Source organism: Melanostigma gelatinosum (genome assembly GCF_949748355.1).
Source record: "Melanostigma gelatinosum genome assembly, chromosome: 19".
Lineage (NCBI taxonomy): Eukaryota > Metazoa > Chordata > Actinopteri > Perciformes > Zoarcidae > Melanostigma > Melanostigma gelatinosum.
In genome coordinates this window covers 3,021,412-3,082,359 of record NC_136652.1, presented here as the reverse complement: position 1 = coordinate 3,082,359, position 60,948 = coordinate 3,021,412, and the positions used below count along the sequence as shown (strand labels likewise).

Below are 60,948 nucleotides of genomic sequence, written 5' to 3'. Positions count from 1 at the left end.
ACAAGTTCAATGAATATTTGGCGCTATCTGCATTAAGTATGACTTTTAATACTCATGGTTCATTTACCTGATAATACTTTCACTTCAGCGATATTTTCAAAGCAGGACTCTTACTTGTAGTGAAGTACTTTTACTGTAGTAAAAGATCGGAATACTTCCTGCAAGTAAGAAAAGCAAAGGAAACATATTCCGTATAAGAAATGTACCACCTTTATTATCCAATCCACACATCCCATTCACAACGCAGAACAAAGCCAAAGCACTTATCAACAAAATATTAAAACAATAACTGTGAGTTTAAGACAAACAGCTGATTTTTGTCTCAGTGTTCAGAACAACATCATGCATTCAACACACAGTAGCAACAGCCGGGCAGAGAGAAGCTTCTTTTGAACTGCAAACATCAGCATCATACGTACACATCGGTCCAAGTCTGCTCCGTGTACTTCTACCTCATCGCGTATAAAAACATGGCATTCAAAGTATGCTCACACTCACACATACGTATAAATTACTCGACACAGGAGGCCCAAACAGACCTAAATGAATGGTAGATACCCAACATGTTAAATCAATGTTATGAGCTGAATGTTAGTTCAAAGGGCAGGGTGTGTATGGAGCAGTGTCTCCATGGCTTATGGATGAAATCAAAGGAATTGTGTCATAAAAAGTACTATCTTTACCAGTTTCTTCCTGATATTTGTCAGCTTGTGCGACTGTTTAAGGCCACATGGTGCTCCATGTTCTAACACCACAGGGATGTTGATGAAGTCGTAATTATCATTATAGTACGACGGTCACATTGAAATCTGCTCGGTTACTCTCTAAGAACATTTGTGTCAGTTTTACCCAAAATAAAACGCGACTGATCAGTGTTCATTAGCTGCATCCTTTTAAAAGACAACAGTCAAAATGAACCACGACGGTCACCGATGAGGAGATTGTCCGACCTGGTGAGTGTGTGAGGAGCTGCTGATCAGACACTCACTGAGGAGATGAAGCCATGACGTCAGCAACACATAACAGAGGCCCCATCGGCTACGATCAGTGGCAACCATCACACTCACAGAACCTGGAGGTTAACTGAACACATTTTGGAAAGCATTAACGTCAGCAGTCGAACTATTCATCATCCATTTCGAACTTTAAATTCTAGTCGTTTGATGAACTAAACTGAAATATGGTTTTCAACATGACAAACAATATCAAAGTTCATTGTAAAAAATGAAGCGGGTCCCATTGGTGTCAGCAGTGGAGACGAGCTGAACTGTTCCTTTAATCCCTCTGGAAATAGAGCCAGAGAGTTAAACAGAGAAGCGTTCTTTTTAAAAATAAGCACATATCAATTATTCAGGATGAAAGGTTTTTTTAGGCCTTTCTTTGTTTCATACAATGGTCACTTAAAACAGGCGTCGTTCAGAGCGTGGCCACATACGGAGCGGTTCAATATAACATCAGGTGGGCGATTTGATTTCCTGTTTCCTCATCACAGCCTTTTTCAAACCTCCACATTTAAAGCAAACCTTGACATATGGGATCTTACTGGAAGTGCAAAGTAACTCTTTATGTTCACAGTGGATTTATTTCAACAGTTGCATGAGATTGGAGTGTGAAAAACAAAAAGAGACAAAGACAACAGCTGTCTATAAAAACAGAAAACAACCCGAATGCTTTTAGCAATACGTAGATCAAACCAACGATCCCTTATCTGCTCTCAGTAACGAGCCCTCCACTGCAGCACACATGTCCATCATAACACAGACTGGGTTCATATTTAGTCTCACTCTTTGTAGATCAAGACAGAAACAACTTCACTTGTTTTAACACATGACGCAGACTCTGTCGTCGTGATGTGAACCTGTCACAATTTAAAATGTTCACTCTTTCAAAAAAAGATCAACTTCAGCTTCAAAAACCAAAGTTGAATTTGTCTAAAAGCTGCAGACCAAACTAATTCCATTGTCAAATAAAAGATTGAGAAGATCCATAAAGACCCAGTGCAGTTTGTGAAGCTCAGGTACGTAAGGCTGACAGGTTTCCATCATTTGTGCTTAGACAGCTGTGAGCAGTAGAGGCCATTCATGTGATCATTTCATACTGTTTGCAAAGCAGAAGCTAAATGTTCTGCAGCTTTCAATAGCTTGGAGGGAATGACTATGCAAATACACACGAGTATTAACATCGAGTCTTTAAATAATGTAAACATATACATCTTCTTTGAGGTCAGAGCATTGATCCTCTTCATATCGGTTTATATATATATATATATTAAAACAGGAAAGAGCAGAGACTACTGGAGCATCATCCGGATGTTCCTCGGAGTGGACTCGTCGTTCAGGTGTTTGGTGGTGAATCTGAGGAGAAACAAGGAGGAGGTAAGTGAGGATCCAAAGCACCAGTCAGCACTGAGGACCGGACCCAGCTCCTCCTGGCCTACATTAGACCTGGATCTACTGAGGTCACTTTGGCGACAGAATGGATCTACCGAGGTCACTTTGGCGACAGTATAGATCTACTGGTCACTTTGGCGACAGAATAGATCTACTGAGGTCACTTTAGTGACAGAATAGATCTACTGAGGTCACTTTAGTGACAGTATAGATCTACTGAGGTGACTTTGGCGACAGAATAGATCTACCGAGGTCACTTTGGTGACAGTATAGATCTACTGAGGTCACTTTAGTGACAGTGTAGATCTACTGAGGTCACTTTAGTGACAGTATAGATCTACTGAGGTCACTTCAGTGACAGAATAGATCTACTGAGGTCACTTTAGTGACAGTGTAGATCTACTGAGGTCACTTTAGTGACAGTGTAGATCTACTGAGGTCACTTTAGCGACAGTATAGATCTACTGAGGTCACTTTGGCGACAGTATAGATCTACTGAGGTCACTTTGGCGACAGTATAGATCTACTGAGGTCACCTGAGGTCACTTTGGTGACAGAGTGGATCTACTGAGGTCACTTTGGGGACAGCGTGGATCTACTGAGGTCACTTTGGTGACAGTATGGATCTACTGAGGTCACCTGAGGTCACTTTGGTGACAGAGTGGATCTACCGAGGTCACTTTGGTGACAGAGTGGATCTACCGAGGTCACTTTGGCGACAGTGTAGATCTACCGAGGTCACTTTGGCGACAGTGTAGATCTACTGAGGTCACTTTGGTGACAGTGTAGATCTACTGAGGTCACTTTGGCGACAGTGTAGATCTACTGAGGTCACTTTGGTGACAGTGTAGATCTACCGAGGTCACTTTGGTGACAGTGTAGATCTACCGAGGTCACTTTGGTGACAGAGTGGATCTACCGAGGTGACTTTGGTGACAGAATGGATCTACCGAGGTGACTTTGGTGACAGAATGGATCTACCGAGGTCACTTTGGTGACAGAATGGATCTACCGAGGTCACTTTGGTGACAGAATGGATCTACCGAGGTCACTTTGGTGACAGAATGGATCTACCGAGGTCACTTTGGTGACAGAATGGATCTACCGAGGTCACTTTGGTGACAGAATGGATCTACCGAGGTCACTTTGGTGACAGAATGGATCTACCGAGGTCACTTTGGTGACAGAATGGATCTACCGAGGTCACTTTGGTGACAGTATGGATCTACCGAGGTCACTTTGGTGACAGTATGGATCTACCGAGGTCACTTTGGTGACAGTATGGATCTACCGAGGTCACTTTGGTGACAGTATGGATCTACCGAGGTCACTTTGGTGACAGTATGGATCTACCGAGGTCACTTTGGTGACAGTATGGATCTACCGAGGTCACTTTGGTGACAGTATGGATCTACCGAGGTCACTTTGGTGACAGTATGGATCTACCGAGATCACTTTGGTGACAGTATGGATCTACCGAGGTCACTTTGGTGACAGTATGGATCTACCGAGGTCACTTTGGTGACAGTATAGATCTACCGAGGTCACTTTGGTGACAGTATAGATCTACCGAGGTCACTTTGGTGACAGTATAGATCTACTGAGGTCACTTTGGTGACAGTATAGATCTACTGAGGTCACTTTGGTGACAGTATAGATCTAATGGGGTCACTTTGGTGACAGTATAGATCTACTGGGGTCACTTTGGTGACATAGTGGATCTACTGAGGTCACTTTGGTGACAGTATAGATCTACTGAGGTCACCTGAGGTCAATTTGGTGACAGAGTGGATCTACTGAGGTCACTTTGGGGACAGCGTGGATCTACTGAGGTCACTTTGGTGACAGTGTGGATCTACTGAGGTCACCTGAGGTCACTTTGGTGACAGTATGGATCTACTGAGGTCACCTGAGGTCACTTTGGTGACAGTATAGATCTACTGAGGTCACTTTGGTGACAGAGTGGATCTACCGAGGTGACTTTGGTGACAGAATGGATCTACCGAGGTGACTTTGGTGACAGAATGGATCTACCGAGGTCACTTTGGTGACAGTATGGATCTACAGAGGTCACTTTGGTGACAGTATGGATCTACAGAGGTCACTTTGGTGACAGTATAGATCTACCGAGGTCACTTTGGTGACAGTATAGATCTACTGAGGTCACTTTGGTGACAGTTTAGATCTACTGGGGTCACTTTGGTGACAGTATAGATCTACCGAGGTGACTTTGGCGACAGAATAGATCTACAGAGGTCACTTTGGTGACAGTATAGATCTACCGAGGTCACTTTAGTGACAGTGTAGATCTACTGAGGTCACTTTAGTGACAGTATAGATCTACTGAGGTCACTTCAGTGACAGAATAGATCTACTGAGGTCACTTTAGTGACAGTGTAGATCTACTGAGGTCACTTTAGCGACAGTATAGATCTACTGAGGTCACTTTAGCGACAGTATAGATCTACTGAGGTCACTTTGGCGACAGTATAGATCTACTGAGGTCACTTTGGCGACAGTATAGATCTACTGAGGTCACCTGAGGTCACTTTGGTGACAGAGTGGATCTACTGAGGTCACTTTGGGGACAGCGTGGATCTACTGAGGTCACTTTGGTGACAGTATGGATCTACTGAGGTCACCTGAGGTCACTTTGGTGACAGAGTGGATCTACCGAGGTCACTTTGGTGACAGTGTAGATCTACCGAGGTCACTTTGGTGACAGTGTAGATCTACCGAGGTCACTTTGGTGACAGTGTAGATCTACCGAGGTCACTTTGGTGACAGTGTAGATCTACCGAGGTCACTTTGGCGACAGTGTAGATCTACTGAGGTCACTTTGGCGACAGTGTAGATCTACTGAGGTCACTTTGGTGACAGTGTAGATCTACTGAGGTCACTTTGGTGACAGTGTAGATCTACTGAGGTCACTTTGGTGACAGTGTAGATCTACTGAGGTCACTTTGGTGACAGTGTAGATCTACTGAGGTCACTTTGGTGACAGTGTAGATCTACTGAGGTCACTTTGGTGACAGAGTGGATCTACCGAGGTCACTTTGGTGACAGAATGGATCTACCGAGGTCACTTTGGTGACAGAATGGATCTACCGAGGTCACTTTGGTGACAGAATGGATCTACCGAGGTCACTTTGGTGACAGTATAGATCTACGGAGGTCACTTTGGTGACAGTATAGATCTACTGAGGTCACTTTGGTGACAGTATAGATCTACTGAGGTCACTTTGGTGACAGTATAGATCTAATGGGGTCACTTTGGTGACAGTATAGATCTACTGGGGTCACTTTGGTGACATAGTGGATCTACTGAGGTCACTTTGGTGACAGTATAGATCTACTGAGGTCACCTGAGGTCAATTTGGTGACAGAGTGGATCTACTGAGGTCACTTTGGGGACAGCGTGGATCTACTGAGGTCACTTTGGTGACAGTGTGGATCTACTGAGGTCACCTGAGGTCACTTTGGTGACAGTATGGATCTACTGAGGTCACCTGAGGTCACTTTGGTGACAGTATAGATCTACTGAGGTCACTTTGGTGACAGTATAGATCTACTGAGGTCACTTTGGTGACAGAGTGGATCTACTGAGGTGACTTTGGTGACAGAATGGATCTACCGAGGTGACTTTGGTGACAGAATGGATCTACCGAGGTCCCTTTGGTGACAGTATGGATCTACAGAGGTCACTTTGGTGACAGTATGGATCTACAGAGGTCACTTTGGTGACCGTATAGATCTACCGAGGTCACTTTGGTGACAGTATAGATCTACTGAGGTCACTTTGGTGACAGTTTAGATCTACTGGGGTCACTTTGGTGACAGTATAGATCTACCGAGGTGACTTTGGCGACAGAATAGATCTACCGAGGTCACTTTGGCGACAGAATAGATCTACCGAGGTCACTTTGGTGACAGTATAGATCTACCGAGGTCACTTTAGTGACAGTGTAGATCTACTGAGGTCACTTTAGTGACAGTATAGATCTACTGAGGTCACTTCAGTGACAGAATAGATCTACTGAGGTCACTTTAGTGACAGTGTAGATCTACTGAGGTCACTTTAGCGACAGTGTAGATCTACTGAGGTCACTTTAGCGACAGTGTAGATCTACTGAGGTCACTTTGGCGACAGTATAGATCTACTGAGGTCACTTTGGCGACAGTATAGATCTACTGAGGTCACTTTGGCGACAGTATAGATCTACTGAGGTCACCTGAGGTCACTTTGGTGACAGAGTGGATCTACTGAGGTCACTTTGGGGACAGCGTGGATCTACTGAGGTCACTTTGGGGACAGCGTGGATCTACTGAGGTCACCTGAGGTCACTTTGGTGACAGAGTGGATCTACCGAGGTCACTTTGGTGACAGAGTGGATCTACAGAGGTCACTTTGGTGACAGTGTAGATCTACCGAGGTCACTTTGGTGACAGTGTAGATCTACCGAGGTCACTTTGGCGACAGTGTAGATCTACTGAGGTCACTTTGGTGACAGTGTAGATCTACTGAGGTCACTTTGGTGACAGTGTAGATCTACTGAGGTCACTTTGGTGACAGTGTAGATCTACCGAGGTCACTTTGGTGACAGTGTAGATCTACCGAGGTCACTTTGGTGACAGTGTAGATCTACCGAGGTCACTTTGGTGACAGTGTAGATCTACCGAGGTCACTTTGGTGACAGAGTGGATCTACCGAGGTGACTTTGGTGACAGAGTGGATCTACCGAGGTCACTTTGGTGACAGAATGGATCTACCGAGGTCACTTTGGTGACAGAATGGATCTACCGAGGTCACTTTGGTGACAGAATGGATCTACCGAGGTCACTTTGGTGACAGAATGGATCTACCGAGGTCACTTTGGTGACAGAATGGATCTACCGAGGTCACTTTGGTGACAGAATGGATCTACCGAGGTCACTTTGGTGACAGAATGGATCTACCGAGGTCACTTTGGTGACAGAATGGATCTACCGAGGTCACTTTGGTGACAGAATGGATCTACCGAGGTCACTTTGGTGACAGTATGGATCTACCGAGGTCACTTTGGTGACAGTATGGATCTACCGAGGTCACTTTGGTGACAGTATGGATCTACCGAGGTCACTTTGGTGACAGTATGGATCTACCGAGGTCACTTTGGTGACAGTATGGATCTACCGAGGTCACTTTGGTGACAGTATGGATCTACCGAGGTCACTTTGGTGACAGTATGGATCTACCGAGGTCACTTTGGTGACAGTATGGATCTACCGAGGTCACTTTGGTGACAGTATGGATCTACCGAGGTCACTTTGGTGACAGTATAGATCTACCGAGGTCACTTTGGTGACAGTATAGATCTACCGAGGTCACTTTGGTGACAGTATAGATCTACCGAGGTCACTTTGGTGACAGTATAGATCTACCGAGGTCACTTTGGTGACAGTATAGATCTACCGAGGTCACTTTGGTGACAGTATAGATCTACGGAGGTCACTTTGGTGACAGTATAGATCTACTGAGGTCACTTTGGTGACAGTATAGATCTACTGAGGTCACTTTGGTGACAGTATAGATCTAATGGGGTCACTTTGGTGACAGTATAGATCTACTGGGGTCACTTTGGTGACATAGTGGATCTACTGAGGTCACTTTGGTGACAGTATAGATCTACTGAGGTCACCTGAGGTCAATTTGGTGACAGAGTGGATCTACTGAGGTCACTTTGGGGACAGCGTGGATCTACTGAGGTCACTTTGGTGACAGTATGGATCTACTGAGGTCACCTGAGGTCACTTTGGTGACAGTATAGATCTACTGAGGTCACTTTGGTGACAGAGTGGATCTACTGAGGTGACTTTGGTGACAGAATGGATCTACCGAGGTGACTTTGGTGACAGAATGGATCTACCGAGGTCACTTTGGTGACAGTATGGATCTACAGAGGTCACTTTGGTGACAGTATAGATCTACAGAGGTCACTTTGGTGACAGTATGGATCTACCGAGGTGACTTTGGTGACAGAATGGATCTACCGAGGTCACTTTGGTGACAGTATGGATCTACAGAGGTCACTTTGGTGACAGTATAGATCTACAGAGGTCACTTTGGTGACAGTATAGATCTACTGAGGTCACTTTGGTGACAGTTTAGATCTACTGGGGTCACTTTGGTGACAGTATAGATCTACTGGGGTCACTTTGGTGACAGTATAGATCTACCGAGGTCACTTTGGTGACAGTATAGATCTACTGAGGTCACTTTGGTGACAGTATAGATCTACTGGGGTCACTTTGGTGACAGTATAGATCTACTGAGGTCACTTTGGCGACAGAATAGATCTACTGAGGTCACTTTGGTGACAGAATAGATCTACTGAGGTCACCTGAGGTGACTTTGGTGACAGAGTGGATCTACTGAGGTGACTTTGGTGACAGAGTGGATCTACTGAGGTGACTTTGGTGACAGAATGGATCTACTGAGGTCACTTTGGTGACAGAATGGATCTACTGAGGTCACTTTGGTGACAGAATGGATCTACCGAGGTCACTTTGGTGACAGAATGGATCTACCGAGGTCACTTTGGTGACAGAATGGATCTACCGAGGTCACTTTGGTGACAGTATGGATCTACCGAGGTCACTTTGGTGACAGTATAGATCTACTGAGGTCACTTTGGTGACAGTATGGATCTACTGAGGTCACTTTGGTGACAGTATAGATCTACTGAGGTCACTTTGGCGACAGAATGGATCTACTGAGGTCACTTTGGTGACAGAGTGGATCTACTGAGGTCACTTTGGTGACAGAGTGGATCTACTAAGGTGACTTTGGTGACAGAGTGGATCTACCGAGGTCACTTTGGTGACAGAATGGATCTACTGAGGTCACTTTGGTGACAGAATGGATCTACCGAGGTGACAGTATGGATCTACCGAGGTGACAGAATGGATCTACCGAGGTGACTTTGGTGACAGAATGGATCTACCGAGGTGACTTTGGTGACAGAATGGATCTACCGAGGTGACTTTGGTGACAGAATGGATCTACCGAGGTCACTTTAGTGACAGAATGGATCTACCGAGGTCACTTTGGTCCAGAAACACCTCAGGTTTTGCTCACAACTACACTAAATAATTGGCCCAATCCCCTTGTCCATCCTTACTGACTCATGAACTTTGAGGTTTGAAGTCTAAGCAGACAGTTTGAACCCTTTATTAACACTTTCTGAATTTCTGACAGAGGGATTCAAAGTGTTGTGAGGTTAAACATGGGCTTACAAAGAGATGCCCAGAGGCGTAAAAAATAAAAGGTAAATAAAGAGGATGGCACATGGTTCAGCCTGACATAAAACATTTACACAGAAATATTGATGCTAGGGTTGGTAATCTTGAGAAACAAGCAGGATTTACTGTCCATTGCATTTCATGATTTGTATCCTGGTGAAGTTTTTGTTCTTATAAAAGTAGATTGTTCCTTCTTGTCTGTTAATACAACTCTGAGTTTCGCCCCAAAACACTGTGACACACCAGTACAGGTAAAGGGGAACTAGGTTTTTGGACTTATATTGAAGCTGACATTGGCAACAACTTTGCGGCAATATTTAGTTGACAAATTAAAAGAAAATGGAGGAAAACAAAGAGGCTGATGAATTTACTGTATGAAGTGGAATAACTTAGAAAATAAACATTCACTGAAATACACAACTTTCCAGAACGTCTTGGGCAGAATGGATAAATAAAGATGACTGGCCAGTCTCAGATATTTTATGAAAGTCTAACCGTGGATCCACAGTGAACCTACTTGAGGGCATTCAGGAGGCCTTCTACGTTGTCTGCCGGCTGGTCCTTCAGGACCTTTATGCAGCCTTTCATCTGAGGAGAAAAGAACAGAGCCGCATCACCACACAGAGCCGTGCTGCACAGTGATGCTGTTACACCGCTTCAGTCCTGTACACGTGTGTGTGTGTGTGTGTGCCTCTTACGTCTATCTTGGAGGACTTGTTGAAGGCACCGTTGGGGTGGACGTGGTCATAAAGAATGATGACTCCCACCATGACCCTCATGCAAAACAAGAGCGTGTCCTCACTGCTGAAACGACTAGAATATTCCCTGAATGCACAGGAAGAGAGGGAGGAAGAGGATTGCACAGGGAAAGAGTTATGAAATGAGAAAGATTGAAGTCTTTACCAACAATCTGCATAAACTGAACGCCAGATAATCAATACTGGCACTTTCGGTACATTATTTGTTGGTGTGCAGTTGGACAAATACATGTGCACATACTGTAAGTGCCATGAGGCTGTGTGGATGACCGGGATATCCCTTTCCACACTTAAATGTGCATCAAATTCAAGAGTCTCAAGGTGTTGTCTTGACATTCCAGGACTCAACCTGTCTCACTTAATGCTGACAATCTATCGAGCAAGACATGATGGTACAATAACCCAACGGCTGCTGAATCAAGGATGTGACTAGTCGCTGTGAGAATACAGGAAAAACGAGTGCGGCTCGATTTGATGCGTTCTTTCTTTTCTCAAAGCGAAAGTGATTTTGTGTGGAGAAAAGCATCGTGACTCACGGCGTCTCCAGCATGACTTTACAGACGCTGGCCATGGTGCTGAGACAGTCCGTTGTGTTCTCCAGTGGAAGCGTCTTGTTCTACACAACACGCAAACAACGCACATGCAACAATGAGTTCATTGATTGTTCAAGTTGTTAGAAAACCCAAAATAACTTGTTACAACATGATAATGTGGTTTCTGACACATCGTGTAACTCCTTTAGTCTTTTTGGACTTCCTCATCCAGCCACAGCATGATGACAATGGATGCAACAAATGCTAAGTTTCCCTTAAATTTGCTGAGTGACTGTCTGCAGTGGCAGCACTCTCACCTCTGTCACAAAGCTTGTGGTTGCGTTGCTGAGTGTCTTCAGCATGGGTGTGGCCTCTGCGTAGAACAGAGACATCCTGTTGGCCATCTCGTTGTTGACTTCACTCTCAATGTCCAACTGTAGGTGCACAAACAAACAGGTGTCAGTGGAGGAGGGGGTATTTCACCACAAATGTTTCCGCTTTCCAATGCACGAGCATCTCCCTCTTCTTTATTGTATATAGTTGAACCTTTTTCACACTTAGTCCATTATTAATACTATAGATCCCCTGATGTGATTAGTTTGGCCTCTTTCTGGTCTCTGATGTGACATCAAACACATCAAAACACAGTGAACATCTTTTCTCGTGTCGTTCTGAGATCGTCTCCTCTTTTAAACAGAGAAAGCACTGCAGACACTTCACGCTACGTTGAGCAACTTTTTATTTTGTGTTGATTCTGGCGGTCCCTGTGGACTAAAGTGACAGTGCTTCAGCACGACATCTGTATTAAACTGAGCCGGTTTCACTACCAGTTGAATGTCCCTCACACTTACTCGAATATAGAAATATCACAGACCACAGTAAGAACAAGTGGATATGTTGTAGATCTGCTCTCATAAAACAATTGGCGGTGACTCACATTCATGTTGTTGATCCGGTTTCGACTGATGGTTCTTCTGTAGTAGCTGAAGTCATTCTGGATGGCAGGAATTCTCATCTGAGGAGACAGAACACATTTACCATCACAAGTGTACTTTGCGTGTCACTGAGTAAAGAAATGAAGGAGGACTAAGTTTCCAGCAGACCTTGAGCTCATCGAAGCGCAGCGTGAAGTGGAGGATCTCAGCAAACTGTTTGGCCAGAGCCTGCTCCCTCTCCAGGTGCTGAGTAGGCGTGAAGGGTGGACATGTCAGGCACTCCAGCAAACTCTGCAGAGCCTCCTCTGTGCGTGCGCGTGTGCACACACACACACACACACACACACACACACACACACACACACACACACACACACACACACACACACACACACACACACACACACACACACACACACACACACACACACACACACACACACACACACACACACACACACACACACACGTTGAGAATGAATTTACATGAACAGATTTGACAGAAGAGAAGGAAAGATCTGAACACTTGATTTTATAGTCGACTCATTTTGTTATAAGACCAGTTGTCAAATGTGCAACATGAACATTAGGTTTATGGATCATTCACTTGACGTCTGTATATAAAGAGACATTTTGTTGTAAAAAGAGAGAAATTTAAGCCTTTTGAAAATAAAATAAATCTTCCTCAAAATAAGACAAGGAATGCTACTTTCCCTTTACTCGACCAAGAAGGCGACTCAATAAGATGAAAAAGCTTCGATCGTGAGCCGTTTTCACTGTGACGTACCTAGTCTGAGAGAGAAACTGTAGAACTTTTTGAGTTTGATGACCAGCGGGCAGACTGAGTTCCAGGCTCGCTCCTGCAGCATGAAGTCGTTGGGGTTTTGAATCGCCTGGAAACAAAACAAATGAATAGAATGAACACCGTGCCGTTGTATCCCTCTGCCAAACAGTCATGCTGCAGTTTACACCCACATCTGTCATTCTATTAGACATCTGTAAAAATATACATTCTTGAGTTGTGGTCAAAAACATGTTTTGTGAGGCCACAGTGACCTGTGACCACCAAACTGTAATCAGCTAACAACTCAAAGATATTTGGTTTACGGTCAGATCATCAACATCCTGCACCAGGAGTACCGTCTGCTGTGGAGAAGAGTTAACGGGATCGTAACGCATTTCAGTAAACTTGATGTCAGTTCAGCCGTTCTCCCCTTCTCCATACTGCCAACGGTTCAGATATGACGTGAAGAGAAAGAACAGAAGGCCCTTTGTTGTGTGTGTGTGTGTGTGCGCGCATGTGTGTGTGTGTGTGTTCCTCACATCTCTGATCTCCTGGCCGGCTCCTTTGTACGCCTGCAGGCCACACAGGATGTTCTCTGAGTCCTGGAGGACGGAGTTCACCTGGTTCCACACCTCACGCTCTCCTTCTGTTGGCTGTGCATCTGACACACACAAACACACACAGGTGTAAATGTGTGTGTGTGTGTGTGTGTATACACCGTATATATCAGGTGGATGTATGACAACCGTTTGCTAAGCTACTAAGCAGACAATGTGAATACAAACATTTCAAAACTGATCATTTGTGCCTTTTCACATCAAAAGTCAACTTAATCTTTTTTACATTTTAAATTCATCTTTCATTTTCAGGTTGAACTTTTACACAGTAGCTTGATTTGAAAAGGCTTTAATCAAATAAGTAATGACAGAGTGTTTAACACTGGCTGGGGGAACAAGGGCATGAGTGCTGAGTGTTATTCTCACTCATCACAGTGCGTTCATTGAGACGATGGTTGATGAGGATAAAGACACTCAGCATGATGAACTGTGTCAAAGCTAAAAGCATTGTTTCACTTCACTAAACAGTCTTAGCTTTAGCAGGTACAGCATCAGTCCGTCACCAAAGCGTGACGCCAGAGGGACGTCTTCTATTTCAAAAACAAACTCCAGACCTCATGAGTCCACTACACTGAGAAGACTGGAGTCGTCTAGAAAACAATGAAGCACTCTGCTGTAGACCGAGTGGCTCCAAACCAGTTTCATGAGTTTTCAAGTATCCATAATGGAACTGAATCCGCTGGAGCGGGATGCATTTACTGCAACCTGCTACACTAAACGATAAACCAATTAAAATGTCATCTACTAATTGTACTAGAATATGAACTCTCTGCCGTGTCTGCAACCAACAGAGAGGCACGCTGTTCTCTCCCATATGTCCTGTCTGGTTACAACAGGAACAGTGAACTGCAACGCCACATCTCTCCCGTTAGCTCGGTTTGCCTCAGTGTTCAGCACATATTTTGATATCGTGGCAGTCGATGTAAGGTCTAAAACACAAGAAATGATCACGATGCTTCTGCTACAGATTCTCAGGTAACAAGCTCTGCCCATCATGACCACAGAGAGAAGACCAGCGGCTCTAAACACAGAGCATCTGTGACATTACAACATTTCAGAACCCATCACCTCCTCTTCGCTGAATAAACGGAGCCCGAGGTCGGCTACGTGGTGAGAGTGGCACTGTGGAGGCCATTGTGTTTAGGAAAGAGACCAACGCTGATGTATTTGTTCTATGCGAGCATCAGGAAGCAGAGCAGTAATGTAGTCGATGTAATATTCTACTGCAGGGCTGGAGGAACGTTTTCCATCTCTTATATATTGAACCAACGCTGACTACATAATGAAATAATAACTACTGAACGGATTATGTAGGAAGAGAAACAAGGCTTAATGGCGCGGATGATAATGAGTTAGTGATTACATTAGGGCACATATGCATTTGTGAAAGGTGTCCTACTATCAGTGCACATACAGGGGCATGCATGCAGATGACTTAGTCAAAGCAGACGTCAGAGGTCAAGGGTCAGCTCCATTCTTCTTCAGCGTGGCTGAATGATTTCAAAAACATGCTGCAATGAATCAGGACTTATAATACATGCAAAGGGTGACAGTGCAATAGCTGGATGGGCTGACCCCTGACCAGTCAGAGCAGCTACTGAGAGGTCAAAGACAAATGACTCGGGGGTTAAGAGGGGCCTAGCAGGACAGGTAAAGCTGTGCTCACTTTCAAAGTCAAGGAAAAAGTTTGGCCCCTGCTCGAGCTCTGTGCAAGTGAGCACTTTTAACAGATTCCCCATTTGGTTTCTGCAAGAGAGGAAATACAAGAAAGAGAAAGGAAGGAAAGTACGCGTGGTGTTAACAAGTCATCAATAAGTTATTTGAACAAAGAAGGCAGATCAGAGCTGAGAGAGCAGGAGGTCGTGACCGAGTGAGAGGAGATGGAGGGAGGGGGGGGGGGGGAGAGGAGCAGAAGCAGACTCATCGAGGCATGGTCATCGGGGGCAGAGACCTGCTGACAGAAAAGAAACAAACCCCCCACATCTCTTTCTCCATCCATCTCTTTCTCCCTTTGTTCCACTCCTCGGCCAGACTTACTTTCAAAGTCCAGGAAAAAGTGCGGATAGTTCTCTATATCCCTTGTTAGGACTTTTAGCAGGTTACCCATCCCAGCAAACCTGATGGTAGAATACAGCAGTGAAAATCAAGACAGGAGAAAAGATACATTACATGTGTGGTCAACTGTGTATTTGATGTGGCAGAGACATTCATCCATGTGTGACTCATTCAATAGAATTCTGATGAATTTCCTAATTGAGTAGTTAGAGTTCGTGCTCCATAGTAGACAACGATGGGCGACCTGGAGCATTGTAAGGCAACACAGAGGAAGCACTCAGCCAACTTAAACAGGTGTCACAGACAGCTGAGGCTTTCACTTGCAGAACGTGTTGTGATTTAGATGCAAACATCTGCATGTATGAGAAGTATTTAATGAAAAAGTATTCAATCTAGATCCCTGTGTGTCTGACTACTCATTGTGAGCATTTACTTTGCATAAGACAAGTAACATTTTCTCAGATGCAAGTCACAGCAGTGCTGAAAGTCGGGTTTCTCATTCATTTTTCACATTCAACAAAAAAAAAATATCGAAAATGTGCCATCAAAGTTCACAGTATTGATGTATTCTCTTCAAATTCCTTGTTTCCACTTCAGTTCACGTCACAGAAGAGGAAACAGTGTATCCGAGAAAGAAGAAGAAAACTGAGTTTTAGGTAAAATGACTTAAATGATTCAGTTTGGTTGATTATTTTGTCTGTCGATCTGCTGATGTATTGTTTGAGCTCTACAATTGTCTTCAATCAATGACCTCATCTTTTAAACTGCTGTCATTTCACAGAACTTAAACCAAAAGGGAAACGGTATTTCTAACCGTGTGTTTTCATAAGAAAGAATTGAGTCTCTGCCTTCACATTGTGCACGTGTGTGTGCGTTTCCTGGTCAGTGAAGAGGCTGACAAAGCAAAAAGTCCTCCCACCCTCGTTGCACAAAACTCTGAGGTTCTGAACCAACTTCCCTGCTGCTTTGGATTCCTCTCAAACGTGGCCGGACACAGGGGAAGTCGTCCTAAATGGCAGCTACGCTCCATAAAGGTTTTATTGGACGCAGGAGGCAGAAGCTAGGTGGTAATTTAACAGGGAAAGGTCGACCTCTTCAGCCATGGAGGGAGTAATCCCAGCAGGCCTCACACTCCTACAGCTTAATGTGAGGAGACGTCACAGCCCACCATGGGCATGCTTATTGGGAAGAGTAAGACCTTGTTGGGTTGAAAAGATTTAATCAGATGTTGCGTTCATGCAGGCTGGGAAATAAAACTTGGTATCTGAAAAACAGAAAAAGCAGATGCACTCTAAAATCGGACTTTTTGTCTTTAACAGCTTCTGTGGTTTGGAGTCTACAAAGGACATGAAGTTACAGATTCATACTGTATGAAGAAGCTATGAGGGCAGAGTCGTATCTTCTCACACACACATCCAACCTCTCCAGGACTTCACCAGTGGTGTGACGAGACAACAAAAGAGACACTGTGCTGCAGCGTGCACATGATGATCACACTGCATTTTTACACACAGCCTCCGGCAAGCTGTCGACTATTTTCAACCATGTAAACCATTCCTCTTCTTGCACTGCTCGTGTATGCATACGAGTGGCAGCGGGAACACAGTTCCTACGGTCACAGCTTTGCGTCTGGAGAAATGATTCAATTTGAATATTATTAGAATGTGTCTGATGACTTTCCTGCGGTGGTGGTTGAAACACGAGGTTGCACCAGAAGGGGGCAGTGCTGGTTGACGTTACGTTTCACTAACAGGGATTGGAGTTGTGCTGAAATGCGGTCATGTTGGTACATGTGCCTCAGCAGTCCACCCTTCCTTTTCTAGAATAACCGTGACCTGCGGCTACAACAAGTTCCTCAGCAGACCTGCGGCTACAACAAGTTCCTCAGCAGACTCCCTCTCCTTCATCTCCAGCAGAGCTCAGGTAGCAGCTAACCACTAGCAGAGCCACTTCACTAATTCACTCATTTATGTTTGCGTTGTAGGAGTGTGTGCACAATTAACATAGCTAGCAAGCCCAGGTATTAGTTTGAGAACACTGTGGAGTGCATGTGATTGTGGTGATGCCACTCAAAATGTAGCAGCATTGCATTCTGGTACGCGAAAGGCTCCTGTTAATGGCGAAAGCGGTGATTCAGAGCAACACTTTGACCCAAACTGATCCGTCTCCAGATCCAGTGAAGAATAGGCAATACTGCAGCTCACAGACCTGACTCACTAATACTTTTAACCAGAATTCTAATCGAGTAAAACTCCCAATACACATGCACACTCAAGCTCCGATTATGTCCTGTGACAGTTAAACCCCCCCCCCCCCTCAGGTAAACAAACCAGCTCCACCAGCAGCTCTCTCTATTTCGTGTTTCTCCAGAAGCCAAAGAGGAAATGAAAAAGATGAGCTTTAGATTAGATTAACCCATTAGATTCCTGCTCTCCTCATCAACATGCCATTAAACCAATTGTGTCTGGCAGGAGTACAGATTGTTTGCTTTGACCTGACACAGTGAATAGACAGACATTTTCCCATGCAAAGGAAAGAACAGGTGAAGCTAACAGTAGTGCACCGGATCATAACACGGATCAGAGTCACAGATTGGATCACAGATCGGATCAGCACAAAAGAAAAAAGAGAGTAAATATAACTTTAACAGATCCCTGATCACGTGAGATACTAAATGCCAATCATTGTATTTTTGTGGATTAGTAGTTTTAATGATGTATTACAATCTGCTTAGAGCGAGTGTAAACAAGTCATAATTCATCTCTAACATCTATTTATGTTGTTTGAAAACATCTCCTTCAAACTGCTGGATTCATTCAAGTTTCTCACAAACACTACATTTTACAGATTACATGTGAACACATCATGATAACGTTATAATTTACCTTCGCCCAGTTCTCATTTTCACTGAGCAGAGCCTGAACGCATCATAATGTAAGTGAACAGAACCTTCGTCCTCCTGTCAGTGTAAACTCTGATGGCTTGTTTGGTTGTTCAGTGTAACATTATCAGATCGGTGACTAGAAGAGCATGAATGCTGATGTCCTGATCGCATATTTAACTGAACATCGGAAGATAACGCTCGTCAGTAGAACTTGGTGTAATGTGTGATTGAATGAATACAAACTACAGTCGGCTAAACCACAAGTGTATCAGACGTGTTTATCCGTTGCTTCACACAACAGATGCACTCATTTAATCAATGCCTCTGCTTATCATCTCCTGGCACAGATAATGAGCAGACTTAAAGCCACAATGATGGTCTACTCTATCTGAATGGCTCAACGTACATCACCTGACCCGGCTTCAAAAGCCTCCTCTGGACCCGGGTTGTACACAGGTCAGGAGATGGGATGGGTATTTCATTTAATCCTATTAAGGACTTTCAAATACTGACTCGACAGAAAAAGAGCGAGAGAACCAGAGAGCCCAGGAGTGACAAAGCATGAGAGTGTGCACATACAGATGAAAGTTAATTTCATTTGGGACTTGTGTAATGAAGGTCTGTTGAATTGAATGGTTCAGCGGTGAGGTGTATGGGACGACAGTTGCAGACTAAAGTCTTTGGATGGAATCTACAGTTCAAGGTAACCCGCATCATTGTACAAGCAACAGGTGAGCCGCTCCGTATCACAAACCCTTTCAGCCGAGGTGAGGAGCAGCACAACGAACGTAGAAGGAAGAGCGCCACAGAACCAGAAAGCAATCCGTTACATGTCACCAGCCAGCCTTCACACCAGACAGGGAAACAGAAACTACACTCGGAATTTTCTCGTCTGCTCGGTTCCTCTTTCACAACCACCATCTCTATGGCCTGGACTGAAAGTGTGGAAACTTCGACTTTCCCCTTCCCTGTAGTATTTACCATCAGCTGACGTGCGTTGATTTAACATCTGTATGTAGTGTGCCATGTAAAGGGATGCTTTTGTGAAGAATGTGCTGAGGGTGCTACCACAAACTACACATCTTTCTCTTTATAACCCTGTTGACGGGAAGGTCCTGATATATATAAAGAAGTCGTACTGAGACCTCTCTCCATCCATTTTGTAGAATAAAGTAAAGTTTAAAACCCCTCCAGTCGACCAAATGGTGTTCAAGCTAAAATACTTTATATTACTCTGTCAGTCAGCTTGCCGGTCTTGGTCTAGCATCAGTGACTGCAGTGACTCAAACTGTCCTCCTTTAACCTCAATTTAAACATTTCTCCTGCATCAAAACACGTTTGTGAAAGCAGTCTCCGTTATAAATACAGCTAGCTCGAGGCAGCGACACCAGTGCCACGTTTAAATTGACCTTCCCTGCTCTGTGAAACAACTGCTGTTACAAACTAAATCATTTGTAGAGCGGTGAATTCATTTAGCATTTAGTTTTACTACAAGGATTCATATTTGTCTTTTACATGGAAAGTGGGAAAAAAGTCTGACAAATACAATCGTCCCATGTGAACAGCACTCTCACGTCTAATAGTGCGTTGGTGCTTTTAACCTTCAACCTTCAACCATCAACAGGGACAGACAAGCATCCAAATGATCAAATGCATGAAAATAGGATTCATTTCAATCAGTGGGATCCATGTTTCATGCAAGTCCTTGATTAAAGGAACCCTGTGGAGGTTTCTACGTTGTTTTGTAAATAGAAAGCAGGTTCACATCACTGGTGTCACGATGCTCCCACTTTCAACAGTTGGTTGTAATGTGGAGAAACGCAGCAGCACAAAGGCAGCAAAGAAGAAGACGTGAACGTTCTTCTCTTTGTTTACGAGAAAACTCTGCAGGGCATTTTCTTCTGCCAAAGACGAACCAGAGCCAGAACTGTCCTAGCCAACAGAAACACCTGCAGCTGTTCTCCTAAAAGCATCCATCATTTCATGACACTTCAGGACATACAGCTAGACATGCTATGATGGTGTTTCTCACCTCATCCGGACAACTTTGCTCAATGATGCTGTATTAACAATCATTTTAATTTGCCAGTAACACAACGTATGAGCAGATCACAGCTCTTTTCCATAGGAATGCTTTATCCTCAGAGTCAGATTCATGTCTGGGAGGAAAGCTCGTCAATTTGCTGAATCATGTTTCATCATGTGTCGTTGGCATCGGCAGTGTTTGTCAAATACGGATTATGAAAGTTGCTTGAATGTTACTTCAATTCAGTCATTTCACTTTGACATTTACAGAATGCCGTGACTAATTGGATTTTTGCTCTTTCCACATATAACGAGGGCAAGTTAACGGTGTTTTTAATTGTCACTTGTTCGGACAAACTTGTATCAGACTTCAACAGCGTGACATGATATCTTTCTCCTGAACAGCGCTAAACACAAACAGTTCAACAGCCTTCAAGGGAGAAAGTTTTGTACTTATACTAAAGTTCAGGCCGATCCCCACTGTCTTCATCTAAACCAGCGGTTCCCAAACTTTTTAGACCGCGCACCCCCTTCTACATCCCGACCGGTTTCGCGCACCCCCCCCCCCCCTTAATAAAAAAGAAAAAAAGAAGCAACAGAGCCTTTTAAGCCTTCATAGCCGCATAAGAATCGGACCAATGAGAGAACAGTTTGCTCGCGCGTGGCATTTGTTGACAAGATTTAGTCCGCTGTTAAATGTTGCAGTGTGAACACAAACCGAACAAAGGAGCAACTGCAACAAAGCAAACGAACTGAAGGTGTGAAAACGCCCTGAAACACTGCAACAAAGTTTCAATAACTTTCAGTGACACAAGGCGTCACTTTTAAAGAGCAATACGGATGCAAGCACACACGCACAGGCTCAGAGGCAGATTATCACATTTAATTTACAATTAATGACAGACTAATGTAGCCAGGATGTCTTCGGACAAAGCATCGATGCGGCGCGACACAGTGTTGTTGGACACCGGGATCATGTCCAACTTTTTTGCTTCTTTCTCCCCAATCATACATTCCACCATCTCTCTGGCAGCTGGCGAGCTCACGTCTTCGGCGATTGTGTGCGGTAGCCCCTTTCTCACTATTCTGTAACCAGATATGAAGCCCGTAGTGCGTCATTTATAGACCCAACACATGAATGAGACTCCAGTTGTTTTTGGCTGTTTTGTAACTCCTCCAATTTCGATATAAACAATGTAAGGGGCTTTTGACTTGCACTGGCATGCTTGGTGTTCAGGTGGCGACGTAAATAAGAGCTTCAGACTGTTAGCCAGAACCTCGCTGCACACCACGCACTGTGGCTTTGGGGAATCTGCGTTGCCAATCCAAGTGAAGCCCAGACACACATACTTTTCATCATATTTCCTCTTTTTTTTCCCAGTCTGATGCTCACTCTCGTTTCCTCTTTTTTCACCTTGACTCCGCGATGGGCCGATGTGCTCCCGATTTGTCTGTGCTATCCCTTCCTCCTTTTCGGTCTCCTCCGTCTCATCTTCCTCTGACTCTGGCTCGATTTCTTCTCCCGGTCTCTCCCCAACGCACCTCTCCGTTCCCCTCGCCTCCGATTCCTCTCTCTCTCTCTGTCCCTCTCCTCTTTTACGACTGATAGCTTCAGATGTCCCACCTGACAGTTTTTCAATTAAAATTACATTTTTTTTTAATATTTAATATTATTACACCATCAGACCGCCATTACACTTTTCCTCTCGCGCACCCCCTAGAGCAGGGGTGTCAAACTCATTTTCACTCTGGGGCCACATCAGCATCACGGTCGCCCTCAAAGGGCCGGTTGTAAATGTAACTACTCCTAACATATTTAGTTTAGTTTCCCGGGATATCTGTGACTTCCACAACACGTACTAAGCAGAAATAGGTTATTTTTTCCATGGTTAATGGCGGACAGTTGAACGGCTTTCAGGGCGATAAGCCCCGCCCCCTCTCCGACGCGTCCAGTGCGAATGAACACAAATAGCCCCCGGTGAGACCGGCGGCGCGAATGGCTCAACTCAAAGTTTTTTTATACTCAAACATCTCCGCTCGATGTGAACTTTGAATTGGAACAGTACTTGGGCTGAGACTGATGACGTTTCACAAGTCCACGAGTTTACAAGTCCAGAGAAGTACGCATGTTGAGAAAGGCACGATCACTTGTTGGAAATCCTCTTTATGGGTTGTTGCATCTCCTGTCCACCTGTTGTGATAGTTTTAATGTCGGCACACAGACAACATGCTATCTCATCACTTCGACTTTCTATCTCATAATTTCGACCATGGGGATATTTTTATTTTCACATCTAACTTTTAATTTTTGTAAAAAAAAAAATAATAATAAAAAAAATAATGCTGGCGGATTCGCGGGCCACATAAAATGACGTGGCGGGCCGGATGCGGTCCGCGGGCCGTATGTTTGACACCCCTGCCCTAGAGGCAGCTCGCGCACCCCACTTTGGGAATCCCTGATCTAAACAACAGCGCTGGTGCTGGGCTGATGTGTGGTCGTACTCAAACATGACTACACTAGCTTTTATAAGTGTGTGTGTGTGTGTGAGTCGTATCACCTTCTCTGGTGGAGGAGCTCGGGTTGCTGTCTATATCATCCGCTTTCTCTTTGTCTCTGGAAGAAGGGAAGAGAAGGAATCTGGGTTCAAATCTATTTGGACTGAGAGGAAATACAAACAATCTCACAGACAGCATGATAGAAACGTGTGTGTCTGCGTCCACGTTACATCTGCTCATCAGACAGGTAGAGTATCGACTCTACACATTAACAGACTTCCCTTTTCCTCCTGACATACAGCAAACACATACAGCCCTCCAGATCACTAAACACACTGAATTATTCAACAGCGACATCTACACCCTCGTCTGTTATAGGCAAAATAAAGCTGATGAAGGCTGTCTGCTGCATGCTCATTGGAGGATTAAATGTCCTGTGACGAGCTGCAGCTGCTAATGGTCACTAGGACACACTGTACAGGGTGACAGCAGAGGAGAAAGAAATAGATGGCACTGTTGCACTCTGACAAACAGAAGGCAGTGCTCGTCCAATGTGACATGAAGAACCCAGCTGAATCTCTGCAACACATAATTAGGGCCCGAGCACCGACGTAGTCGGAGCGGAGGACCTATTGAAACCGTAATGTTTATTCTTATTCTAAGTGTTTCGTCGCAAAAAGGAGGTGCTTGGGATATTGGTAATGTTGTGAAATTTGGCGCGCAAGCCAGAATTTGCGGGGGGGGTGTAGACTCCTAAAAAATAAACATGTTTTTCAGGAAACATCAATAGAGAGCCAGAATGGAATTTTCCAGTGACCCCACAGGAATAACACGCATAATGATAATAATCATGATGATAATACAGGCCCATTCTGAGCAATATGACTGTAGTAAGGGTGATTTCCCCCTAACAATCTATTGAACAATAGTTCAAGTATAACATGAAATATCTTTTTGCTAACCAGACTTCGAGCAAGTTATCTAATGTATTAGCTGAAATATAAAAGAGAACCGTGTATGTCAGGCAGTATGCGTCACCTTTTCCTCTCAGATAACATGTTGGATCAAACCTCACATTTAAAGTCAGTTCTCACCTGCTCTCTGCCTGAAATGTTCTTTGACCTCGAACTAAATGTTGACCGCCCACAAACATCAGTGTTTTCATCACATGACTTCAGTGTCCTCTCATATGGTTGTGGATGAGATAACATTTCTATTACATATCAGTGCATTTAGCCATTTGGCAGCCAGGGTCCTAAGAATCTAACTTTGGTGGCTTTACCTCATCTCAAAGTATCGACAACTTAATCTTGATCTAAAAAATGTAATTACATTTATTCTCTAGCAACCGCATTCAGTCTTTGAGTGCACATCGTCTCTTTTGTGGACAGTATGATGGCAGTTTGTGATGCGTGTCTAACATGCCCATTCTTCACTCTGGGTAATGAAGGCAAAGGAGAAAGTCTCATCCTCTGACCCGAGGCCCTGTACAAACACTCACACACGAGATGCACAAGGATATTAACTGTGCATTTCATGCACAACCACACGCTCCGGCTGCAAGGCTGTGTCTAAAGCTATCTGTTTCCATGGTGACAGCAGAGCCGTCCGTTAAAAACAGGGGAAAAGTGCAGGGGGAGAAGAAGAAAAACACCCCTAAAAAAAGAGCTGACCATCCAAACAAAATCTAAAGAAAGAGAGCACCATTATTGTGACAGTGCCTCCGCGATGCTCAAGGGAATGAACTGGGATGAGAGAAAGTTCAATGATTAAAGTAGATCTGAAGTGGCTCTATTTGAGGCGCATGATTAACATGAAAGGTGCCAGTGCCCAGTGAATGTCCTACTCCAAAGACTCCATCTCCCACAGTCCTCTGGGTTCAATGGACCACAGTAGTGAACGTTCACGAGCCCCTCTTATCTGCCTCCGATACCAGCTGGGCTTCCACTCAGTGTTTACATGCCCAACAAACGCTCAAACCACTCATTTAATCAGAAAGAACATATGACATAATGGAGTGCAAATATATCCAACACAGTCTGAAGTGTGGCTGTCCTAAAGCCACAACCACAGTCTGTAAACGTGACATATTTGAAGCTTTCTTCATGTGTTAAGTGCTCTTCTAGCTCTAATGTGCATCCTGTTACTGGGAAATGTGGTGACTGCCAGGCGTATCTAACGTTGATTGCCATTCAACCTGAAATGACTCACATTTGTAAATGCCTGTGTGGCTGTGATTTACGGTAGCAACCGGAATTACTGGAGAATGAGTCTCTGTCTCTGCTGAGTCTCAGTAACTGTCCTGATGTACACCCAGCAAAGGAGGCTGCATGGGCAAACAGTGACTACTGCTGGGCAACTAACACTAACACAGGCTTCCCACTGTTCAAGACATCATTTTCATATTCCACGAGTTCTCCAGTGTTGATCAAGCTGCTGTGACAGACAGGGACCGCACCATACATTCAGATGTTCCTCTCTGTACGAGTCTGACGTTAACTTCTCTATTTAGTCTCCTACATGCTTAGAATTTACGACTAAATGATCATCGGATAATATAATAATAAAAACTACAACATTGCCACAACATAACAGCCTATTGTAAATACTCTGGTCCATAAACTACCACGTGAACGTTAATATGATCCTGACCTTAACTTAGCTCTTAGGAGCCCATTCTCAGCTAAGACTATGTTGAAATCATTTCCAGGACATTTTACTTTTGTCTTGGGTTTGTTTTGTTATTTGTTGCGTGGGGAACCCTGGGACGTTATGTCCCAGGGTTCCCCACGTGTTCCCCAAATGTTAAGCATTTTCACATATCCTGTTGACACCTAACAGGATATGTGCTTCACACAACTATGACCGGCCATTAAAAAAAAAAAAGACCAACACCTCCGACAACAAAAAGAAAAATGGTGGATATTACTGCAGGGCTATTGGATTGTTTGGTGTGACTTCACATTTTCTCCCTGCAGTCATCAGTCAGTGTAACGGAGCAGTTCAGTGAAGAAACATCCTGAGTATTGCCGCTCGCAGTGATGGAAGAGTGACGAGCATTTGTCAAGGTCCACACGACCGTACTCAGAAAACTGGCTCCAAGAAAAGACCAAACCAAACTGTGGTTCCTGACTTTACAGTGAGACGCATACTGCAGTCGGTCAAAACATCTTTCTTGTCCTGAGGGGAGGAACAGGCACTGACCCACTTTAGATGAAGAACCTTTGTTTTCTTAATGCTACATTTAAGTTTCCACAATCAAAATGAGCCATAATTCAGATTGAGCCTGGGCTACAAATATGAGAAGCATCCCTGAGTGCAGAGGTTAGACAGAAAACAGAACCTTTGGTTTTGTACAGACCACAGCTATGTTTGAGCTCATTACAGTCATTGCTTTGCTTTTCTCCTCAATCTTGACTTTTTTTACTGGTCAAGTAATGCACTCACTAATCTTAAATCAACCAACAGGTAACATTGATAGTTGCTAGTTTTCTCATCGACTCCCCCCCCCCCCCCATGTGATACAACCATGCACAACTGCAAACATAAATACTTTAATAGAAGATAGACATTTTCAAGGGATTTTCTCTCATTGGATACTTTAAAATATTAGATTTAAAAACTATGAAAATCTTCAATTAAATACAGCTATTCGCATTCCAAATAATGTATTCGTGAATAATCACCCAGTGTGTGGGATTAGTATGCACAATACAAACAAATGTATATCATTAATTTATAAGCACATATTACTTATTTGCTTCCATAACTTTATTCCAGAAAATGAATGATCAAACTCTACTCTGTTGGTTTTTCAGGGCGTTTATCACTCAAATATCCTAATTCAGGGCTCAGCATTGAGCTTCTTCAGCCACACGCCAACGTTTCCACATGGGTTTGGACTTTTTGTGAAAATGTGTATTTGTTTTGTTTGCATTAAACGAGCATTCCGAGTCAGATCAGCTGCTGCTGCTCCATTACATCCTCCGTAACCGTGGCACAAAGCCTGGATGGCGTGACAGCTGTTGACGTTCACAGACATCCAGGATTCAACCTGCAAATCAATTATTTACATAGATGAGCATCATCTCCACCACACATTCCCAACACTGCTCCAGGTCACGCAACGGGAGTGGATGTGCAAATGTGTGAGCGAGTAGAGTAAGCAGACATAGCTGAGACTACTGGACGATCTGCCTCTAAGGGCTCAAACAAGGGTGAACACTCAATGGAGGTTCAATGGGCTGGAAGACTGCAACCCTCCCGTGAGTAAATGAATGTGCGTGCGTGTTTGTGACAACTCTGGAGCTTCTTTCTTCCATTCTGCATGGCAACAGCTGATGAATGGAAGATGGATTCAGAACCCACCAGTGAGCTCTGGGTTTGGGGATTTTCAGGGGGGGTGGAGGCGAAACAGGGACATCACTAACTATTAACATTCATTCTTTTGACAGCGCTGTATGGAAGCAAGTGCCCACATTGACTTTGCATTGATTTTACAACATGAAAATCCTGTGACAGTGATGCACGTAACTCAAATGAAAAACAGGAAGCGCTAGAATTCACACTGCACCACACTAAAACCTTTCATTCAGGACTGACGCTCCGTTGAACAGGAAATGCGTCTGTCTTCTCGCCCTCTGCACACCAAAAAGAAAGAGAAGAAAAACTCAAGTGTGGGAACCGTGTTCGGTGGTTTTATCTCATGCAGGTAGAGCTGCACAGCTTCGTATGAGCTACTGCCATCTCATTATTACAAAGCTTGTAAACAGTGCAGTTCCTCTTCACTAGAGATCTCTAGAAAGTCTGCTGTGGTCGAGTCTAACTGCTGCTCTGAAATGATGAAAGTTAAGTGTTTTGTTCCCTCAAATTAAATAAAAAATAAATTAAAAAAAATAAATCATTTGAATTGTGTGCTTTTATGGCAAATAATCGCTACAGAGGACAATAAGGTAAAAGGATAGGTATCAGTTTGTCCAAATCCCTGTTGATTTGATGTATTTTGGACAAGTACGTTTGGCTATCGGGGAAGTAAAATAACTACGTTTTTAGAAATTGGAAAAGCTTAATGTGAGGACCTGCCCACAATCAGTTGATTGTGGTGAATTTCCATTATTGGGATAATCGTTAGTGACGAAAAAAAATGCTGCCTAGCTCGCCATCACGGTAGAGAAGTGAAAAATAGAGCTTGATTTAAAAAGGTATTTATGCAGCTTTGTCCGTTTGTGTTTGTAAACTAACCAATGAAAGTAGTCCCGCCCCCCCGAGTCGACAACAGAGAGAGAGCGCTGTGGCCGAATGATGGGGAGTAAAATAAGGAGAGAGCGGCGTTAGCAACAACAAAGCAGTGAAATCATTTGTTGTTTGGCCTCTCTGCTGTACTTGCATATATATATGTGTGTGTGTGTGTGTGTGTCAAACAGACTTGCACCTCCTCATACATCCATCCATGACACAGACAGAGAGCGATGTGACCTGGTCCCTATCCTGAGCAGTTATTGGCTGAGGGCTTCACACCCACCGCCCAAAGGCCGACACCAAGACACCAGAGTCAGAGGGAAAGAGAAAAGCCAGACAGAGGGACACTGACACCAACCTGTTGTGGCTCATGAGGGAGGATTGACAGGAATTATGTTTGTAGGAAAAAGCTGCATCTTATAAAATACAGGAAGAATAACAGAATCACACTATTTTATTTATGCAAGGGACCACATGATTTATGATCATCCTATTGAAGATAGTTTGTTTTTCACACAAAAAAAAAAAAGGTTTACAATAAAATATGTCCCAATTATAATCAAAATATTGTTTAACAAAATGTAAGATAAATGTATGTTTTGTGCCATTTTAACGGTTTAAAGCATATTCTGATGATTACATGGATTATATATCAATTATTTTCACCACAATAATGGTGACATGACTATTAAGGTCAAATTTAATAAGGCGAGTCAACTTCCTGTCCTGTATCTTGTTGCACATATTTCAAACGGCCATGCTTATAAACCATTGAACCTGGAACCCGATGACACAGAACAGACATCTCAGTGTTGTTGGTGTGGAGGAACGAAGAGCTGCCAGTCACAGATGAAGAGATTTATAAAAGGCTCGTGGTGCTGGTCGAACACAGTAAAGCCCAGACGGAGGAAAAGGACCACCAGCCAAATGCTTCTACATTTTGGCTGAGTCTGGGAGTTTGTCAACTAGCTACTTTGGCGATGAACCAGATATGGAGATCTTGAAATGCCAATGTAGCTCAGGATCCAGTGAAAAGGCACAGTGCTAAGGGAATGAAGCAGATACCGGATCCAGCTCACAAGATAAGTTATGTAGAGACTGGATTTGAGTTCAACGCTTTCCACAACAGATTCCAAGTCTCAGGAAAACGGAGAAAGCTTTATTGCAGCTAGTTTGAAGCAACTAGCAATCGCCACAACTGACTGTGATAGGCCCAGACATCTGTCAATCAAGCAAACATCTCCCCTCTCCTTATTAGGGGTGTAAAGGTAGACATACTGGCCATGAACTGTTTGGACTTTCTGTGGTATGCCTTATTAAACAGAGTAATTACAAATGAATGCAAAATTAATGGGGATGCATTACAGTATAATAAGCATCTGATTAAGTTGTTACAAATGTTTTTACGGTTATTCCTCCACAGCTTATTTTGGACTTGCAGTTGTGACAAATTGCAGCTTTTTGTCTTTTTCACTCAAACTGTAGAACTTTCACACCGATCAGATGTTTGTTGAAAACTGTCAGCTTGTCATCAGCAGCTGATCGATCAGTGCATCTCTAATGTTTTCTACCATTGGAGGTGCACAACCATACTTTAGAGAGCACAGTGCGTTAACTTCTATTCAAGTTTGTTTTTTGATCATAATTCCATGTTTGAGTCTTCTGCCTTGAACATTGCAGCGTGAATTATGGCCCAAAACAAAGAAAAAGATCTTTGTGCCAGAAACACATTGAACTGTGACTCCAAAAAGTGATGCAAGTATTGAACCCTGCCGTTAATCCCTATATTTGGGTTTTCACATTGATGCTTGACTGGACGTCTGACTCAAAAAAGCGTAATAATAACTCAGTTCAACAGATCCTTGGTCACTGTGTGTGTTCATGTGTGATTAGGTTACAGCTAAACGAGTGAACGTGTTCTCGGTCTAAAATGTCTGTGCACCAAGCCAGCACTTCTGATGTCTGTAAAGTCAACCAGTTTCCTCTGAGAGGGACTTTGTATAAACCAAAGGAAACCAAAATCAACACCAATGACCCAAAATAACTTGTGTTTGGGAATCTCTAGGAAAATGACTGGCAAGCACAAACCAATTGTTTAACTAGTGTGCCTCTCACTGCCAGTGTTTTCATACACACTGCTTCTGTTTTCACTAGGTTTTTGGTCTCGTTGGTGAGCATTTACACCCTCAAATACATGAATAAAGTTGGTACTGAGTCTCTACACAAATGAGCCCTTACCTCCAACAGACTGAAGATCTACTCATGTGCTGCAAAACGTTTTTTATCTTAAAACAATCATGAAAGACGTATCAAGTGATGATTAGGGAGGATGGGAATCACCGATTTTACCATAACGTCAATTTCATAACCATAGGAATTGATATGAAGCCATCTATTATGTCCTGACTCCTGTGAAAAGGATTCTTGTTCAAAGGAGATGTTTTCACAGCAATATAAAATAGAGATGAATTATGACCCGTGTAACTTTATAACACCAGCTCGAAGCAGCTGACAACATATCATTAAAACTACTACTGACAAGATTTAGTTTATTATATCAGAAATATTCAGTTTAATAATCAAATTTCCTGATTATCAATCCTGAAATGAAGATGCGACGATTATGTCAAAATATTAAGAACTAGGTATATTTCGTGATCAAATCCCAATATCGTTGACCAAATACCTCAATATCGATGTTGGGAAGATATTGTAGGGTTGACTATTGGTGCTTTTACTAAATATTTACACTGAGATTTTTTGATAGATAATCATCGGTAATGTGGATATAATGACTAAGTGGGTAAAATAATAGAGCCGCTATAGATCCGTCTGATGAGTGAATAAAATAACATCACTTTACTGTAATGCAGCCTTTAAAACCAGGAAAAGACAACACGTTTGCCATATTATGATGTCCAAAATCAATATCTAGACTCGCATCACGATATCGATATAATATTGCCCAACCCTAGTCAGTAGAATTAATTAACTGTTATTAAAATAGATAACTTATTATTGCAGAATAAGTAGAGCTTGGCACTTAAGCAGCCAGGACTATGGATTCAATTATCCTGGGAAAACAAACTAAAGATGTATGCACATATGAAACCAGGTTGCACTTCAGAGTGAAGGGATCACCAAGTGGCATATGGTCAAGCTCTGCTCAAGTTAAGCCCAAACACTACAGGCCACTCAAAAACAAACACACCAGGCAGCCACTTTCAAAGAAAACAAAATTGGCCTCGGCCTCCTGCATCCATTTTTAAAACCCTTGTGCCGTTTTGACTGGCCAATAAAACAGGCCTTCAAATGGGGTTAGGGGAGCTGCCTCAGGCTGCCTTCGCTGGAGCAAATGTGACAGCAGGGCGTGTTGGAGAGGGGGGGGGGGGGGGGGGGGGGGTTGAGCTCAGCTCCAGGGGAGGTTGGCTGAGTTTTGCCCCAATATGGACATGGGCTGGGGGGCGGGAGGGTGGTCTGGGTGGAGAAGGGGAAACCTGCCACCACAATGGCAGCCTTGCTTCCCTCTGCTGCATCACTGACACTCTTTACCCTTCCCTCTTACAGTCTACTTCACATATCAGCACAGGAGTCCACTGTTCTGGTCCACTGGCCGCGCTCTAAGCGCTCTACGCACACTAAGAACTCCTTCGCCGTTAGGACTCGTACACCAAGCACAGCTCATTTTTAAGTAGTTTGCTCTCTGAAATGCTGAAACCAGAGCATATCAACAGTCACACAGCACTGAGTCCAGTCTGTTCAGCTGCTGGCTCCGCGTGCCCTCTGGTGCAGTTAGCTGGGCCGGCTGCCTCGCTTTACACTTGCTCATTTACAGACTCACCACTATCCCTCCGCCACATCTGGCCCATGGTGGAGGGAGAGAGAGCGGGATGCCGATAATGGCAACAGGGGGAGGGGTCAGGGGACGTAGTAAACAACTCAGAGAGCTTCTGTCAATGCTGAGAAAGAGAGGGTGGGATGGAGAGAGACGGACTGTCGAGAACAATACAAGGGGAAAAGAAATCAAGGCGAAATGCAAGTAGGAAAGTTAAGGAGGGCGTTTGGTATTTGAGGAGGAGGCAGTCTTGCTGCTAGCAGCCACTGCTACGTAGAGTGGGACTCCGGGCGGAGGAATTCCTCCTACGTCTCTGCTCAATGCCACTTCTGTTCTGCCAAGCCCTGCATGTCCACAGCACAGCAGATACAAAGGGAACCATGTCTGCGTGGGACCGAGTCTTGTGTGGAACTAGTGTTGCCGAGTGTTTGTGCGAGAGCATCAAGCAATCTCGACCACTAGCTGGGTGGACTAACAACTGTTGGCTAACAGAAGCCACCGTGACCCTGGTAGCAAAAGGACCCGAACTAATATACTCAGACAGATGTGCTACTGCCATAAATATTACCGAATATGATCCAATCAACAAAGTCTGACTTTTTTGCAGATAAATGAAGTCTGCTTTGATGTATTTAGAAGAAAGGTAATTTAATAACTGCAATTATTCAAAGGTGGATACATTCCTGCATTGGAAGGAGGTGAACTAGTCACTGAGCCTAACTCAGAGACACAACACCTCATAAAACCATTCATTGGTCTTTTTATATTTCAAGTTTATCAAACTAAGAAAGCAAGACAGCTAATTAACAAATGTCCTAAAATGTTGAACTATTCCTTTGATAGCCTGTTCAAGCTAAGTGAATCAATGAATTAATTTACCTGCATTTTCATTATCAGCATGATTAATACTGAGTACTCATTGTTTTCTTGTCTGGATATCATAGAAGTAGAGTAGCTTAATATCATCAATATTGTGATATTTGATTTTGCAATTATTGTCGAGCATTAAAGTGAACACCTTTAATGAGGTGTGGTTCCGTTAGTACGGTTTGTTTGGGTTGCTGTAAAAAGCTGTTCCTCAAGGATCCTCAAGGAGACCAAACAACCGAACCGAGTGGGCCTAAAAGAGTGTCACGGTGCGGTTCAAACACGGTTAGCAAACTAACTAACCACAGCATTTTATGATAGTGGATTTGTGATTTAAGCATCTTTTCAAAAGTTTAACTACGAATAAATCCATCTTCTGTTCGTGATATCTGTTCAGGAAGCAGTCTATTGATCTGTGGGCTATAGGGCCATGTAGTATATGACCTATGTATACAAAGCAACATGGGGTTTTTCTTTGATTAATAGGTCAAAAGATGGCTGCAATCCCACAGTAAAACATCACGTGTGTTAGGGGTGGGAATCTCTTTTTTCTGTAGTAAAAAGGCAGAAGTCAGCATGTTCCGAGTCATATACAAGCTGCACTTACTCACTAATAAATAATAAAGACTTCTCTTCAAACAAATCCCCCTGTTACAGGCAATGAGCATTCAGCTCTGGTACAAAAATAACACTTTCTGGAACATGTGGTGAAACTATACATACAGTGATAAAGAGTGGTGACACATGTCACACAGAGCGTGTTACCATCCTTTCCTCATTGATTCCATGACGTTAGCTTTGGTTTGGTTGTAGAGTAGTGCTGTGTCCGTATGAACGTCGTCGTAAATGTTGCATCTCAGTTCCAAAGTGTGCAACATAGAGCAAAAGCTCAGATTCTCAATGACTCAGTAGGGGTGCAAATCCTACACGATCACTGTGATTTACTTCGTCCTCTCTGAGTCAGGCGGAAGAAGAAGCTAAATGCTTCCTTACCTTAGCTTCTAAGCCAGGGGGTGTCAGTCAGGTCGCATCCATATTCAGCAGCTCGAGCTCAGCCACCCTCACCAAAACTCTGCCAGTATTTAGCCCAGCTTAGAAAGTTAACAAGACAAACGTATTACGTCTGCTGCGTTTTGGGGCAGCCCAGTGTCACAGAATTGTTACTGGCAATCATAATGCCGATTGTTGAATTTCGTGTATCGAGTCATAATCTTTCAAGAGAGAATCGCGATGCATCTAAGAATGCTTACAATCTTTTATTTCTTCATCAGCTCTCAATGACACCAAAGACTATAAACATACACATCAGAAACAGCTGCATAAACCTCTGTCAGTCACTGGAATTCAATTTCCCTGCCGAAGCAATATGACAACAGACAAAAATTAACGAGTCACCTGTCAGTCTGAATAACTTCATGAAAAACTCTTCTTGGTTCGTCTGTAAGAAGTGAGTGTGAAGAGGAACCGGACTAGAACTAAAATGCAACAATGTATCTGGACCAAATGAAGCCAGCTACAGGTGTGAACCGGAGAAAGGGGATACTCGAAGCTGACATGTTGTTCACAGCTCAGAGAAATGCTCTCCAGGTCATTTCTGCAAAAACAGGCTATACCAACTCAGAGTGGGGCGTAGGGGTGTTCCTTGTGAAAGCAGACCTATTTATGGCATTCTGGCTCAGTGCTAATCACTTCACATTGGTCGAGTAGACGCTACTTGACCTTTACAGGCCATGCCTTTGGTTTCTGTCATCAGACAAGTCTGTTGGCTTGACCGAAGCCAAGATCAAGTGCACTCGCTCAGTGAGTCATGCAACATATCAGGGCCTCCTTACACTGCTTTACTTCGTTACCTTTGCTCCGAGTCTGCATGCTGTAGATTACGTTAAAGTCTAGTTCAACACACTCGTTTACACATCGTACAAAGCACAAGCAGCACACACAATGAGAGAATAGGAACTCTGACTACTGACAGTGTGAACCTTTGCCAAATGTGACTTATTTCAGGAACAACTGAAGATTTATATCTTAACATCATGCATAGTTATGTTGTAGTTTCACCACGTATGCAACACCCTCTGCACATCCAAATAATGATGTAGTCAAATTTTCAGGACTAAAAATCAGCATTAATCATCACAATGCCAGCACACAGTGATTAGGATGAGAGGTGAGCCACACACACACACACACACACACACACACACACACACACACACACACACACACACACACACACACACACACACACACACACACACACACACACACACACACACACACACACACACACACACACACACACACACACACACACACACACACACACACACACACACACAGTCAGTGCCCAGCCCTGAGCACACTGCTGTTTGTTTTGTTCACTCCACTGGTTTTCTGTGTCACTAAAGCAAGACGGCTGTCCTCTTAAACATCCTGATATTTCTGCTCTCACAGACTTGCCCTGTCATGAACAATAAACAGCTGTAAATCTCTGGATTCCTGCACCTGCTGAGATCAGTGAGAGTGCTGCTGAATTGAAAAAAAAAAAAAAATGAAAAGCCAGTCAGAGGCAGAGGCCAAGATCCTTCTGCCAGCTGTGGAGATGCAAAACAACAGGTGGCACACAGTCAGCTCTCCGATCTCTGTCGAGGTTAAATATCGTGTTTTATACATTCAGCTACTGGTGCACTATTGAGCTGTGCAATCAACCGAGGCTGTCGGTGACCCACCTGACCAGTCTTAAGACAAGGACCTCGTCTTGTCTCGTAATTAATATCTACGCTTGACAAAATTGTATGAAAGAGCACAAAGTTCTTCATACATCTAGCCTCTTCATTTTGCTCTCTACGTGCACCAGATTGATGCATTTAACTTTAAAATGATTTTAGTTACTTCTAAATGCTTGATGCTCCAAAAGTCAATGAATAATTGTGCCAAATAAACGTTATCTCAATATCAACCAACATATTTGTGATTAGGATTTCTGCCATAATTGAGCTGCCCTAGTGCACTCCTCGAATGCACATTAGTATCAAAGATGTTTTTACATTCCAACTAAATGTGGCGGTAGCATCGTGCCAGAGAAAGAGAAGTGGCTTGCAGGTAATTTCACTTCATAAACCATAAAGCGTGACAGCAGAAGTGCGACAACATTGACCGTTTGTTAAAAGGTAGTCAACTCTGAAAACAGAAATATGAGCAACGTTTCTGATTGGTAGTGCCTGTGCAGCATAAATATGATTACTAAGTGATGGTTGACAAAGAGTGAAAGGGGGAGGGGGGGGGGGCTAATTCAATCTGTGGATCTCTTCGTCCTGTCGTTTTTAACTTTCAAACTGTTTGGTACAGCAAGACGTTTTCCAATTTCCCAGTGGCCTAGAAAGCATGATGCTCTGGGCATTTGTGCATAAACAAACCAAAGCAAAGAAGCCGCTTGATCAAAGTAGTTTGAAATGGATGGGACAGATGGTGTGCATGTTAAATGACCCAGTCGCACCACCATTTAGGTTTCACAAACAACAGGTTACTTATCTGAGAAGATGCAGCATGAGCCCTTACAAGGCAAATAAGAATGAAAGTGATAAAACAAGGAGAACAGGGACTTCCATATTCAAAGCAGCTACTGTAAAATGTATAAATCTTGAAAAAAAACTACCTTAAACATTGCCACACGTGTTTTAACAGAGGATTTGAATCCCTCTTATTTAGTTAACAAAAGAAAACCACTTCCTATAATAGAACAAGTTTAAATGATTTCTGTGGAGAGTCTATGTCCTTACACGAGCAAACATTACCACAAACCAAAGAAAGCATAGTAACAGCAATACTGGAGCACTTGAGGGTAATAAACTGAACAGGACTGGAGTAGCCAGTGAGAGCACAGTGAAACAGCACAGACGTACAGAGAACTGTTGTCCCGCTGACAGGATGCGAGTGTAGAAAGTGAAACGTGAGCGGGAAGTGTACGGGGTCATAAAGCAGCACAGTTCCACACACACTTATTCTCACAGGCGGACTGACAGACAGATGGAGAAGCAGACAGACGGGTAGTTTTGAGGCGAAACAGGAACTCGGAGCAGACAGAGATTGATTTGGTGCTGTACTGTGTAATACACTTTAAGCTTTTAAGAGATAAGCTGTTCTAACAGCTGAGATTTAATAATCTTGCTTTGGCAAATTGTGAGACTGAAAAGGCTCCTTGTGTAAGTGGGTACACAATTACAGCTAAAGTAATAGCCCTGAGTCGTTGGCTGTTTTTCACAAAAAGTATTCAAATGTCCCATTAAGCCATGACAGTGGGGCAGTGTGCCATGATGCCGAGGTCGAGAACCTGATCAATGGAATTCAGCCAGTCGTTTTTTTTATTACTGTGAAATGTCTTAAAAATGTCCTATTATGGATAGTGATTACTAGCCATAAAGCCCCCCCCCCCCCCCCCCCCCCCACACAATTTCTTTCTTAAGTTGCATTCACACCAACATTTTATATGCATATAGTAAAGCCAATGAAGCCGATTCTGATTTAAGGGTACTTGTATTGGTACTGGCATCGTAGTTTGTTAAACGACACCCAGACATATTGATGTGCATAGTTTAGTTAACTCATTCATCAGGATAATCTCACTGAGCACCAATACTGCTTTCCAGAGTCCTGGGTCCATATTACAAATAAACAATAAATAAAAACAAAGAGCGTGTCATAACAAGTGCATCCATTGTTATTAGTACACCCCAGCATAGGTCCAACCCACTTTGGCCCTCTTGACTGACATGAAATGCCCTCATATGGTTGTAGCGATAATATGTTGGGAGAATAAATCATTTCATTCCCTTCATTTTTCAAACTCCTTTTCTTCTCTGTCTTCTCGTTACTGTCTACAGTTTAACTCCACCCCCCCCCCCCCCCCACACACACACACACACACAGTTAGCTGAGCATCTGAGGCTCCAGAGCCAGTGAGAAGTCTGTTGTGTGTTCTGTTCCAGCCCAGATGGCAGCATTGGCTGAGTCAGCAGTGGCTGGTGGTCCACACTAAACTGGATGATTAGTCGTTGACAACAGGAGAGGAGCCGAGCACTAAGAGCTAATAGCAGAGGGACTTCGTAGCCAGTTTGTGCCGTCTGAATGGAATTATGATTCAAATAAGTGGAATGAGAGCTTCTCCTGAAAGCCATGAACTAACAAATGAACAAAGTCAAGATGATTGAGGCCTCACATATTTCATTTTAGTCACTGTAGTTGAGGCCGTGACTTTGCCGTACCTGTAAACGGTTGCCTGACTTGTTTTTGCTTAAAGATAACGGTTGTTACTTTCTAATTGTTTTCTCTTGATACAACAGAGACTTTGTCATTCAGTTGAATGAACACAGGGGGAGGAACTATAATCTGACACATATAAACAAATGTATGATCCAATTTGCCAGAGACAGCCTTGCCGTGCTGCTGGATAACCTCAGTTGGCAACAAAAGAGAAATAATGATATAAAATGGATTCACACTGCTTGTTCAGCTGAAACCTAAAGTCAGATATTAGACTTGGCACAATGTGCAGTGCTGGAAGGAAATCCTTTGGAAATTCTCATATAGTGTCACAAAGCAGCTTGTGATTCATAGTTGGACCCTAACAAACAAAAACTGCTGCTGCAAGCATTTGGAGTTTGAGCACAGCCTAAGTGTGAATATCACATTACCTTTATCTGGCTTGGTGAGACGTTGAAGCAGCAGCTGGATGCCTGTGTGATATGACTATAATGCAGTCACCATGATTCAATCATCAGAAGGGTAGCATTGAAGCCAGCTAGCTAACCATGTTACGAGTAGGTAGGTACTGTGTTTCTTTGATTGTCACAAGGCCCATTCACCAAAAGTGATGTATTAAATGCATTCATGTGTAGTTTTGTTTTTGGTATGACATCGACACATATTTTGGTTCTGTTTCGATTAGGGTGGAGGTTGCAGTGGTAAAACTTTACAGCTTTACACCCGTGCCTTATAGTGATCAAAATAATAATGCTAAACATCTTCTTGTCAATGGTTTATATGTTCCTTTCATCATGTGTATTCTGCAGAAGTTGTGGCAGCCTAGCAGTACTTAATAGAAACACTGCGATGCAACACAAAGACTTTCCCCTGTGCTTGCCTCAGGCAACCTGTAATGCAAAAACCACAATGTGAAAAAATGCCAGCGTTTGAGAGGGTGTGTGATGTCATATCCTGTTTTTCTGTCACAGACGCAAACACTGAGCGGCGAGAGAACAAAACTACAAGACATTAAACTGCAATCCAACAGCTACTGCTCTGCCAGAGCAATGGTCGAGCAGAGTTTCAGCCACACACACACACACAAACACACGCTGCATTCAGCCTCTGCCAAGACCCATTTGTAAAGTGTGACATGTCTTTGCTCTTTTCAGTGTTCTCTCATTTGCTGCACCTCATCGCTTTAGCGCAGCATCGGACACCTTTACATGGTTCACACGCGCCACGCAAAACCCAACATAAACTGATTAGTCAGTTCACATTAGCCGTACACCTGTAACAAAGGATTATCAGGTGATTACAGTAATCCCTGCCAAACCCAGTCCGCTAGGACACGTTTACACGTGTTTGTGCCAAATGATATGTGATCGCTGCTTATAGTCGACTTGGAATTTTTCTTCTTTTCGGGCTATACGAAGCTCTACGTACCCCAATGTGTCTCCACAGTGTTTAAGTGAATACTGAGGTGCACAGCTAGACTAGGCCATGCAAAGAACATGCAAAGCAATTCAAATTCCTCAATAAGAGATCAGGTTCATCCACAACAGCCATTGTCCAGTATGTTTAAGTCACACAATTCAAGCAGCATTCCAGAAATGCTGCAAGCACGGGCTGGCATTACCGACCGAGACCACACACACACACACACACACACACACACACTTGTTGAGGAGTGCAGCTGTCGCTGTATGTCCTCTCTAACAAAAGAGCGCCATTTCAGTGCATTAAGAGCGACAATAAAGCACATTCCTCAGAACCACCAACATTTGGTGTCTCAAGCTGACGTTAAATGTAAAACTGGCAACAAATATGTTACTAATTGTAAGTCCTGACACTTTCCAAGACCCCCAACATTAGATAGGTAACTGGTTCGAACACATTGGTTTGCCGTGTTTAAGACCAATGTGGACTCGGTTTTGAGAAAATCCTTAGTCATGACTGATTTCTTAAAGAATCAATACCAACAACTATGTAACTGTATCCCCCTCCATCACATACTGGATTTTGCTGGGTAACGTTACCACCACTCCTCAGCACTGCAGTGACTCATAATACTGAGCCGAATGAACCATGACCAATGATGTGTTGCTGTTATTGGATAGAATGACGTATGTACTCCAATAATATCCCATGGGGCAAAAAAAGTCACTCATTGACTCATGTTAAGAAAAGAGAAATAAACAGCTGCTGCTGTCGGGCATCTACAACCGATAACATAAAAACAGTCACTACACCAGGATAAAAGATCTCTTATATTGGTAAAACACGATAAGAAAATCTCACATTACAAGAGCAGAAGGGAAACTCATATTTTGTTACAAACACCTGCCAGTAAGTGAACAGCACCTCGATGTCAGTTTGTGGTTGACACTAGTCTACAAAGTTGTTTGAACACGGTGATAGCGGATGGAAACAGTTGTTAAATTGTTATAACTTGAAGCAAACCGGGGTCTCAAAGTATTTCACTTCACCCACCCACTCGTCCATTCATTCAAGCGATTGAGGGTGGAAATAAAGCAATAACCACATCATTATGGTAACTGAAAACGGGGAAACTCAAATGTGGCTCCAATTCGGCTGCTACTTACAAGCTAAGTCTGCTGGCTAGCCAGTCCGCCTGTTAGCTGGGGCACTGCCGTCCAGCAAAGAACATATCCTGAATGAAATAGTCAGACAGACTAAATAGGGCACACGTAGTGCTAAATACAAGTCTGCACGCGCTTGCACAACGTTTAATACCACCACGTAACTAATTGCAGCGCCCAAAAGCGGCTAGTTTTAGCTAGCAAGCCTAGCAAGGCTAGCAAGTCCTCCCCCGGCATCTCTTCCCATGTGAGCTCGTTTGACAGTCACTGATTTGACGGGGATACACAACTTGGCACAACACCAGGTGAAGTAAATACCAACTCCAACGTCCACGAAACACGAATAAAAGTTGGTTTAACACAAACACGTACCTGTATGTCTCTTGGGTTAGTACTTTTGAGGATGTAATGTTGGTCTCAGCTGTACTTTCACCGACCTTGGCAGCTCTGTGTCCCCAGCAGCGACAGCCAACAACAGTCAGCGCATACCCCTCCCTCTGCCACCAGACAAACGAAGGAAGAAAGGGGTCGACATTCAAGCCCCGCCTATCCACATTTGTAATTGGTCAATATTAGCGACAGTGCAAAATGAGCCAATTAAATCCACAATTGTTTTCCCTTCTTTTGCGCAATACTAATGCAGCAAATGATTTCTTATCTGCAGTGCGTTGCAAAGATTTAATGTCTTCAACTTCAAACCGATATTGAAGCTTATGATGAAAACACTTCATGTTTATGAAACTGTATCGATTGTAATGTTCCAGTGCTTTAATTTCCAGAATATCCTTATTCTTTTGAGGATTGTAACACGTGTGCTTTAGGTCCATATAGTTATAATACTTTACCACCTTTAATGCTATTTACAAATTGTACTTTCTTTATGGATTCCTGATAGTTGCATTTCAATCTTACCCCTGCCAGTGTTTCATGTATCAAGTATGTTTAATATTATATAAATCTAGGAAATAAGTGAAGAGGTGAAATGATTAGTTTATTAGATAATGTGTCAGTCTACAGATAATAATACCAGCTTCTCAAATGTGAGGATCTTTGTTTTTGCTTTTCTTTGTCATACATGATAGTAAGCTATTCATGTTATCCAACCGAAATGCTTTTCTTTTGACCTCCTAACATTCACAACAGGGTCAGGGGTTCAGATAGAAAACTGGAGCACATCACAGTAAACGTCCTGCTTGTAACGGCTTAAGATTGACGGATGAAGTCAAATGCATGTTTGAACATTAGTGGGGAGCTTTCATACTGGGCTGCAATGCAAAGCAACAGGAACACACACACACATGCACAAACACACACCCACACACACACACACACGCACTCAGAGCCTTCAAGAATGTCAAGGCTCTACAGTGAAAACATACAGTTTTTTCAGTGCAAGGCCTCATGTAGTCCGCTGATGTTATTTCTGTGCGTGTTGCCACACCAGGTTGCCACGATGCATGCTGGAGCCTTGAGTCTGTGTGAAGGGTTTGGAGCTCATTGTTGTCAGCAGTGCGGTCCAAGGTATGTGCAGGGTAAACACACCTCCACGGGAACTATAAGGGCCAGTTAGGTCAGATGATGGGGGTCAGAGTACACCCACGTCTTCCACCACCACAACCACCGGTTGTCATGGAGTTAAGTTTCCTTTACGCAGACACCCACACACAGCAAGTTTATTACTCTGTCCTGAAGTTATGCTACAAATTATAATCATGTCAGTTATGAAACCACACATTAATCTTATGCTGAAACAGGTTAGTGAAAGTGAACACTGAAACTATCACTGCGTGTTTCAGTACTGTAGTTCCCAAGGGAGGAAACATTACAGAGTTACAACTATGTTAAATACAGTGATAGAAAAAAAACAGAAAGGTGTGGGATGAGGAAGACATTTTTACTATCCTGTCTGTCCAACAGGTCAACTTAGGGCATGGGATACCTGTAAGTGCATATAGTTTACTGAAGGTTTTGGTCCAGTTGTTGAAGGCACGGTTGGTGCTTTGGAAAATCTCAGCTGAAGAGTCGACCAATGATCTGCCTGCTGCCAGACTGAACAGCACAATGAGTCAAATGCATTCTTTGGGAATTATTAGTCTGTCACACATCATGTCAAAATACTGATAGCCATGCAGATTGTCCAACTGTGTAAAATTGTTCAAAAGTGACACCTGGTGGCGATTGCTTGTAATGATGCCATACCTATATGCAGTAATGAACAAAAGAAAGATTACTGTTACCGTCTAAAACGAAAGTTACGAATGTAACTACGGTTCTATGAATCCTGGATGACCGCCAGAGGCAGTGCTTAACACTGGATGTATTCCGTCTCGCGCATGCGCAGGTCGAATATTTATATCAACAAAGTCACTCGTGACCTCAGGTGACTCCCGTCGTCTATAAGTTCCGGTGTCATCCTGAGTTCAGTCCTTTTTTTCTTCTCGCTACGCAGGTTGACTACCATGGTAGTCGAAAAAATATATATTTTGTCTACGAGCAAGATATGTTAAAGTTTGTCGCGGTAGCCTTGTGACCACCGGTCGGGGTTGCGGATCTTCGCCCTCCAAAGGCTGCGACAAGCGGTCCCTCTTGGGAGGGAACGGCGTCGGCGCCGTACGGACCATCGAGCCCCAGTCTGGGTCTGGCGGACCCAAATGGGCAGCAATCGGTGAGATCGACTGACATTGTTGAAACCATTGTTCGTTGTTGTTCCTCGGTTTGCAGAGCGTTCCGCTCTAGCTAATCGAGTGGCGGTCTAACGTGAGCGTTGAGTACGCTGTCGGGCCGCCCTTCACAGTAAACATAAGCGGCCGGATCAGGAGCGTTCGCCGGCTTATTAGACTGAGCTGATACTCGGGGGTGTCTAAGCTAAATACTCTGATTGTGTCCATTGATTGTTGTGAGAACATTACGGCCATATCAGTTAGCGGATATCACAGTTAGCGGAGTGCCCTCGCTCAGGCTAACTGGTAGCACACCAGGAGTTCCAGCAACTATCTATCGTATCTACTATTATCTGCAGCAACTATCCTAGTGAAGAGAGTGTCCTCGCTCCCCTCTCACTAGAGGGACTGTGTTATTTACCTATTTCCACAGTGGCAGAGTGCTCTTGCTCATGCTAACTGGTGGGAGACCAATATCTACAGCAATTATCCAAGTGAGGAGTGTCCTCGCTCCCCTCTTGCTAGAAGGACTGTTCTCCTGACCTGTTTTCACAGTGGCAGAGTGCTCTCGCTCAGGCTAACTGGTGGGACACCAATATCTACAGCAATTATCCAAGTGAAGAGTGTCCTCGCTCCCCTCTCGCTAGAAGGACTGCTCTCCTGACCTGTTTTCACAGTGGCAGAGTGCTCTCGCTCAGGCTAACTGGTGGGACACCAATATCGGCAGCAACTATCTGAGTTAAGAGAGTGTCCTCGCTCCCCTCTCACTGACTGTCCCCGGCCGCTCTCAAACATTCAGCAGAGCATCCGCTCAGACTGGCCTAGAGAGTCGGCCATGTTTGACTTTCCCGGCTGTAGGACCTGTATGGCTCCTCTGCAGCCTGATGATGGCCATGACCTCTGCCCCGCTTGCCTTGGCATCGAGCATCTGAGGGAGGGCCTCTCTGAGAACCCATGCATGAACTGTGGCATCATGCCTCGAGCAGTAAGGACTGCTAGGCTCGCCGAGGCGGAACACCTGACTGGTATGGTCGACCTCCCCCTGTCGGGTCAGTTGAATCCAGCCCTACCTACCCGTTCCAAGCGCAGGGCCACAGAAACTGCAGGGGCTCCCTCCAAGAGGGCTAAACCCAGCGGGCTGTCTTCTAGAGTGGATCTGCTGACCTCCGAGCTAGCTCAGATGAAGTCGCTTCTACTGGCCCTCCAACCCAGTGTAGGGGGGGCTGAAGCGCCAGATCCACCCGCGGCTGAGCTTTGCTCAGAGGAGGACGTGATGTCACTGGCGGCGTCAGCCACGCTCTTTACTGAGTACAGTGAAGAGCAGCCCTCCCATGCTTCTGGACCTGCCTCCCGTTCCTCAGCTCAGGGCTCTTCGGAAGGTGCAGTCGATAGCTCCATGGGGTCTGTCATTCGCATGGCACTGGCACGCCTGCATTTAGATACGCAGCAGCCGGAACCCCAGCCTGCGAGTGCCTTCTTCAGGCGTGTTCTCGCCCCTACCACCTTTGCTGTTCCTCCCTCCGAGGAATATCTGAGGGAGCTACATGCATGCTGGAGGGACACCGGGGCTCTGTCCCATCTTACATCAGAGGGCCGAACCCTGGCGGCCATGCAGGACGCGGCAAAGTTTGGCCTCACCCGTATGCCAGCTGTTGAGCCGACTATTGCGTCCCTCATAGTTTCCCCTGAGGAGACCCTGAGGCCCGATGCCAGGTGCCCTCGACCCCAATGTCGGGTCACGGATGACATGTTATCCAGGGCTTATGACACAGCAGCACGCATGGGTCGTATTGGCAACTCCCTCTCCCACCTCATGCTTGCCCTCTCAGCTTCTCTGCAGCAGTCTACTTCCGACGCCTCCGCAACCAGCCTCAGTGATGCCTCACTGCAGGCGTTTGCGCTCATGTCGAGGGAACTTGGACGGCTGATGTCCACCCTGGTCCAGACTCGCCACCAGGTTTGGCTGGCGCAGTCACCCCTGTCTGAGGCATGTAGGAGGACCCTCCGTACTATCCCAGTGGAACCGGGTGAGCTGTTTGGGTCAGCTGCTATACAGGCGCTTCAGCGGACTGTTGAAGCTAGCCAGACCAGGCAGCAGTTTTCTGGTCTTCGCAGGGACATGCCCGCACCCCGCAGACGTAGGGGTCCTACTCTATCCACCCGGGGCCATTTTCAGCCCCCGGCTCACCCCAGTAGTCGCCACAGGCCTCAGCGTACCACTGGGAGGCCGGACCGCTACCCACAAAACCCTACCTACGTTCCCCCTAGACAACCTCCGGACTTGGGGACTACCAGGCCCCCCCCCCCGAGCCTCGAGAGGCAGGGGGTACAGGAGATGATGTCTCCCGGCCGGCTGTCGGTTATTTCTCCCAGCAGCACATCAGCTACTGGGCAGCTCATGCTTTAGACCCCTGGGTGGTGTCCACCCTAACCCGGGGGTACAAGCTTCAGTTCCGACGCCGGCCACCAACCTCCAGCCGGATCAAAATGACCAGTATCTCCGATCCGGTAAAATCCCTAGCCCTGAACCAGGAGTTAGCCACGCTCCTGGTCAAGGGTGCAATCGAGAGGGTGGACCCCCTGTCACAGCCCGGGGGGTTCTACTCAACTTACTTTCTGGTGAAAAAGAGAGGCGGTGGACTGCGCCCAATCCTGGACCTGAGGGGACTAAACAAGTTCCTGAGGGTCTTGCCATTTCACATGCTGACCACAGCAGACGTCCTTCGGGCGGTTTCCAGGGGAGACTGTTTCACGTCTGTCGACCTGGAGGATGCCTATTTCCATGTTCCCATTGTACCTCACCACAGGCGGTTTCTTCGCTTCGCCTTTCAAGGCGGTCACTTCCAGTTCAGGGTGCTCCCATTCGGGCTCTCCCTCTCCCCACGGGTGTTCACAAGGTGTGTCGCTGCTGCCCTTTCCCCCCTGCAATCACAGGGCATGAGAATACTGCCGTACTTGGACGATTGGCTGATCTGTGCGCCATCCCAGCTTCAGGCGGCGCAGGACACTGCTCGCCTTCTTTCTCACGCGGCCCGGTCGGGCCTCAGGGTAAACATGGAGAAGAGCTCCCTGAGCCCTTCTCAGAGCATCACCTTCATTGGTGTGGCTCTGGATACAGTCACTATGAGTGCCTGTCCGTCACCCCGACGGGTGGACGACATCCTCCACAGCCTCTCTCCCTTCTAAGGGGGCAGGCGGGTGCCCTACATTCTTTTTCTCCGCCTATTGGGCAAACTGACAGCTGCCTCGGCGGTCGTTCCATTAGGGTTACTGTCACTGCGGCCCCTGCAGAGATGGCTGAACAGCTTTCACTTGGATGCCAAGTGGCACAAACACAGGGCAATAGTAGTATCGGAGCAGTGCCTACTCGCCCTATCCCCATGGAGGGAGAGAGCATACCTGGCGAAGGGTGTCCCCATGGGTTCGGTCCCATTCCGCCGAGAGGTGGTCACAACAGATGCCTGCCTCTCAGGATGGGGTGCAGTGTGGCAGAACAGGACTGCTCAGGGGCAGTGGTCTGCTCAAGACCACATAGAGCATGTCAATGTTCTAGAGCTACGGGCTGTGCACCTAGCGCTCAAGCATTTTCTGCCATACTTGAGGGGAAAGCATGTGCTTGTCCGGTCGGACAACACCTCGGCGGTGTTTCACATAAACCATCAAGGGGGCACCAGATCTGCAGAATTGCTACGGGTAGCCCGTGCCCTTCTCACCTGGGCTGCCCCTCGTCTTACCAGCCTTCGGGCAATGTACCTACCAGGGGAACAGAACCAGGTCGCAGATTTTCTGTCCCGTCACAAGCCTCCACCGGGGGAGTGGCGGCTCCATCCAGAGGTGGTGCAGAGCATTTGGGGTCTCTTTGGCAGAGCAGAGGTGGATCTCTTTGCCTCGGAGAGGTCGACCCACTGTCCCCATTGGTTCTCCCTGACGGAGAGGACCAGTCCTCTGGGTCAGGATGCCTTGGCTCACACGTGGCCACAGGGGCTTCTTTATGCCTTTCCACCGGTCCCTCTGATCTTGCCAACACTTCTCAGAGTCCTTCAACAGGGCCACAGACTCTTGTTAGTGGCCCCCTTATGGCCAGCCAGGATCTGGTTCTCCCTACTGCACAGACTCTGCTGCAGGACACCCTGGCACCTCCCCGACAGGAGGGATCTCCTGTCGCTACTAAGGGGTCAGATTTGGCATCCCAATCCCAGCCGCCTCCAACTATGGGTCTGGCCGCTGGAGGGCCCGACCAGCTGCTGACTGGCTGCATAGAGCCAGTCAGAAGAACTATCCTGAATGCCAGGGCACCATCTACCCGGCTGCAGTACGAAAACAGGTGGGGGCTGTTTTCTGACTGGTGTGTGGTTCGGAACAAGGACCCGGTGCAGTGCCCCGTACCTGTTGTACTTGAGTTTCTGCAGTCCCTGTTAGATAAGGGCCAGTCTCCCGCTACCCTGAGGGTGTACGTGGCCGCTCTTTCATGGCACCATGCTAGGGTCGACAATGGCACAGTAGGGAGCCACAGACTGGTGTCCCTCTTCCTAAAGGGAGCTCGGCGGTTGCGTCCCCCAAACGCCCCGAAGGCCCCGGCATGGGACCTACATTTGGTATTGGACACCCTGTGCTTGCCTCCTTTTGAACCCCTGGCACGGGCAGAGCCAAGATGGCTGGCAACCAAAACGGTGTTTCTCCTCGCCATCACTTCGGCTAAACGTGTAGGCGAGCTGCATGCCCTGTCGGTGAGTGAATCGTGTCTGAGGTGGAACTCAGATGGATCGGGGGTTACTTTGTGGCCTAATGCAGCATTTCTCCCAAAGGTGCTGACACGCTCTCATATCAACCAGCCTATCCAGCTTGCGGAGTTTGACCCCCCATCGGGAGAGGAGAGGTCAAGGCTGCTGTGCCCAGTGCGGGCCCTCCGAGCTTATGTGGAGGCCACCGCTTGCATACGGCGGTCGGAGCAGCTCTTTATCAGTTATGGTGGGCCTAAGAAGGGCTGTGCTCTTTCGAAACAGCGCCTGTCCCACTGGATAGTGGAAGCCATTGCCCAGGCATACAAGGCGAGCGACCGTCCGCTACCATCCGGAGTGAGGGGCCACTCTACCAGGAGTGTCTCCACGTCATGGGCAGCCCTGAGAGGTGTGCCAGTGGAGGATATATGTGCTGCGGCCTCATGGGCCTCACCGAGCACATTCACCAGACACTACAGAGTGAACATTGCCACCCCTCACCCACTGGGGAGGGTTCTTTGGCCAGCTTCCTCTGCCTGAACTATACAAGGTGGGTACTTGTGATTCCTCGTGACTCTTTTGGTATAAGTCATCCAGTGTTAAGCACTGCCTCTGGCGGTCAGTAAGGATGAAATAGAACGAAAGTTACGAATGTAACTACGGTTCTATGAATCCTGGATGACCGCCAGAGTTCTTGGTCACTCGGAATCCCGTGAACTCGCGAGAAGATTCCATAGGACTGAACTCAGGATGACACCGGAACTTATAGACGACGGGAGTCATCTGAGGTCACGAGTGACTTTGTTGATATAAATATTCGACCTGCGCATGCGCGAGACGGAAGATATCCAGTGTTAAGCACTGCCTCTGGCGGTCATCCAGGATTCATAGAACCGTAGTTACGTTCGTAACTTTCGTTTAGAGTGCATGATGTCACCGCTAGAGTGAAGAGCAGCTTGAGATTCTTGTGAAAAAAACATTTGTATTTTGCCACTGTGTCCACAATCTTCACTCTTCATGCATAATTTCTGGATGTAGAAGTAGCTAATATTGTCCTTGTCGGAGAAAAATTACTATGGAATCCCACAGATTTACACATTTGACACAGAAGCCGTTAATTGAGAGAAAAACCAACTTTCTGCTCCATAGAGACCAATGTTAAATTTTAAATAATGTTAAATTTTCTAACTGAAATGCTTGTGATGAATCCAGGCATTGAATAACCTCTGTTTGTGTGTCAGACATTATAATTATGTCTCCTCTCCCCCACCCAGCACCACCCTTTCAAAATAAAAGCCCCATGGATTAACTGTGTTTAAACAAGCTCAAAATTAGGCTTTTTTGTTAAAAAAATGAATGCTCTTACTAATACTGCGACAACTACTACTGCTGCTGCTAATATAGTATTACTACTTCGACTATAACTTTTGCACCACCACTGCTGCCCACAACACAACAGTGTGTTTGTGGGGTGTTGAGAATGGCTGGGACGGTTACCAGTGCTGATTCAACTGTTGATACAGCACCTGAAATGGTTCTCTTGTACACATAAACCACCTAGATGTGTGCTCATATCTGAACATGTGTATAGGATTATGGATATGTCGTATTCAGGCGGCAACCTCCAATTCTGCAGAGTGAAGCCAATGCAGAAGTGTCATAAAACCTTCATTCTCTCTACTGACCAGCAGGGGGCGACTCCCCTGTTTGCAAAAAGAAGTCAGATTGTATAGAAGTCTATGAGAAAATGACTCAATCTCTAGTTTCAAGTCTTCTTCAATACAGCATGATGTTCATTGAGTAAATTATGGTCCATTTAGAGTCAAACAGACCATGAAGCAGAGTATTCTTTAGGGCGGAAAAATATACCAAGGGCTGGGCCACTCAGGTCTGATCGCCTCACCCCTAGTGTGTTGGAGTGAGCAAAATCAATCAAATTTGGTTCTCAATGTGCTTTTGTTCAGATTTAACAGAGATGTTTGCTCACGTATGTTGAGCCGAACAGACTCATTATTCAAATAGAAGGGAGTTGAGAACAGCTCGATGTCTCTCTCAATGAGAGAAACATATTGAAAGCCATGGCAGCTGGTGGAACATGTTCTAGGTTGGGCTGTGCCACATCGAATCAATTTCAGCAAACATCCCAGTATGATTTAATGCTAAATAAATGAAGGTATCAAACACGTATTGCTACTTTGCAGTTAAATATTTAACATTTATTCCAACATGAAAAAAAGCAGAAAATAACACTTTGACAAACACGTCAGGACATCTTATTTACAGCTGGTAGCTTCGCATGTACTGCTTCCCTTTCCTGCTAGTCTGCTGTCTGATTGTGAGGTCAGGCTGATCTGATATCAGCTCTGCAGTTTCTCCTCAAAGTTCTCCTCTCAAACGGGTCTTGGAGGAGTAGTGCTCGTGCTGGAGCTCGCGCCCGCCTGTAGAGACTCGTCCGGACGGGAACGCGCAGCTTGGGGCAGAATCGATTCTGCTCCAAGCTGAATCTATTTGAGGGCGCTGATTGGCTAAATTGTATGTCACACATTTATATCTTTAATCAGCAATTGGCTAAACTGCTTCACTGCTCTTTTGGGCAGTTTCTCCAGCGCCCCAGAGCTGCTGAGACGTGCACACGCAGAGAGGACATGCAGGAAAAGCATATATTTACCGCAGATATCATATTTTACACATATTACTGGGTGATTCCATATTTCAAAAACACGAATATTGACAATTTGTATAGTTTATTATTATTATTATTAATTTTATTTTATTTGCTGTGGCTCAAGGTGGGGCGGCGCCCTATCGCCCTCTATTGACCAGCCGCCACGCAGCACTGACTGAGTTCTGTCATGAGAGACGTTATCACGGACACGTATTTCCCCCTTTTAGCAGAAAGGTTGGCCTTTGGAAAAGCACATTTGACTTCGGACTGCGTGGGGAAGTGCGCAACATTGAAGTTCAACACAGTATCTCCACCTAGTGGTGAAACTAAGAAGTACAATACAGTCAAGCGCAAGTTTCAAGTGTGGGCCATATTACATTATATTTTTAGAAGTTGCTGCGGGCCAATTAAAAATGGACCGCGGGCCGTAGTTTGGACACCCCTGAGCTAGGGACTCTGGTGTGAATTGCAACAGCCGCATGAAGACAATTACAAAGTCAGCCTACAAGCACCTTCAGGATAGATCAAGGATTACATTACATTACATTACAGTCATTTAGCAGACGCTTTTTTCCAAAGCGACTTACAACATCGGTATTCAAGAGAACTACTAGTCACCAGAAGTCACAAGTGCATCTCCTTTTTCAAACAAGCATCTAAGAGCATAAACCAGAGCAAATGTACAGTTCAGAAACAAACAAATGCAATAAGTGCCACAAACGAATACGAATACAATAAGTGCTAGGTGGAAGGCTCAGGGTAGGCCGTCTTGAAGAGGTGAGTTTTCAGCCTGATGAAAGATGGGCAGCGACTCTGCTGTCCTGACGTCAGTGGGGAGTTCATTCCGCCAAGGATTAAAGGACTTATGTCTCAGCAGGATTTATTAAAACTTGTCCATACAGCATTTATCTGGAGTAAACTCCCAGAAAACTGCAGGTCGGCTACAACTGTCTCTTCCCGTCCTATTCTATTTTAGCTAGTCTTAGTTTCCTCGTCTCTTGGCTCTTTAATGCTTTTAATTGTATTTGAATGTCATTTTGTGGTGTGTTTCTTTTGTCTCAATGCTTTTGAAAACTTTGAATGGCCTTGTTGCTGAAATGCAGTGGCGGGCCGTGTGTGTGTTGACCCCTTATAGCCTCCACTTTCACTGCCGGGTCAAACATCATCTCTGTATAAGTTTCATACAGAAAAAGTACTTTAAAATATTTTTTCTAGATTTTCAAACTTCGAAACAGGTCAATTTGACCCGCAACATAACAGGAGGGTTAAGGCCAGTGTGTGATAGACGGATAACCTAACAATGTTGACCAATCAGTAAGCCCGCCCTAAAGCATCCCCTGCTTCATGGTCTGTTTGACTCTAAATGGACCATTATTTACTCAATGAACATCATGCTGTATTGAAGAAGACTTGACACTAGAGATTTAGACCATAAACTCATGTTCACAGGAGACAGACTTTCCATCTGTATACTGTGGCATCACAAGGGGACAGGTTGTGGAGGGGCGCTACATCCTCACCCAGGATCAGGGCCCACAACCCAAAATGGCCGCCGGGCTAGAGACTACAGCTCCCAGACTGCCTCATCAGGCACCCAGCTGTAGGTGCTTAAGGCCCCTAATTGAGGCAGGGCTGGGAAACTGAATAAAGGGCAGAGGGGGTCGCACCACTGCGAGAGGAGTTGGGCCCGGAGTAGGAGAGAGGACGAACATGGAGGAACAGATACCAAGGACTTTGCAGGGTTGGATTACTTTTTTGGTAGTGATGGCGAGATGAAGCCTCATGAGGCATCGAACCACTTCAGCCAATTGGTTCGAGAAAGGGTTCATTACTCGAAGCTTCATGTGCACACGAAACCACCTACTGGCCAAGTGTATAATCACAGGCAGCTGTATCTCAACCACATCATGTGATGCATTGAATTTTTGTGTCTGTTATGGCTGTTGGGAATGACTATGAATTACAAAAATGTATGACCAAATAATTTCTGTACATAAATTATCACACGTGCATAATTAAATATTTTTTTAATGTGTTCTGTGTGTAAATTTTCCCAAAATGGTAGTATCATATGATATGGCAGGTTGTGTAATGATGTTATTATGTCACTTTAGGAAAATGGCATGGGCTTAAGCAGGCAGAGGACAGTGAAAGTGCTTGTGGAACTAGGAAGAGGGGACTGAATATGCTTGTGTAACTTGGACAGTGATGTACAGGACACGGGACATTGTATTCATTTTTATTCAGAAATAACAGTTTCTCAACAGTTTTTGGTTTTAAACGATTCCTTTTTTTTGACACAACCTCTCCGGCCATGTCAGAAGTAAGGCTAACAGCAGCCACCTATTCCACTTTAGCCTTCTCCTTAGCTGACTCATACTTTGCCTCCACCATGGCCTTCAGAGCCTAAAGGAAAAATATATAGTGCCGAACTGTGAGACACAATAAAGTACTCATTTGTTTCATGCATGCACCCATACCTGCCTTGTAGGGATAACATAATTAGGATCCAGTTTGGACACAAATGCCCTGAATCCAACATCATCCACAATACTGAAGGGCTGTGTGTTCTTCACTATCATGGAGACGAGGGCTTCATCCAGCTCTTGTTTTCTGGTGGCTGGTTAAAAGTGCATAAATACAGTGTCTGTTACCTGTCTTAATTTGCACAATCAACAAAAGTGAACAGGGAAAAATTGTGATGGTGCATTTGTAATATTGTAATGACTTACCATGGCTGGGTGAAGCTCCAGTTTCCTCCTTATTCTCATGCAAGGCACGGTGATGCCTTAGCATGGATGAGGTGTTATTGTACCCCAACTCCTTGGAGCACAATAAACACCTCACCTTAGAATAAAATAAGAAACTGTGAAAAATACAGTTCTTGATAAGCAAACCTAATGTGTCTGAAATAGAGTTAGATTTAGCTTACCTTATTAGGAGTTATCAAATCAAAGTGTTCCCACACAGGGGAAATCCTCCTCTTCCTAGCTGGCTCCATCTTATCACCTATCCTTCTCTCCTAACTCTCCAAACTATCTCTCTCTCTCTAAACTCTCCAAACGATATAAACGCTATCCAAACTATCCAAACTCTCAACTGACCGCAACTCTCCACCAACAACCCACATTTTGAATGGAGCCTGAGTGGTTTATATTGCTGTCAAACCTCCCGGCAAACTCTGAACCACTTCCCGAAGCAGTCACGTGGTACAGCCGGGCAGCGAGGCTTCGGACGTCATCATTTTTGGCTCCTCCCCTAAATTAAGCAAGCCTCGACACACGCTTCGAAGCGTCGGCACATCTCTTAACATCACTACTTTATTTTTGTTTATACGGTCTGATTGTGCCTGTTTTACGCTCTCTTTTGCACTGCCCCACCCTAGGGACAACCCGTGACACTACAGGTGGGGGCTCGTCCGGGATTGGTGGCCTGGTGTTTGACGTCCCGAAAAAAGTTATGTCGAGTCCTCCAAATCTTCACTGTCTATCATCAGCACTTTGGCCCCACTGCCCACATTCTCCACCACCTGTAGTGTCACGGGTTGTCCCTAGGAAACGAATACGTTTTAAAAACCTTTATTTAACCAGGTAGTCCCATTGAGATTAAAAATCTCTTTTGCAAGATGTAAGTAACAATACTACATAACATTAAGGAGCAGGTTTTTTTATGCGTATGTGTTGCTAAGAAGACACCCCAGAAGATGGGTCACTCAGGTATAGTTCCATCATTGTTCAAAGTCAAAGAATAACTTTATGATGTTAGTTGTAATGAATAAATATATTTTAAAATCAAGTACATTTCTCTGGCATTTATAGTTTTCTACTGTAAATAAAATATACATTCATTCAATGTTAAACACAGCTTATACGCGGATATGTGAGTTCTAGTGCACGAAGGTCAAATACTCCAGGCGGGGCACTCTAGCGTTCGCCTGAACAAAGTGGAAAGTACTAGAACTCTGAAGGGTAGCCTTTGCCCCAGTTAAATGTCACATAGTCTTACAGAGAACTAGTTTCAACTGCCTGCTCCATCTTAGAGATAGAAAGAGGCGCCCTAGCATATCTAGCGCCTAGCTTATCTAGTCGGCCGAACATAACAATATGCTGCTACATCAACATGCACACGCACTGATGACGCAGAGAAGGCGGTCCCGGAACTGAGCCAGTGTGGGTGAAGTTGCCCAGCGCTCCATCAGGCCATCTGAACGCTAGAAAAAGATCCGCCTCCTACTTTGTATTCAACCAATAGGCTTCCATCCGAAGAACCTATTCACCGCTTGCGCACTCTGTCTAAGCACCTTTTAGCTTTTCATTCGCTCCTACAGAGTGAACTTTTCTAGGGCCGTGCACGTTTAACTGCTGGACATAATACTTCTGTTACAAATAAACCTTATTGCTTGAATTGAGCTAAAGGCCTCGACCTAAGTCTGTTCACCTGAGTTTTCTCCTCAACATGAGTTTTATTCTCAACACTACTGTACCGAAACGTACCGAACCGTGGCTCCACTGTATCGAACCGTGAGTTTTGTGAACCGTTACACCCCTAGTTTATATATATTATACTGAATTCCCTGTGAGGGTGACTAAAACAAGATGTCCTGACGTGTTTATCAAAGTGTTATTTAATGCTTTTTTTCGTGTTGGAATAAGTTAAATATTTAACTGCAAAGTAGTAATGCGTGTTAGATACTTTAATGTTTTTGCATTAAATCATACTGGGATGTTTGCTGAAATTGATAGGATGGCCGTATACATAGAACATGTTCCACCAGCCGCCACTGCCATGCATAAACATACCTGTTATCTTGCATACAATACTGAACTCTTAAAATAATGGACAGATTCATGTATGGGGGGGAAAAAATTAAAAACATTTTTTTTTATTGAATTGTCTAATCCAGTGATTTTCAACCTTTTTTGAGCCGCGGCACACTTTTTACATTTACAAAATCCTGGGGCACACCACCAACCAAAATGACACAAAAAGACACTAACACAGTACATATAATACATATAGTTAATAATATAGTTTCTAAATGTATTTGTACTCACTTAGTGTGAAACCTGGGCCTGTTTCGATGAACACAACATGGATATCCTGGCAGGAATGGTAGAAAGACACACACGAAGCTCTTCCTCAACAGCTCTCAGTCTCTCTCTGTTTTTAGTTTTTATCGCTGTCAAGCTTGAGAAGCTCAGCTCACACAGATATGTGGTTGAAAACGGGAGCAATGTCAAAATAGCTTTGTTGGCCAGAATGGGGAACTCCTTGGCAACAGCTAACCAAAAACTGTCCAAAGGAAGATCAGCAAAGTTTAGCTTTAAACCACGATCTTGTTTCAGTTCAATGAGTTCCTCTTGCTCCTTTAAAGTCATGTCCTTTCCAGCAACGGATGCTGAGCTGTATGGGTCCCTAACCCAGTCAAGGCATTCTGTGAAGGCTGAAGAGAAATAAAATGACAACTTCTCCTCCAGAGTTTTCAAATGTTTGCCAATCACCTCGCACATTGCAGCAGTGTTGCCATCCTGCAGTTTCTCGGTGAGTGGGAACATCTCAAGGTTGCCACGCTGCACATGTTGTTGCCAGAGCTGCACCTTTAAACGGAATCCGTTCACTTTGTCAGTGCTTGTAAGCAGGTTTTCATTTCGGCCTTGCATCCGTGTGTTCAGTTCATTCAGATGATGAAATATATCAGCCAGGTATGCCAGCTTTGCACACCACTGATCACTTGCAAGCAGCTTTGAGAAATCGGGCCTCTCGTCTGTCAGAAACACTTTAAGTTCCTCTCGGAGCTCATACACACGGGCCAGCACTTTGCCGCGCGACAGCCACCGGACCTCCGTGTGGAGCAATAACACTTTATGTTCCGCTCCCATTTCCTCACACAGAGACGCAAATAAGCGAGATTTCAAAGGTCGCGTCTTCACAAAGTTCACTAAGCGCACAACATCATCCAACACAGGACCTAGATCTGCTGGTAAGGTCTTTGCAACGAGGGCCTCACGGTGCAAAAAACAGTGCGTAACAGTAACAGCTGGGTTTCTTTCTTTGACCCTACTTACGAAGCCTTTGATGCGCCCGACCATCGCTGCGGCTCCATCAGTGCAGACACCTGTGCAGTTTTCCCACGTAAGCCCGCTTTTGTCAAGATATTCCGACGTGACCCGAAATATTTCATCTCCTGTTGATTTTTCTGGCAGTGCCTTGCAAAATAGGAAGTTTTCTCTAATGGCTTCTCCATCCACAAAACGCACGTTGGCCAAGAGCTGACAATGTCCACTAATATCCGTCGACTCATCAAGTTGCAAGGCAAATTTCTTACTGATGCGCATCTTTTCCAAAACAACAGTTTCTATGTCCGCAGACATGTCATCAATACGTCTGGCAATTGTGTTATCTGAGAGAGGCACTTTAGCGATCTCTTTGGCCGCGTCAGGGCCGAGCATCTCATTCACAATGGCTTTACAAGCTGGCAGTATTAATGTTTCTGCCACGGTGTGGGACTTTTTTGTTTTAGCTACGAGTTCAGCAACAAGGTAGCTAGCTTTGAGGGCTCTCTCGTTTACCTTTGTGGTTTTTCTCAAAACAGTTGCCTGTTTCTCATTGTTTGTACGTAAGCGTACAAAATAGTCCATCGACTTGTTTTGAACGGAAGGGTGTTTCGTTTGGAGATGGCGTTTAAGCTTGCTTGGCACCATGGCGCTATTGGATAGCTTCTCACCACACACCAAGCACAGCGGACTCGGTGCCGTAGCATCCCCGGTGAACGTAAATCCAAATGAAAGATAGCTTTCGCTGTATTGCCTCGAGCTCACCGTCTTGTCTTTTTTCTTTTGTCGACCACTCATACTTGGGCCTTCATCTGGGTCAGAATTATGTCCAGGGCCCTGTTCGGCATTTGCATTTTCCCTTCTCAAAAACTTCTCCATCACTGTCACCTTTTTTTTTTTTTTTTTTTCATCACTGTCACTTGCTCGTCTTGCTTTGATCCCAAACTGTCACTGTCACGTGTCGCGCAGCACTAACTCTATTGTCTTTACAGGTATTTAAATCCCTCTGCTGCCACCCACTGCCATAGAAGAGTATTACATTTTCTGCGACACTTTATTACAGCACAGACACCCGACAATGGTTAATTAGGTGATATTAGAAAATTTCCCACGGCACACCTGACGATCTCTCGCGGCACACTAGTGTGCCGCGGCACACCGGTTGAAAATCACTGGTCTAATCAACCAAACATTTCGCGGACCCCCTGCAGTACCTCCATGGACCCCTAGGGGTCGCGGACCCCCTGTTGAAGACCTCTGCACTATAGAATTACAATACATCCTTTTGCAAGTTTTGACTTTTCATTCTGCAGGCAGAAATGCTCCATTTTCCATATGTCTCCCTTCAGTGAATTTTCTCTGCATATCAACACTGTTGGATGTTTTGTGGTTACAGTCAGTTTGACAGAACAGAGATTCAGGGAGCTGCTTTTCCCTCTTTGGCATGCGGTGCATTCAGTCTTCATGATCAAAATCATTCAAAATGTGCACCTTTTGACAGTTTGCATCCATTCTTCAGCCAGAAGATACTCCAGATTAAAAGAAACAATTGACAAAATCTTGAAAAAAAACTCTCTCTCTTTCACAACAGCTTTACAGCTTACACTTCAGCTGACACTTGTGGTGGAAAAAAATCTTTTTAACCTCTCTGTGAAATAGTCACGATGGAACTTCTTAAAGAATTAAAATCAAAATTTAATGAACAGACACTTCAATCAAAATTCAGCTGAATGGATAGAGCTCTTTCCCCACGGATGGTTCGGAGATCTAACAACAATAAAAAGACAAACCCTCACAGATGTTGTCGGCCGCTTCACCCACCAAGGCCAGGTTCCCAGCCTTTTCGTGGGAACAGGGTTAGGCTGGTATATGCAGGTTTAAGTGAGACAAGTTATAACTAAAAGAACCATATGATAAATGTCCACCACAACACTGACATCTTTTTTTCAGCTTATACACTTGAGCTGGCACTAATGTCTTTCTGGACCTCCTCTTCAGCTGTATTCACCACTTACACTTCAACTGACATTCCAATTTCATTCAGCACTGATACTTATATATTGACTTTTCCACCTCATTCAGTGCCTCCATTTATAGTAAGCTAAAACTTCTTCTTATTTTAAGTCCTTCCACATTGACAGCCTTTGAATTTTCAGCAGCGAGCACACATACATTTTCTTCAGAAGATGTTCTCTCTTCTAGTTATATTCTGCAGCCTAGAAACCTCAGTATTCAGGAATAGTGAAGCCAGGGAAGAATCATAACTACAAAAACTGGCTTTGCTCACTTCCTGGCAGTGCGATTAGTTCCGAAAGATTCATCCGTCCAATAAAATATCCAGTCAGGGTTTGATATGTCATTCAAACGAATTAACCACGCTGCCTTTAAGGTGCAGTACACGACATTCAGAGCATTAATATTGCAGCAAACTATCTATGTAAATGGGGTAATACCCGAGCACTTTATGAGTTGTTATCCCAGCTTCTCACCTCTTTGTTGACATAGCCAGGCCGGACGTGCATGCTTTTTAGTGCATGTTAGTGCACGTGAGCGTGCCCCACTGGATAGCTCATGGCCGCCGCTCTGCACTGCTCTCATACGGCAGTTAAAGCTGGTTAGCGTAGCGCCCAGCTCTGTCAGCACTGTTGCCGTTGTTTGCACCGTTAGCACCATTAGCACGGTGTTAGCTGCGGTTAGCGGTCGTCTCCATGTTGCGATGCAATAGAAATGCTCCCAATCTTCCATAAAGAACCTTCAAAGCTCTTTCTTTTCACTGCTCCTTGGCAGTGGATACTGAACCATGGCAGCTTCCTTGCTCACTTAATAGCTGCCCCGCTCTGAAGACTACAATGAAGTTGTCAGATTACAGAAGCCCCCCTGATGTGTGTGGGGGTTTAATGCTAATTCTAGCAGGCCTTGTCAAGTACTTACATTCAAAAAATCTGCAAAGAGGACAGAAATGGCAGCACTTTAAAATAAAGCAAGACCTGACCTCAGTTTAGTCATACATCCTGATGCAGCTCTGAACCAGCCCGGCTAACACTGATTTTCCTTATGAGGCTAATAACCCTCTTCTTTATGCCCTCCATCACAGACTTCAGGGCTCTCCTCTCCCGTTTTATCACCTTGGTGGTGCCGCTCGGATTACTGGTGGCTGCTGCTGGTAATGATGCTGTGAATCTATGTATAGCCTCCTATGTATGCTTTGGAAGTATAGAGGGGGATGGAGAGACAGACAGATGAGAGACAGAACAGAAAAAGAGGCGCCTAAAGAGACAGAGTGGCGTCGTTCGAAATCGCATACAAGCATACTTTTTTTACTGTACTAAGTATGAGGTAAAATTGAGGATGTTGTCTGTTCCTACTGCATATTATTTGGATTTTATGCATGCTAGAAATACCCGGATGTATACTAGGTTAGCAAGAATATCTGAGTATGAGACGTGAGCTCACTGGACATACTCTACCTAAAAATGCATCGCATCTCTCCAGGCTGTGTAATGGAAGACTGCGAGGTAGACGCTTACATAATTAACCGTTGGACAAAATGATTCCAAATGGTGGTGAGTGACGTTTAGGTACACCTAAGAGCTCACTTATAGAAAACATATGCGACACTCATTTTTGATAAACACGTTTCATACAACAGTGGCTCAGACCCGTAACTCTGTGATGGAAACAGTCATGTGTCATGTGATACAGAGGACGCATTGCTCGTGTATACTTCAGTGTGAACAGTCTGCCAGTATGTCAAACTTAATTGTTCATTTAGGCAGTATGCAGTACATACAAACTGAGTATGCATTATGAGATTTGGAGCACTGCCACTGATGAACTTAAATAGGGAGGCAGATGGAGTGTGAACATCTCCCAGTCTCAGTCAGAGTTGGGGTTGTGTAACACTCAAGATGGAAGTGAAAGACCTCGGGGCATCATCATTATTTCTACTTAAAACAAGCAGCATTCCCCTTACTCGAAACAGTGGCAGCTGTTACCATAATATATAAAAACAGATCATTGCCATTCTCTGTCTCTGTTGTCTCTGTTGTTCTTTTCCTTTTTGCACCCCACCCCCCTGCATGCGCCAATGCACACACACTGCTTTCAGGGTTCATACACATTTGGACCAATGGATTTCCATGACTTTCCATGACTTTTCCATGACTTTAAACCAAATTTCCACGACCAAACATTTTGTGAAATCTCGGTGTATACATGAAAAATTTAAACTAAAAGTGAGAATTCTAAAGCATACAGCATACCTTAAATGACACAAATGAATGAGAGACAATAGTTTGATTAGAATAACA

General features: G+C 44.6%; 1 protein-coding gene across 6 annotated transcripts; it reads right to left on the bottom strand.

Annotated features, from left to right (window-relative positions):
- Positions 1-201: 201 nt before the first annotated feature.
- On the bottom strand, positions 202-41,038 carry fam49a (family with sequence similarity 49 member A). 6 transcript variants are annotated; one of them, XM_079290499.1, is made up of 13 exons: positions 40,915-41,038; positions 22,821-22,876; positions 15,336-15,415; positions 14,965-15,044; positions 13,221-13,342; positions 12,685-12,790; positions 12,066-12,202; positions 11,900-11,977; positions 11,280-11,396; positions 10,966-11,045; positions 10,370-10,496; positions 10,189-10,259; positions 202-2,354 (listed from the first exon to the last, which is right to left on the bottom strand). In XM_079290499.1, the coding sequence occupies exons 4-13, from the start codon at positions 15,035-15,037 to the stop codon at positions 2,291-2,293; spliced, it is 975 nt and encodes a 324-aa protein (XP_079146625.1). In that variant the 5' UTR covers positions 15,038-15,044; positions 15,336-15,415; positions 22,821-22,876; positions 40,915-41,038; the 3' UTR covers positions 202-2,290. The 6 variants fall into 6 exon arrangements, with proteins under 6 accessions (XP_079146625.1, XP_079146627.1, XP_079146624.1 ...); XM_079290501.1 differs by lacking the exon at positions 14,965-15,044; XM_079290498.1 differs by lacking the exon at positions 15,336-15,415.
- Between the last annotated feature and the right edge of the window lie 19,910 nt (positions 41,039-60,948).

Bases quoted from the DNA above. Each gene is read 5' to 3' on its own strand.
- fam49a (XM_079290499.1), bottom strand. From the start codon at position 15,037: ATGGGGAATCTGTTAAAAGTGCTCACTTGCACAGAGCTCGAGCAGGGG. The intron at 10,497-10,965 runs GTGAGTCACGAT...CTGTGCATTCAG, and splicing joins AAAGTCATGCTGGAGACGCC to GGAATATTCTAGTCGTTTCA. The intron at 2,355-10,188 runs GTAGGTTCACTG...GTTTCTCCTCAG, and splicing joins GGCCTCCTGAATGCCCTCAA to ATTCACCACCAAACACCTGA.